Source organism: Pezoporus wallicus, unplaced genomic scaffold, assembly GCF_028554395.1.
Source record: "Pezoporus wallicus isolate ANWC-B61680 ecotype Strahan unplaced genomic scaffold, APGP_CSIRO_Pwel_v1 contig_7840, whole genome shotgun sequence".
Taxonomy (NCBI): Eukaryota; Metazoa; Chordata; class Aves; order Psittaciformes; family Psittacidae; genus Pezoporus; species Pezoporus wallicus.
In genome coordinates, this window is record NW_026641737.1 from 235139 (window position 1) to 307227 (window position 72089).

Consider the following 72089-nt stretch of genomic DNA (forward strand, 5'->3'; position numbering starts at 1 on the left):
ATTTAGCTATCTCAACCAGTTTGGTTTAATGTACCTTGCATGCATGTGTGTAGGTATATACATGTAGAAAGATAAATTTAGATGTATATATAAATCTATCTATACAATATCTTGTTTCTATCTATACAATATCTTAAATAGAATATAGAAGATTGTTCAGAAATAATTACCTTTTAGCTAAAAATAGGAGGAATAAATTTTGGTGGTTCTAACAAAGAAACAAGTCATTTGGAAAACTTTATCTATGATAATATATTCTTTGACATTAAACATTTACTTTGTGCAGGCAACACACTTCTATTTTTAATATAAAATGAAGGGGGTTTTTTTAAGATTTTGAATCATTCTAATAAGAATTTGCATATTTGGCCTATTTTGTGAAAAACTAACCAGTCTAGTAATGTAAGGTTAGGTGCAACATAAACTGTAGCTCTTATGGTGCAGTCCCTGAATTGTAGCAAGAGCAACTGAAGTTTCATTTCAGGGAAGTATTGATTTTTTCTTACTTTTTGCTATAAACTGGCAAAGTGTGTGTTTTTTAATGGGCAGCAGTAAACATGAAAGAAATCTTAGATGTTCCTAAACACCACAATTTAAACATACACAGTCAGATCAGAGAGGAAAAAAAAAAAACAAAACACTAATCCTTACTAATTTCATCTGAGTTCATTCCAGGCCTGAAACTTCCAATCTAGCCCAGTCTCTGTTGCTAAGGTAGGACCTAGCACCTGGTACTTCTTTTCTGATAGCCAGCAACACATCCCTACTTAGGTACCCACACACTCAAGGGCAAGGTCAAACAAGAGTATATTGGAAGCATTCTGCACTCACTGTTCAAGAGAGCGTATGCCTTGACAGGGGTCTGCTGTGCAACAGAAACTCTCAAAGCCTGAGGAGAGGAAGAAAAATAAATCCAAAATCATTTATCTATACTCTTCCTTTATATTTTTTAATTTATGTTTTCTTTAATCTCTCCCTATTTCCCCCTTTTTCTGAGAAGTGTTCGCTCCCAACAGAATGTGTAACACACGAGTGTTGGAGAAAGCTTGATATGTTTTTCAAATGAATCTTGTGAGGATACAGTAATTGCTGCAAAGCAAATCATTATTAATTGATCTGTACCATACCACATGTTTTGGTACTTTGTAGTTCTCTTGTTCTTTTGTTCTGCACCTACAGTTTAGTGTTGGAAGGTCTCAACACCTACACCTTTTAATTTTGCTGCGAAATGTTCTGCAACTTCACTTTTTCTGTTATCACTTTGTGTTTTGCAGGCAGAGTATTGATTTAATTTACAAGCATTCCAATTTTCTATAACTACACTTCTTCATTTTGCATCCTTTTTATATGAATACGTCTAAATCTCCAGAAAATTGAAATGCCACACTAGTAATACCTGCTTCTACTTAATATGTCAAAAATGTAGTTTTATAACTGAGCATAAAAAAGACATTCAGATTATTGACATTTAGCTGTAAAGAATATGAGATTGCCATTATTTACAAGTGGTTTATTACTTTCTTGTATGAATAGGTATAAAGAACTTTGTTAATTATATGCTGTATGAGTGCAAAAAAAGCCTCTACTTATACATTTTAAATGCCCCTTTTTCTATATAATTACCTTTAAAGTGAGATGAGCATTGCTGCATTGCATTAAATTTATATTCTGATATGTTCTTTGAATGCGCTATAAATGCAGAGGTTCTTTCTTTCTTAATAGAATTTCACTTTTCCCATCTAGAGTTTCAATATTTCAGAGGTCTTTTCATTTGATTATACATGCAAATCACTTGGGAGACCTAATACACTTATCTAAAAATTACTCATTCCTGTATAACGAATTTAACAATCTCATCTGCAGTGAATAAGACTTTCAAAACTGTTTTCAGTTCCTCCACAGAATTGTTCTTTTTTCTTGAATACACATCCTGCCACCCAGCCAAACTGTAAGCAGTGTACTCTAAGGTCACAGGCAGATTAATGTTTATGTAAAATACAAAGTTTAAGGCACCTCTGAATATTATGCTTCCTGATTTGAGGGAGTCATGCTTATGGGGCTGATTCCTATGCATGACTGACTTATATTAAGCTGGAAAATGTACTTCCAGGAAAATATTACTGTTGAGTTGTCAGGTAGTCATAGCTATGCCCCTCCATTCTGCCTCTGTTAAAAGAGACTTTGAGATCAGATGCTGCCAGTTTCCCTTTTGTAGCAAGATGCCCAGACAAGGCAGGCAGCACATGCAGGCAACGTGTAGTGTGACACCCAGCAGCTAGTGGAAGTGTCACCAGTTTAGTAAGAAAGGCAACCTTCTGGTATAATGGGGGGGTGGGGGGGTGGGGGGGTGGGTGGAAAAGCACTCAGTAGTTTTAGCACAATTTGGGAGAATTAATACAGCTTCAAAGTAGAAGTAGCAAGTATTATCCTTACACAGCTGTCTTATTATTACCAGTGTTTGCTGACCAGATATATGTAGACTCATTTTTGCCACATGTGTTTTGAGAAATATTTTTTGTCCCCAGTATTAATGAACTTACATGCTGTGTAAGATGCTCCACAGAGTAAGCAGAATTGTCTCACAAACCAATGAAAGTCAAGCTGCAACCATGGGTAAATACAGTTAAGGTCTGCAAATCCTGGTACAGAAAACTAGAAGCAAAGTACGAAAGATTAAAATATATAAACCAATAGAATCTTAGAATATTTCCCACAAGAGTACCACAGAAGCAGAAAAACATTTCAAGAGAGTATAATCTAATAGAAATGCAGATTTAAGCAGGTAATATGCCTAAGGCAAAAATCTGAAGCTACCTCCAGACTGCAAAAGAGGTAAGAATGGCTAGATCTAAAAAGCCTGGAGTAGCAAATTGTTTGGTACTCAAAACGTGGGAAAACAGAGAAAAATAATGTCCAGTCGACATTCCTATGTACAATTTTCCTGTGTGTGTCAGGTAATATGGCATTATTCTTAAATTCCATTGCTCTTAGAGTCCTCAGATCATGTGAGGTATCTTTTTCTTTTTTTGATTTTTCTTTGGAAAAACAGTTTCCAAACTTTATCTGATGAATAAAATGTCTTAACACGTTTTTAAAGCAAATTATATGAGACAAAAGAAATTAAAAAAAAAGGAAATAAATAGCAAAACCAAATATTTTATTTAAACAGATAGATATGTCACATATAGTTGTACTTCATTATTTTAAGAAATTTTATTTATATGTCATGATTCATAATTTTGAAAAAGACTAGTTGATCACACTGACATTTTAAAGTCAACAGGATAACTTACATTTTAGTGTACATGTCTCATACACAAACACTACTACAAAATTCTAAGAAATGTGCATTCTTGCCTTCAGGAAAGATATATATGTATAAAAGATATAACACGAGTATCAAAAGTAGAATTAATCCATTAACAGGATAATGATGAAAAGTTTAAGCGCAGGACAGGAAAGAGAAAGGGGGAAGGAACAGTAATCGATTCTTATGACTCCTTACGATGCCACTGAATTGTGTACTCAGAATATTGTTTTGGCAGTCTGTATTTCACTAGTTACTCCAAAAACAAACTTTGCTTATTAAAAGAAAGTTTTAAACAGATATACTTGGATACCACTATGTATGCTGTTGAGTGGTTCTGCATTCTCTGTAGCAAGTTTCAAACATAATGAAGCCACAGTACATGGAATTAGATACCACATGTCTCCAGGTTCAAGCTACCATCTTAACTACTGTTTTATTCTTTCTCCAGGTTTTTTTTCCCCTCACGTTATATTACAATCAAATAGCACAATTGTTGTCAAATATGTTGCATTCAGTAAATTTTTAAAACGTAGATTGGTCATATTTGCCTCTGGAAAATAATTATTTCTTATTTAGGAAAAACCAAAGTTAGTGGAAGTGACTTAGAAGTGTTCAACAAGGTAAAGATTTAACTTCTAATCTATTATGAATATGTATATATTCTATAGGAGAACATAGTCACTTTTATCAGAAAGCCTCATGGAAAGACAACATTTTGTTAAATAATGTGATAAAATACCATCTTCAGAGAACAGCCCAGTCTCTGGTCTCCAACAGCCCACCAGCCGGTACAGGATTTCCTACATTCAGCTCCTTTATCTCTTGTAAAAAGCACATGAAATGTGACTATTTATTTGCCTTTTTTTACAGATAGCTGGACACTTTTCTTTATGAGAGACTGAGCTTCATGTTCAATGGGTCTGTAAGTGCATGCATTGGAACCTCTATATACATGCCATGTGACTTACCCCTAAAAGCACAGACTAGCTTGTCTTCAAAGTCCATATAAACAGTATTGACTGCTCTGATTTTTTAACCCTCTGTATATAGTGCTGCATGGAAGGGTTTGTGGTCTTAAATAGATTTGTGTATTATGGATTGTGGTATTCTCTTCTGATATGCCTAACTCTTCTTCCAATTCTTTTTATAAAAATCTAGCTGGTCAAAGATACATGTCTTCAGGCAAACGAGCCTTACTTCCTGTGCTTGATTTCATGTCTTCAAGGTACTTGAACTGTTCAGTGTGCCTAAAAGATAACAGAATCATTTTGGCAAAATGTCCCTGTCTGACACAGTGATTATTTATTATTTTTTAGAATCCTGTGTGCAGGAGGTGGAGTTGCTTCAACAACCACCTCTAGACAAAGATTCCTCTGATTCCCAGGAATGCTTCCATGTTTGTCACCTTCAGATCCAATTGCAACATCCATCTTCTTGCAGTTTAGTTCCCCAGAATCATTGTACAGTGACCTTACAGGTGTGTGATTTGTAAAAAAAAAAAATGCAAAGAGAAAAAGAAAAATGAAAAACTGTGATGCGCACAATCATTTCCCTTGGAGAAAGGACAAGAAAGCAAGAGTATCAGACTAGACCGGACTACCCCTTCTATTCTAAAAGCAAGCCTAGAGCCCAAAGCCAATGACCCTGCTTGCAGGAAGAGTTGGTGTCAGCAAGTTCAACCTGGTAACAAGCTATGTCCTTTAGATAAGCTAAAAACCTAAATTATATTACCATTAATGATACGAAGAAAAACATCCCCTAGACCATGACCTGGGACAGCATTGAACAGGGAGTTGATTTTCTCTCAGAGAAGCATCAGTGAGAACTGAATGGAAAATTACACCTGTTCCACACTTCAGCAAACTTCAACAGTAGCTTTTCTTTCCCCTAAAGAACCCTAAGACACACTACCCTCTTCCAATTTTTAGGGAAGTTGGTTTTAACTTTTTTGAAATAAAATAAAAGATTTGTTCCATTTCCTTCCAAAGAGTTAGGATGAAGTGGCTCTACCACATCTAGATAGCTAACTTTACTTTCTGAAAAAAAAAAACAAACTCTTAAATGAATGGAGTAAAAATACAGCCCAAAATAGAAAACTGATTGCAATTGTATTTATGTAGAAACTATCGGTCAGTATTAGACTCTCTGGTGTAGAGCTATCACTTGAGAAAGCGCATTTTTTCCCCAAGGAAATGATTGTGCTCATTTACTTACCGGCCAATTTTTTTCAGTGTTCTTTCTTTCATCCTTTTTTCAAAAAAGTTCTGATGTTATCAAAAATTAATAATGTTTTACATTATGAAATAATTCATTGCAGTTGTTGATTTCCCATTTTCCTGTGGTTTTTAGTGTGGGGTTATTTTTTTTTTTAAGTAGAAAAAATTATTTCTTGGTGACATCTTGATAGGAAAAAAGGGACTGTTAATGGGTGAATGAATGTCACTTCGTTGAGGGTAAAACAAATGATCCAATCATTTCTAACAGGACTACTTTCTGTTCTGAGAAAGTGCTAACAGTACTAAATAGAGATGATCAGAAAAATGAAAGAAGAGTACATACTGGATACTTTCGACTTGCCTACAGCACATTGTACTTCTGAATTTATGGCAATTTGTGATAAGCTAGGATCCCTTCACATAAAAAAAAAAAAAAAGTTAAAATTATCAGTATATTCTAGAAGATGCACTGGAAATTTCAACAAATGAACTGCAGTCAAAAAGAAATATAGAAAAGCTGTTGATATTAGAGGAAATGGTTCTATAAAAGGTAGAGAAATAGATATACTGAAAGTGTTCAGGACAGGAAAAAAGTTTGATAGTATGAAAGCACTTACAAAATGAAAATGAGATATTCTAATAGGAAAGACATAAAACAATAGAGGGATAAAAGAAATTTAAGAAAAGAAAACAAACTGCAGTTACGTTTAAAGAACCCGTAATAAACAATGCAAGTGCAAAGATTTCACACTTATAATCAATTAATTCAATAGAAGTTTTAAAATATTTTATTAATACTTTATTTGTATGCTTGTGTTTTGTTTATAGCATAAAATTGCTCACCTCTGCCTATTTGTGAGTAGGAGTCTTAAAGGATAATAAAGAATAATACATTATACTGAGTTTAACATATTTCTAGGACACTTTTGCAGGCAGCCACGTTTCCTTCCACCTCTTAAGCTCCAGCTCGCCATATATGATCAACATTGGTAGCCACATTATTTTTGTACAAGAAAGTGACCCTGTTCAGGCCAAGGTAGCTGAACCATCTTTGTATTCCAGTCTTAGTGGTCACTAAGCTAACGTGGAAGACTGCTGTCACTCAAATGCTCATACTGTCCCTACAGACTTTCCCAAGGTAGACAGTGAAAGTGTCTCCGGTCCCACTTTTCCAGTTGATGAATATGTACTGCCTATCAAACTCATGTTTTATGCCTGCATAGTACCAAACAGTTTTATGATCATTTTTCTACAGAGTTGTTGTAAAATGTATTCTGAGTTAGTAAATCAATACAAAGCATCTAGTTTAATGAGGAAATTTGAGGAACGCAAAATTAGTAGTTACATTCAGTAGTAACAAAGTGTAAGAACTAAGATGCTTATGCAACTTTCAGTAGGTGTCCTTGTGACTAAGTTTTGATACTATCATTAATTAGAAAAATCACATTTATTGTTTCAGGAGATGCTTGGCTGACCAGTACATAGGACAGATATATCAGTAAGACATCATTGTCTATAAGACTTTTCACCTGAGGACTGTAGCTCAGTTAACTGAAGGAAGAGTGGAATGACAAAGGAGCTATCGATGAGGATCTATGAGCTATCACCACTAAATATTGCTACAGAAAATTGTAATATCCCTTCCCTCCAGGCTCAGGAAACAGAAGAATCATACCTTCTCATGTCCTTTGTATGTATGGATAGTCCGTTATTACACCTTTTAATGAACTAATATATACAAAGGATGTCTTCACTGTGCAATGCTGTTTGACACAAAGGTATACCTTGGGTTCTGAAAGCTCCACATTATCACAGACCATGCTAACACAACATATGCTTGCTCTTGCTTTCATATGCTGGCTGCCTTTCCTAGGCTAGTAAGTTTCCTACAAGCTTGCATGTCTTCTTGTGCTAGAGATCTGTTGTGCAAAAAGGTGTAGAAGAATGTTCACTGTCCCCATGGCTACAGCACAGGAACAGGAAGTGATGGTGTCCCTCAGGCTTCAGTGCTGTGGAGTATTTCAGCCAATGTTTCTAAAGCAAGACCAGGCCTTTCATTTGCAACATTTCATTGTTCTAATTTCCTTTATTTTTTTAAATTAAAATATTACAGCTTGGATCCTATTTAGAACAACAAAAACTCAAAGGAAAACATACTTGAATGTTAAGAAATCATAGGATTGCACCTTTCTTTGTAAGTATTGCTCTACTTTGGTAATATATTTTAATCTAAATCACTTGAAAAACTGTCCACTGTACAGCTAATGGATTTAATTACAAATAATACTGTTCTGACCTTTCTCCATCTAAATGTAGACATTTCACACTCTAGCAAATGCTTTTTTAAAATTCACTGATGACATATTGTTATTAATAGACAAAAGACCATTGATGATATCCACAGATCTAAAGCTTTTGATTTAATCATCATGTTCCCTTGATTAAAGAAACTGCTATTCTTTGGTCAATTACTCCTGCTATTATCTTGGGTCAATTTTCGTGGGCCATTGTAAAAATGTACAAGAGACAAATTTTCATAATACTTGTACATTTGTCTGTTATTTGAAAATGTTGATTGACCCTTATTTGTGCTGGAAAAACAAATCATTCAATAAAGAACAGTGCTCTGAACTGAATACAGAGGCCTGGGAATCTCTGTTCTGCCATAGATCAGTTTGGCAGAACAGAGCTATGCAATCCTACATTTCAGCAGAGGTTAATGGTACCTCGGGGTTGCTGTAAATGATGCCAAGTAAATACATTTCTGAAAAAACTATATGATGGCTGAACATTGTTGTGCACTATTTGTACTAACAGCATGACATCTGTGCTACGACTGATTGGCATGGGTCTGTCAGAAAACGGCTTGAGCTTTGTCTCAAGAAAAGGTCTTTATACTTGGACTAGGTACTATGCAGGAACCCCTGGATGTGCCTCTACCTCCCAAAGCTCTTAATGCAGCAGCCTAGTGCAGCTGAAAGGAAAAGATTTTACCCTCTCTGTATAGCAGCTCAGCTGGGTCCTTCAGGACTAAGAGGCCTTATTTGAGGAAGTTTTTAATCCTGTGCTGGCCTGTTAGGGTCACCTATGCAACACAGAAGGAGTTATGTGCTTGATCAAGCCTATGAGCGATCTTTATTACCTTAAATACCAGAAGCCAAAACAAAGCATTGAAAAAAAAAAAAAGAAAAAACAAAAAAAACAAAAACCCACCATGTTTGTGGATTTCAGAAGATTTCTAAAAACCACCCATGATATTTTGTCCCTTCTAAGACAGTGACAAAAATCCAAATCACATCAATGAAGACACCAGCTTTTCTATAACTAGTTATAACTAGTTATGTGACTATGCCAAACAACCTACAGGTTGTAAACCCCAGTGGAAAGTTACATTTGCATCCTACTTCTTTACATGAGCTTATTTTCCAGTGAAATCTCTGGTTATGCAAATACATCATTTTTGTTTTGAAAAGCTCAGTAGGACTTTACAAGCTTACTCAGTCTTACTGAGTTCAACTACATCTGATTCAAAGTCTTGTTCTTCCTGTTATGGATTGACACTCCATGTATCTTGAAAACACCTCTGATCAAGTGAGTTTAGTCATGTGGATTTATTTAATATACTCCATATTTAGAAACCTATAGCTTTATTTTTGCTGAGTTTGTTCCTACATCCTGCAATTGACCCTACATCCTTCCAAAGAGAAATTATTTACTTTCAGTTATGTTAAATATGATCTATAATTATAATGTTACATTAAAGGAAATATCTATACATATACAAGGTGGGTGAGCATGTAGATCTGGGGACGGAGGGAGGTATATGGCCTTTGTCTCTGACAAAGATTCCTAAAGTAGTTGTGTTCTTGCAGATTTCCCTTGGATGTAATCACACCAGTTCAGGACATAACAGACACTGGCTGGAATACAACCTACTTTAACTAAAAATTTTGAAATAAATATGCAAACTGTTGTCCTAATAGCAAAATATTCAGTGGCCATGAAATGTAAACACTAACCTGACTGCATATTTGCCATAATATACTGAATAATATTCTGAAGCTCACTAGCTTCAGAAGAGGAAAGTAACCTCATCATGAGATTCAGTCATAGAATCATAGAAATTAAACTGTGAGTTAATAATGAGACCACCTAAGTTTTCTCACTCTAAAGCTAGATTACTTCTCAGTACATATATTTGATAATGCAACCAAGCTTCTTCATATTTCCCATATTATAAACCTTTACTGATATTTTGCAAGTTACTTTGTTGTCTAATAGATTCCAGCCTTCAAGAGCATTTTAAACACTCAGTTTAAATTATCCGGTAATTTACTTCTTTCTTATGAATATGTACCCTAAAACTATGACTTTAAAAGGATTTCCCTTCTACATATGTGAAAACTGTCGCCATGTTGCTCTTGTACACTGCTTAATCAAACTATATTTATTCAGCTTCAAAATTATTCCCAGATTTTTCCCATTGATCAAAATGAATTAGCTCTTCTAGGGCTGGCTTAAAAACTTAAAAGTTTTACACAGATTTCTCTTTGGTAAATTTGCCACTTTTTTCCCTATGAAAAACACTTCTCCAGGTTAGTAGTGACAGAAATTCATTATCATATAATGGCAGCTGGCATTATTACAGATTTCTTTCCCCTGTGGCATATGTTTTCAATACTGTTATTTATGATACATCTTGAATGCGCTAACAGATAGTCAAAATCACGCAGCAAGCACGCAAGGTTCTGAGCCAGATGCAAATTTAAAATAAAGAAAGCATTTCAGTGTCAGTGCCATGATTCAAATGTTCTTTTCTCAGCCAAGACGGACTCACAACTAGCATATTTTGTTATTGTGCCTTTAGAAGATGTGTTTTTCTCTCACTCCAACTGCATCAAAAACCTTTCTTAGTGGTATTTTCAAAGTACTTACAGGAATTAGGAATACACATTCCATTTTTACTTTTTTTTAATCTATTTTGTTTCTGAGGCACAATTTTGGATATTTGCTTTTTTTTTTTTTTCTTCAGTCAGACCTTATATATATAGCATTATTGATGCATCTGGTCCATTGTCTGTCATTCCCACTTCCCCTCATAACTTCCAAAACTTGAAATTTGGCATATTTCAGCCAAAGCATGAGGTCAAAATCTTAAAGAGAAATTTTGCAAGTTTCACTGAATTTGGTGGCTACATAGAGGACACTGAGCCGTATTTGTGTTCCACTAGGAATAAAGCATCAGTCATAGCTCAGCAGTTATCTTTTTTTTGAGCCACCTCTTGCTATCCAGTCAGCAGGTATTCTGCCAGCATGTCAGTGCAAAAGTATCTCTGAACTATTGAGAGCACGTAATGTCTTATGCACAGCTGATATCTGAAGACAGGAAAGACAGCTGAGGGGGCTGGCAAATCTAATGGAGATGGGTATAAAGCTCAGCATAAATGGACAAAACTGCTAAAATGGGCAAAAGAAGGGATTCAAGAATACCATATACAAATCCTCAGAAGATCACTATTATCTCTGCTTTTCTCAGAATAAACTGCTTTGTTATTTCTATTAAAACAAAAGAAACCAAAACACAGCCAAGGAACCATGACAATAAAATGACTCCTTATTGCAATGAATTCTGAACATGAACAGGAATGGAAAATAAGCTCTGGATCTAAAAGCAAATGCATCTCTTTTTAGACTGTATAGATTGAACACAGCCAGCTAAGTCATCAGACTATAGAATTTTTCAGAGGAGCTTGGAGGAGATACACAGCTATATGATATTGCAGTTAGTGTGATAGCATCTGAGGAGTCCATCTCAGCACCCTGCTGCGCTCAGCACAATGTACACACATGGAGAAAACAAATATTTTCCACTTCCCCTGTGATTTTGTTTTCACCCATCTTCTTTTATGTCTCCTCCACCTATACATAAGGATAATTCCAGGGGAGGAAGAAGAAACCCTCATTCACAACAAACATTTTAAAAAATCCACTACTGTTAAGTCAGTTTCTTGTAATGGCTATTCTGTTGACAAATGTGTTAGCTTTTTAGTGGCATAAGAATAAGATAACTGTGTGATGGACCCCAGAGTAGTCCCAGCAGTATTCTGTCAACTTGCTGTCAATTTTCACTCCTTCTCATGCTACCACTGTCAAGCTGTAAAACCGGATGCTATGTTACTGATGCAGTGAGATCAAGTTGCATTGATATTGCAGAGGTTTGTAAGTAATTAGAGAACACTTGGCTACTGGGCTCCTGACTGGTACTGTCTGGGGCAGTAAATTTATCTCAGAACAGAACTAAAAACAAAATCAGTTTGTCTAGTTGTTTGGTTGCCTGGCTTGAAAGAAAAAGGAAAAGGTAAAAAGAGAAAAGAGAAAAAGAGGGGGGAAAGGAAAAGGTAAGGAAAACGTAAACAGAAAAGGGAAAAAGAAAAGGGAAACGGAAAAGGGAAAGAGAGAAAGGGAAAGTAGGAAAGAGATAGAGAAAGGGAAAGAGGGGAAAAGAAAAGGAAAGGGAAAGAGGGGAAAAGAAAGGGAAAAGGAAAGAGGAAAAAAGAAAGGGAAAGGGAAAGGGGGGAAAGGAAAGGGAAGGAGAAAAGGGTAAAGGAAACAAGTTTGGTTTAGTCCAGAAAATAAAAAAGGAAATGTTAAAAGTTTTATAAATAATAGCCATTAAAACCACCCCAGGAGTTCATACTACACATTTTTGGCTTTTTTTAATATAGTAAGATATAATGCAATCTCTCAGTCAAGAAAATATTTTGAGACATCTTTTTCAAAACTTTTTTTTTGCAAGTATGGGAGAATTTATCCAAACACCAAAAAGATTATAAATCAAACGTCACCCCTCCCCCCCATATGTCATGAGATCTCTTAGAAACAAATGATTTTCAGAAAATAGTATAATTTCAATCCTTGTTTATGTTTTCTGGGAGTTTGGGAAACCTTTTTACTAGTAAACTAGAAGATTCCTTGTTTTTTACCATTAGAGTCCCACTTTGTACAGCACAGGGAGTCAGTCTTCGTAAGACCAGGGACCAGAATTACAGCCAGCACCAAGTATCTCTCAGGCTTGTAGTGTGGTTGTGAGAAATACGTTCTTGGGAAACTTTCACTGCTGTATTGGTTCACAAATATCTATTAGCTTCCCTTTGTCCTCTCTGTTTTGAGGGTACCAGTAATTTGGCAGGAACCTATACCAGCAAGAGATTTCTAATCCAAAAGGTTATGAAAATCAACTGTAGGGGACCAGCCTCCTCCTAGTCTCCTCCAACTGCTGCTGCAATGTACATTGTGAGTGACAAACAGCGCCTTTTCCCCAAAACTGGAGCTCTAGGCAGAACCTCCACCCCCTCAGCCGTGGGATAAATGCATGTGCAGCATAGATTTGGGCTGGGACACAGCCTTACCGTTACCTGATAGACAGGAAACATTTTATCCAGTTTGTGTCACTTCACCCTTAGACGGAAAGAGAAAAAATGGCAGACTAGTTTCAGGTAGTGAAAAAATCAGAGCCGCAAAACCTTATTCAAAGTACTTCCCTGAAAAACTTCGTAGAAATAAGAATGCTCCACACTCAATAGCAAATAGCTACAGCTTGTTCATAGCTGAGGAAATGCAGCAGAGAACTGTTTGTGATAAAGCAAAATATCCCTTTTTTTCACCTTGTGCGACACCTTCCTTTTGTGCTCTGGATGTTCTTAATGAAAAGTGGGCACTCAAAAGATACATATAAGGTTTTTACAGTCGAGCATGAGCAAAGAAGCTATTCATAGAGGCAAATGCACCGCAGCTCATTTGAAATACTGCTCCTGCTGATAGCAGAGCAGCATTCAGAACAGGGAGTTTGTGTTTTGGACAAAACATTTTTTACAGTTACTATGTGATATGCCAAGAAGAGAATACAAAGAAAAACAATGAGTGGAAGACAAGGACAGAGCTGATGTGGTTTCATCAGAATTACTGTAATTACAAAAGTTTTCAGCAGTACCGTGCGCACGGGTGCACAGTTCTTTATTGAGTTCCTGAAATATACCATCTGCACCCCCGAGAATGCTGACAGCAAGTTCAGTACTGACAGGAAAGTGTGGAGACCTGATGCCATTGCTAGCCAGGCTGTGATGCTCCCCAGCCGCCATGGTTTCTTCCCCTGCACTTAAGCACTGTGTTCCAACTCCATAAGTGGAGTCAAACCACCCAAAGTCACTTGCAGAAATTGGTCCATAGCAAAGTAATTAGATCCCAGCAACAGTTTTGCTGGATCCAGAAGACTTAAAGCTGAGTAGGTGTTTTTCAGCTCTCTGGATCTGGACCCAGTTCTCATAGTCAGGCTTAAATATGCTGCAAAACATTTCCAGAGAACACTTCTCTATTTTTTAAAACTGTGTTTAGCCAAAGAAACATAATTAAGAAAGCATGTTTGGACTTCACTTAGTTCTTTACTGGATTTCAAGGAAAAGCAAGCAAAAAAATTTTCCCAAGTCATCCAGAGCAATAGAGCCAAGGGAGACCATGTTATGACATTCTTGTATTCTGATACCGTCCATAAACCTCCCAAATGGGACAACTCTGTTTACTAAAATGTTGTTCTTTCTTGCTTAAAGAAGCATTTGTTTAAGAGTAATGGAAAGTATTTCACTGGCATGACTTGATTTGTTGGCTGGTTCTATTTAAATAAGGAACAGCTTTTGTGTCATAAGTGTGTTGAATTGTCACAGCAGCTAACAGAGGAGTCATCCTTGTCATCAACACACTTGATTCTGACTTTGGTAAGTCATAAAATAAGCTAATAACATGTCAACTGACTAATGTATCATGGGATAAAGTTGGGGGTTTTTAAATAGTTTTGTTGGGTTTTTTTTCTCTGTCCAAGCACTAAAGATTGTATTTGCGGTTTCCGTTAATGTAGCTACTTATATCACAAAATACCACTGAAATCAATAGGACTATTTATGGAGTCATTTGCTATTCAAAGGGCTTGGTTCTCTGATTATTTATTCTGTTTTTTTCACCAGTGTTACTCTGCTTAGTTGAACAGGGTTACTTCTATTTTAGCTGATGCAAAAGAAACTGCAGTCAAAGGTGACAGATTCTGGCACAAAATCACTTTGCATATAGTTGCTTCAAAATAAAGGAAAATAATACCTTTGGATAAGTGCAAATCACAGTTTAATAAAAAGCCCAATCTAGGTTTTGTATGTTCAGTGGGATATTCCAAACAAAAATGAATGCTCAAAGGTAGCATTATTTTTGAAGCTCGAACACTCCCTATGTGCTTGACAAGCAGCATCTGTCTAGAATTAAATCTTGCCTCACTGATGTCATTAGGAGACCTTAAACAGAGATCAGATTTCATCCTGTGGAAGCAGGTTTACAAAGGCTTTTGTTAACAAAGTTCTTTGTTTCCTAATGCAGAGGTGCCCAACTCATGGGTCATCCCAGCACATTTCAGTCATTTAATTGAGTTCACAGTCCACTTCCAGCTACTTCCTGTCCCAAGTGCCTCAAAGATGTGGATGGAGACCAAGCTACAGATGAGATGGATAATCCTAATAGTTGCAACCTTGTATTTCACAGCCATCTTGACAATTTAGTCCTCTGCCCAAAACACGGGTGTCCTGGTTGTCTGATAGGTACAAAGCTCCTCTCCTGGCAGGGTGGAGTTCAAAAGGTTCCTTTTTTGACAAAGGCAGGGAAGCCTGTATATGAGCTATTGCAGGAAACAAAAAGGCTTATAAGGAGCACCAGACTTATTGTGCCTGCTTTGTACAGGCTCTGTGTAAATGTGTGCATACTTTCAGATTTTATGCACATGTGAAGATCAGCTGTCCTGGCTATGCATGGTGGGTGGCATGCTGTGGCAGGAAGAATGGGCTCCACAGTCGTAATTGGTAAGCTTCTGATGAGCTGACTGAGCACAGTACACACCATGTAGCACTTTTCACATTGCCAAGTTAACAGCTATCACCAGAGGTAGAATTTAAACTGCTGGAATAAACAAAGTCAAGGGGAAGTATCTTGCTGAAATGTCACCTCCCACAGAGCTTGTAGAAAGCCATTACTATTGTAAAGATGCATATATGGGATTTCAAAATGTATATTATGCCTTAAAAGATATACTTCAAGAATGCAAAACATACAGCAAGGGCAAACAATTATCTTTCCCAGAGTTTAAACAAGATTGCCATTTTTTATACATTGGAAGCTTCCCAGTAGCTTTCAGATGGTTTATTATTATACAAAACAATCCGTCTAACTCAACTAAAATAGTTCACCAGAGGGAAAAAAGGAAAAAAAAATAAGTAATTTGTGGTTAAAACTTTATGAAGGTTTAACTTGTCTGCCTTACTTTGTCTGAAAGATAGGGCTATAATCTCAGACAGCTACCAGGAGAATTAACTGCCTCACAAATTGGAAGCACTTTACCTATGTGCTATGTACTATTGTCAGAGGTAGGGCTGCTCAAGCATTAACCCTGTGCCAAAGCAAACCCAGGACTGCGGGTCTCAAGAACAAGTATCTTCCTCCTTTATTCTGTCCCTTCTTTCAGGACCTTAAACATAAAGATACATCCAGCTACCATGTTTCTCTTAGGGACTGTGTTTCCTGAGAGAGCACAGGACCCCTCAAGCTAAACCAGCTGGTTCTGCCAGGCTTTGGAAAGGCAGAGCGAAGGGCAGGAACAGAAACCAGGCAGCCCATGCAAAGTCAGTCCTGTTTGTTCCCAGTCCTGAGCAGGCTGTGCTGTGAAAGGGAGAGCTGTGCTGCATCAAGGGATCTGCAGGGTTTGAATGGATCATGGACCATGAGTGCTGGAGTTTCATCTCTGGCCCTTTTCCCTGTCATTCAGGGCCAGGGCAGAAGGCTATGGCCCTGAAGCTCACTGACAGCAGGTATCTCTTGGTGCTAATGGGACCTTATCTGGGGGGCAGCCCCAACCACAGAACAGGGATGAAGATGTTGAAGGCTCTGAACCCAGCTAATACTGTCTGATTTACTGTTTTGGGGCACTGAACAAAGACTAAGTAGCTAGGGAAAAGGTACATTGCTACCCCCAAAGAGAAAACAGACTGGAGACCACATGTTTCACAGAGGGTTTACAGGCTGATACAAAAAATGCATTTCCAAAAATAACAGCTGTAGGAATTAATGGGCTGCCCTGTCCTCTCCAGGATTTTTGCTCTTGCTCTGGCAGATCCAGCAGCAAGGTGCCTTGGTCCATAAGAAGAGTTAGCTTTACCTGAGGAAAAACTAGAAAGGTGGTAGGAATGAGTGAAGAAAGGTATGGTTGCAAAAGCACAGGTTTCTGGTCAGAGAGCTCCCAGCCCTGCACTCAGCCCAAAGCAGACCCACAGACACGGTCTAAGCCTGGGGCAGCTCTGGCACGGCAGCCCCATGGCACAGAGGGGCTGGCTGCTGTATGGGAGCAGGACAAACTAAGCCATCATGCAACTCACTGCAGAGCATTTGCAGGCAACCATGGGCATGCCAGGAGTCATTTTTCTCTTGCCTGTTGCTAGCATGGGTAATCCAAACTGGGGTACTGTTGCATGCAATCACTAGCAACAAAATAAATAGCTGGAATATGGGAAATGAAGCAATTTGAAGAAGACTAGGAGCCTGCAATAGGGAAGTGTTACCTTGGTATCAAGCACTATTCTGTTTGAAATCCTTGACACACACAGAAGAATTGTATCCTTTTTTTAATTCTCCTCTCCCCCACCCTTCCTTCTCCCTCTTGTTGAGATGACCCTGATGTATGCTGTGTATGTGATATGTGCATGTGAAAATGCTGTTACCACGACTGTGAAATCCCAAAGTAGGGTGTATTGCCCTGGCATCATTCTCCTCCTTGCACTGGGGGCTAGGGGGAGGCAGCCGAAGTGCCGCTAACAAATTAGAGAAGCTAATAAGTCCCAAAAGGGACAAAAGCGGAGCAGAAAGGGTTAAAGCAGCCCGCAGCCCTGCACCGAGTAGGGGAGATGATGCCTAATACCCAGGCAGGGAGGAAGGAAAGGGAAGCCGGCAGGACCTGGGGGTGATAACAGGGGTACCAGGGCTGTACCCTGAGAGACCCACCTAGGTTTCTGCCCTCCTGCTTGTTTGCCTTTTGATTGTTCGTTATCCCCAGCCCAAAGGAAAGAGAAGAGAAAAAAAAAAAAGGAAAGGAAAGGAAAGGAAAGGAAAGGAAAGGAAAGGAAAGGAAAGGAAAGGAAAGGAAAGGAAAGGAAAGGAAAGGAAAGGAAAGGAAAAAAATAAAAATAAAGGGGCAGACAAGTAAATGATTATTTTCCTTCGTGCTTGACTTGAGGGCTAGAGACTAACCTATTTAGCCCTTTCGTTGGCTTGAATTAATGTCAGGAGGAAGAAACGCACCCGGGAAAATTAGACAGGAGAAGGATTGCCTTTTGCTAAAAATGTATTTTTGTTATTCTAATTTATTTGTGCTTATTTTTCCCACATCGGACTCCGATTGTAAGGAAATATACCAAGTGTGAAATAAACATTTCGACTAAGTAAATAACTGTTATTACTTCTACCCGTCCACAAATATGGTATAAAAATAATAATCGATCACATTACTTTTCATTTCCCTGCTTGCACTTACTGGAGCACATGGTGCACAGAAAGTGGCCGCTGGCGCTGCCGAGGCGAAGCACGCTCGGAGGGGAGGATGGCTCTGTCCGGGGGGGCGGTCCGGCTCGATGAAGGAGATACAAGGCCACTTCCCCGCTGAAGAGTTCGGGTGGCTCTCTGAGAAGTGGACCAACGAAGGGGCCGATTGAAAAAGAGCAGGGTCGGTGAGATGATCCCCAGACTGATGGCGAGGTCTAAATTACTCCCAGGGGCGCGAGAGCGGTCTCCGGCCTTCAGGACCCCGCTTACCCCCAAGGGCAGGGTTCAGGCGGCATTCGGCAGGGCAGAGGCACAAGTGGGGTCGGGGGAGGAGATGGGGACCCCAGGGCCAGCTGAGGCGGCCCCAGAGGGAGCGGGGCTCCTCCCTCCTTAGGCAGGCCGGCTCCCGCCGTTCCCGACACGTGGAGGGGTGCTGGGCGGGAGAAGTTCCCCGAAGCCCCGCGCTGCTGCCGGGACTGGAGGCTCCCCCCGGCAGCTCCGCGGAGCTATTCGGCTCAGCACGACCTGCTGGGGCTACGAGGCCCTGGGAGGACGCCCGTCCTCGCCAAAAGCCGGGTACCTAAGGCAGCACACAGCCGGGGGTGTGCCGAGGTACCCCCTTACAGACACCTCCTGCGGTGGCACCGGTGAGTTGTAGTCTCCTCCCCCTCGAAGGAGCTGAGGGCAAGAGTCTGCTTTGTGTAACAGCCCTGGTAAAACTCAAACGTAAAACATACTGGCAGGCTCCTAACCACCCTCCAGAGAGGGAAGCTGACACTACGGCTGGGATGTGACATCCAGTGGACACCTTTCAGCTCACAAGAGACCATCACTCCTGTTTTCCTGCCCTCCGAAGATGCAGCACGAAGCTGTGGGTAATCTGTGGAATCAGGCAGCCAAACCTACCCACTGCTGCGGGAAGCGGGGAGACACAGGGAAAGTCCAAAAAAAAAACAAAAAACAAAACCAGAAACACACACACAAAAAAAAAAAAAAAAACAAAAAAAAACACAAACCCACACACACAAACAAAGGAAGAAAAACAGGAAAATTACAGATCTCAATTTTTCCTTAGTTTTTCTGCCAAGGCTTCCAAGCAGGAGGGAAAAGAAGCCTTTGGCTTTTTGCTAAAGGAATCTCTGTGTATTCCCGACCGGAAAGAGGTTCCTATGCTGCCAAGCACCTCTCTTTCGGGTATGTTCACATTAGGTATGACGATCATAATAATAACAACAACCCTGAGACTTATGAGACAAGAGCACGTTTGACAGTGATTGAGAAATTCAAATACAGCTGCATCGGCTTTGTCTCTGGTTCAGTCACATTTATTTCCCCAAGCTAGGCAGACAGCCTGAGTGAAGCATGACAATGAGTTTTGTAAATAGCACATGGAAGGGTTTGCTGGGTTGTTGGATTTATTGTGGGGTGTGGTGGTTTTTTTTTTCTTCCTCCCCTCCCTCTTTGATTTTACTCTCGGTCCAAATAACCTTCCTCAGTGAATGTTTCAAACAAGAGAATGTGAGCGGGGGGGGGGGGGGACGAGGGGTGCTTATAATTGCAGGTTCCCTTTGGAGCTGGAATTAAAACGCTGACGGAGTGTGTTGCAGAGGAAAGGTGCGGAGGCAGCCTCCGCTCTGACAGCAGGACGGCTGTGTTGTTACTGCCTCAGAGAGCTTATTTACAGCCAAGCACTTGAGAGCAAACGCCACTTCACAAGCGGGAAAGTTGTGGGCCCTAATCTCTATGCCCGAGGCGACAGGGTGCCCCTGGTAGAAGAGGGACCCCGGCGGGAAAGACACAGGACCAGGGCCCTGCTTTCTTCCCTGGGACGAAGCGTTCCGACACCGCAGCTGCGCAAGGAACGCGCCCGAGTGCGGTGGTGTCTCTGAGAAATTCCACATTCTCACCTTTCCTATTGAGATCTGCGAGTCCCAACGCGGGGTGGAGGGGGTTTGGGGGGAGGGGGAGTGGACAGCTGGAGATGGCTTAAGAAAGTCTTGGCCAGTAGAGCAAAGAGGTAAATATTAAGGAAGCGTGTTTCGGCCTGTTACTCTTTTCAGGTTCAAGTGTCCTGCCCTTGAACAGACCCGTACTGCAGTGAAGGAGCAGAGGATGGGGTAAAATGAGCCATTTCTTTTCTGTGCACCAGAATTCTCTGCCTTATTCAGGTCAGGTCGACACTCCCTCTTCCACTGTCTCAGGAAAGGGAATAAACAAATTTTTCTTTTTTTTTTTTTTAAGAAAATAAAAATCACACACAACCACAGAGAGGGAAAAAAAAAAAAGAAAAAGAAAGAAAAAACAAAAACCAAAGCAAACAAAAAAAAAACCCAACCACATGCACCAAAAAAAAATAAAGAAAAAAAAAAAAAAGCTTGCTCTGCACAGACTGCAGCTCTTCAAAACTTTCCCTGCTTATCACATCCACCTTCCCGGTGGGAGAGTCGGGAGAACTTGTTTGTTTGTTTTGGGTGGTCTGGAAACTCTCAGCTTGCCGTTAGTCCCTGCCCTGGGAGCCTGTCTCCTCCCGCGGCTTCCCCGGTCTGCGGCTATTCTAAGAGCGGGACCCGCTGCGCTGAGCTCTTCACCTGGGGCACAAATCACCCCGAGTTCCCGCAGAGACTATTGCGCCTTCCTAAGTTGGGCCTAACATAGCGGAAACTATTTTTCTTGGTCTCTTCTTAGTCTCCGCGGCTCCAGCGAAAAATAAAAGGCTTCAGCCTTTTCCTGTGACTGCCATTGCAGCCACCTCTCGTAAGGGAGGGCAGGAGCCGGACGCTGGAATCCTTAACTTTTCCTGCGAGGGCAAGGCGGGAGGGGCGGGAGGAGCGGGAGGAAAGCGCTTTCGCTTCGGGAAGCCCCTCACGATGCCGGCGAAGCCCTTCCCCAGTCTCCGTGAGGCAAGGAACGAGTCTATAATAATAGAATACAAACGTGTTTTCTTTTCCATTAAGTCGATAGACCAGACAAGGTCTGCCCGGGGGAAAAGAGGACTTGAGCTGTTAATGAGAGCTGACACGAAGATTTAAATAGTAAGGTCTCTCTTCGCCAGCGGTGTCTCAATAGTACTGCTTTTTCGTTTTCCTTTCGTTATTTTTCCTCTTCCTCTTCAACGCTCCGGGCAGTGCCCATACCAGCCGTGGACAATGCTGAGGGAGGGCACCGGCCCGGGAGCCGCCTGCGAGAGGGGAGAGAGGGACCGTCACTCCTGCCTTTCTGCTTTGCTTTCATTGAGAGGTTGTTTTTTTTTTTGTGGGGTGTGAGTGAGACGAAAGATTTTAGATTTTTTTTCTCTCAGTGCGCAAACACGCGAAAACGGCTCCTCAAAGAGGGAGCACGCGCTTTGTACCTATACCAGCACCGCAGAGAAAACTCTGGGGCGTTTGGAGGAGGGGACGGTTATACAAAGGTGCCTGATCCTTGGAAAAGCAACGGGAAACCGCCTGTCGCGGGTCGAGGGTGTAATGTGCGTTCCCGCCCCGGACAGACGGGGTAGCGCTTTTCCCACCTTGTCCGGCCCGGCCCGGCCCGGCCCTGCCGCCTCCCGCCGCTACTCGGGGCACCGGCGCTGCCGGCGCTGGCTGCTTTCGGCCGCTAGATGTCGCCGGCGCCGTTCGCATGGGGCTTTCTACCCGCTGCAAGAGCCGCCGCCGCTTCCCTCCGCTCCCCTTTGCTCCTGCAGCTCTGCTCTGAGCCCTGCCAGCCCCGGGAAGCGGCCAGGCACCGCTTGGCTTGGCACGGCACAGCCCTGCCCGTGAGAGGCCTCGAGGGCCCCTCGCACTCCCCTGAGCAGCGGACAGAGCCTTTAGGGTCCCAGGGGTGGCAAGGATTTCTGAGGCCACTGCTAGGGCTCCCTCGATTGGCGACACAGGGGGGGGAGGGGGAGGGGGTGGCGAGGGACTCCGAGCTGAGGGACTATTTGGTGTGAATTACATGGCAAAAATGGTATTTGCGGAAGACACGGGAGACGTCGAGCTGGGAACCTCAGTAGCGCGTCCCCGCCGGTTGTGCGGAGTTCGTGGTTCGGCCAGTTTGCAGAGGCCGGGGCACATCAGAGTCCTCGGGCTGCTCCGAAGTGATCAGGGTCCCACAGGCAGCGGCTGTCGGGTGCCCCGGTCTCCCCCTCCCAGGGCCCCGGAGCCGCCTGCGACAGAGGCAACGCACGAAACTGGCGGGTGGCCCTGGGAAAGGCTCCAGAGATGAGCATTTCTGTTGTGTGAAGTGTCCGCATTAGCAACCCGAACACGTAGGGGAAGGCTGACATCTGCGGTTTGATACGAGGCACCCGAAAAATGACAGACCTCCTGGTTCAGAGGGGAGCGCCCGCTGCAGCTCCCGAGGGGAGGGCCCTCTGGCGCCCGGCTGCTCCTGCAAGAGCGGCTTCCCAGGGAAGGAGCCCTCTGCCCCTGAGCCTTCCCCAAGTCTAAAGGCAGTGATACGACACGGTCCCTCTACTTGGGACGTTCACCATCAGTTCCCAGAAGTGAGAAGACAGAGGGAGAACTTATGTGTAAACTTTGAGCCTGATTCCAGTGGGAGCATAAATAATAATAGTTTCTAGGCTTTTGTCCCTGGTTTCCAAAATAACATGTAAAGTCGAGGGTGCACAACGGGTCGTTTTCCTCAGCCTTTGTGTCAACGCACCTCTGCTTTTGACTCATCACCGCACAGTTTAGTCCACCCTGGATTTTTCCAAGATCATCCAGATCTCTGGCCTGGGCTCGAAAGAAGCCAGAACTACTTTATTTGTAACGAGCCTCAGGGACTGGCGAAACCCGCCTGGTAGACCTTGGGGAGCTGGCTGTGAAGGCGCAGTCGGATCGTCAGTGTGCAGGGGCCACCCCCTCTGTGAGCACACACACACACAAAACAGGGGCAGAAATATAGACAGCCGTCGAGAAAGGAAGATAAATAAGCAATAAAGACAGGGGAAAAAAACCCCCACAATGGTCTGAACTAAACAAAAACAAACAAACAAAAAAGGCAGCTGGCAAAAGAGGAGTCCTTAAACTTTCCTCTGGCTTTCCTCATATTTTCTGTAGCTTGAACTAGAGTGTTAAAGTCGCACGACGGAAGGCATATGCCATCTCCGCGGATCTGCGTTTGTATGACCAAAGTATTCAGGGGCACTCTTTCTACTGCGATGGGTTTCCCAGCAAGGATTCAGAAAGGAACAACACGCCTAAATGGGACATTGAAGTACCAATCTATGGGGCAAAGGATGTATTGTGAGAACAGATGAGGGTATGCTTGGCACCGCTGATATTTATTGACATTATCCAAAAAGAAATAAGTTAAAGAAATGTTAGGTACTCCGTGACACAATTGTTGCACAAACCGCCTTCAGTCAAGTTGCAGTTTGTTTTCAGGGCTCTTTTGCAAGCATCCTCTACCCATTTGGTTTGGAGGAAGAGATCTTATGGGCTGTTCTGCATTTTCAGGGACTATCAAGTCAAATCTGAGAGAAAAGAGTCTGTTTAGAAAAGAAAAAGTGCTGCTTCGTGGAGTCCCATGTGCTTTTTAAAACGTCGTATCTCAGAGAAAAGGCCTGTGGTACCAGCTTCCTAGATCGTGTCAAATTATAACAAACTGAATAGCAAGAAGCAATTACAAAGGAAATATTGTGATCAGTGTTGTGGGTAAAATCAGAGCCGGGCTTATAAAGGAATATTAACTCTGATATTATTATTATTATTATTATTATTATTATTATTATTATTAATCAACAGAGATTAGGTTTGTATTAAGCCTAAAGACCTTTTCCTGTAGATGGCGTCTTTTGGGTACTGAGTAATCAGTAATACTACAGTCGTACCCAGGAGACTTTATTAAGCCTTGGATGTTAAAATAATTGGTAATTTTTTTTTTAGTTATGCACTTATTGAAAGTGAAAAAGCCTTGATTTATAGTAAGCAAAAGTGTGTTTCTCCTACACTTGGATGCAAATAAAAACTGTTTGAATAAATAAGTTGTTTCTGAACATTTTGTTGTCAGTGTTAAAAGTCCCCGTCATTTTTAAACACTAACATGATTACAGCCAATTATATATTCACCAATGTTCTTTATTTTAGAGTAATTGTACTTTTCACTAATAAAACAGACATAATGGATCGCTACTGTTCTGAATTTTAAAGCCATTTTCTGTTATTCGATTGAATTATACATCGTCTATGATACTTTTTTTATTTCTATATTTTGAAATCCTATTTTCTTGAAAATTGCAGCTCTATTCCCGTTTTGTTGTTCGTGAAGTAACGAAACCTTCTGTAACATTTATAAATAGATCCTCGTCCTTTTTGAAATGTGGAAAATCAGAATTTCAGCCCCAACACACCGATAACTTTAGACTCAAAATCTGAAAGTCCAGAGGAGCCCCTGAATGAGAACACTTGGCTCGACACGGTGTCCTCCTTCGAGATGAGGAGCAGAACATAAGCAATGACAACAAAACCTCGACCTGCATAGAAGGTTTGACTGCTTTATTGTGATGATTTGGTGAGCTTCTTGGGGCTCAAACACAAAATCACAAGCAGTTCAGTGGCTAATATTTACCACACGAGAATAGGTAAAGACGGGGGCAAATACAATGTCAATTACATCCCTCCAAAAGGTTAGAGTGATTATCACTATGTTCTTTTGGGTGGCAGCTGATGGGACGAAGCCCAGAAGTGATTTGGCTATCTTTGGCACAGACAACTGAGTCGCAGAGTGGCACGTAAGTGCATGGAAACACAGCACACGCACGGAAAACATCGCGCCGCGTTATTACACCTCTCCTTGGGTGGTTGAGCTCTTAGAGGGTTGGGGTTTTGTTGTTTTTCAAAGCCGAAAACATGACTTTAATTTAGCAATTGTATCAACTATCAACGTGATGAGGTATGATCCGCGTTGTCGCCAAACACAAATCAAAAAATGATACAAAGCCTTTACAAGTTAATTTCATGTGACAAAACACGTGCCCACCACAACAGATAAACTTAAACTACCGTTTACAAACCCTGCGACTGCGTGAAAAGGTACCTCTTAGGTACATTTAGCACAGTCGAACGCGGATGTTATTTTCCGCTATTCTGTAAGGTAAAAACGAGAGGAGTCGCGGGACTCCCGGGGGCTCACCGGGAGAGCCCTTCTGTCAAGCCTTGGCGGGACCCCATCCTGACTCTCGGTGAGAACACGCTTCTTGCCTATTACCCCAAGAAATCAATCTTGGAAGGAAAGAAAGAAAAAAAAAAAAAAAGAGAAGGAGAAAGAAAAAAAGAAAAAAAAGAAAAAGAAAAAAAAAGGAAAAAGTGATCTACTACTATGGTTTTATTTATAACTTACAATGACTTGTGAGCCTTTTCTTTACCCTTTCATTGACGTTTTGAAATGAGTGTGAAAATAAAGTGTAATGCCATCCTGTGCTAGCATTCTGCTAGTAGGCAAATAGAAATTATTTACTTGATGTAGTTTCCAGAGCTCCGGCAAGATTTGATTATTTAGGTGGAGTTTATAATCTCCATTATAATAAATACTGTTTTCTAAAAACTCCCTAGGAAACGTAACCTCTGAGTGTGTGTGTTTGTGTGCAAGCCTATGCGAGCGCCCCATCTAAAAGACGCAGAGAAAACACACAAAGGAGAAGCATCCAGGGAGAACTCTTTCTTTCACCGTTTTTCCTCTCCACATTGTCAGTGCGCGGAAAGTCTGCAGCCGCTTCTCTTTCTTGGTCAAATTATTGTCGAGGCAAAACTACAAACCCCAGGCTTTAGCAAGGCACCGTCCGTGCTCCGTGGGAGGGACACAAATGGGGTTTAACTTGTTGCCAGTCATTTTTTTTATGTTTGTTTGTTTGTGCTGGTGCTTTAAAAGAGAAACAAATTCCCGAAACAAAGGGGGGGGGGGGGGGGAGGAAAAGGAGGGGGGAGCTGGAGAGAGGGAGGGAGGGAGGGAGGGAGGGAGGGAGGAAGGGAGGAGGAAAACAAGCTCTGTATAAAAGACGTATCATATTAAAATAATGCAAGAACACACCCACTGATATCAAGGGTACGATATCCGCTCTTCCCCAAGAAACTTATTTAGAAGAGGTAGCGGTTATAATAATCCAACAAGCCCTTTACTATCACTCCCTCCTCCCTACGGTAAAGAAAGAAAGAAAGAAAACATGGAGACCACCCTGCCCTGTATAAAAAGTGCTCAGAACAACCTACATAAAGAGGCAACGTCCGCCAACCCTGCTTATGCGAGGGGACCAAGGAGCGCCCAAGGTCTGATCTGCTTCCCGGGCAGCGTCCTGGGAGCTAGAGTAAATCCCTTACCCCGGCACCACAAGTGCGGGTCCCACCGCTGCCTTGTGCTGACGGGCCGTGCCCCGGCACCGAGTCCCTGAACCTCCTCCTCCCTCCTGAGCCCCAAGCACCCAGAAAGCCCAAACGGGCTTTGCCCAGCGTCTGGCCGAGAGCCTGCTGCAGAAGGGTGTAGAGCTGTTCATGGCTTTTGTGCTATACCGGGCATTTTGCTATGGTTACAAGGGGGCCCCTGGGGGGGATGGTTGGGGGGGGGGGGGGAACCGTAAGAGAGTGATGTTCCGATTTTGTAGGCCCTAAAAATTGGATCCTCAGTTAATCTTGGAGAGCCCGAGATCCCGGGAAGTCAAGGGGTGCGGTGCAGTGCGGTACAGTGAGGAAGAGGAGCGGCAGGGTGGAGCAGAGCGAGCAGCGCCCGGCGGGCAGGTATGTAGGATGTGGGGGCAGCCCCGGCGCCCCCTTCTGCGGAGCGCTGGGGTGAAACAGCACCGGCAAGGAGAGTACACCGGTCCCTGTGCCGAAGAAGGCAAAATAGAAGGGATGGGAGGTGGGAGCTTTTTCTCTCGAGTTACCGAAAAACTGCAAACCAGATACATGTGTCATTTGCCAAAGATTACGTTTGTAAGAAGCTAAAGAGCTACAACACCATGAAAATATTCCAGCCACAGTTTTTAGGAGTCAAAGAGCAGCTACAAGTCTTCTTCAAGCACTATTTGGGTTTGTGGGGTTTGTTTTGGTTTTTTCTTCTCCAGGTCTTTTTCTTGCCCTGTATTTTATTCCACTAATCTTTAATTCAGTGTGATAACTCCGGAAAAAAGCACTGTGTTGCCCAAGAATATTTTAACAGTAAACACAAAAGAATATAAAATTACGTATTTAAACCTCGAGAACAGTCCAAGGTTTTTAACTTGTCCATTTTCTCCCTGCATTTCATTATTTCCGTCTGCATAACTCTGTGGATAATTCTTAAGGGATATTTAATTTTCGGTTTGATTCCTGAATCAGGGAAAGCTTTTATTACACAGGGGCACCTATTACCTAGGCAGGTGTGATGGCTCTCTTATGCAGACTGACATATAAAATAATAGTGACATTTAGGATGTAAGAAACCACACGTCTTAACATTAAAGTTGGCAGCGAGTGTAAAAATATTCTGTTCTGAAAAATTCTGGCAGTGGCAGCTGAACACGCCAAGTCTGGTGCCTGCTCGATACAGGCTCTCTGTGGATGGTATTCCACAGCTACAGGAATAAATAAATAAAATCTCCAGCTTTTAACTAAGGCGATTTAATTCAGACCTCTCCACCCAGCGTAGCCGCCGTGGGAGATGTATACTCCAGTGTTTACTCGGATCCCTTTCTGCCACTATTCTATCTTGCCTTTCCCTTACGGCACCAGCGAAGCTTTCTGGTCCCCGCAGCCATGTTTCCCGGTTCCACGTTCTCTGCCCAACCTCCGCCCGTCCAAGAAACTTCTGAAAGTTCATCGGAAGGGGAACTCTCTACACCTCGATGGTTAATGCCACTGTTTTAACGCTACCTCTCCCCGAGCTGCGCAGGCTTCTCCAAGGTACACAGTGCCCCGCTGGTTGTTCTTTATGGTACAGTGCAGCTTCTCAAAAGATCATCGGACGGAGAAATTTAGCTCTTGTTGAAACATTTAAACAACTGAGCAATTAGTTCTGAATGGGGGTGGGAGGAGGGAAGACTAGAGAGCTTAAAGGCGGGGGGGGGGGGAGTGGGGAGGTGGTGGTGGTGGTGGTGGTGGTGGGATACAACACAACTAGCCCGAAAACAACAGGGGTGGGGATACATGGGAGGGGGACATAAAATGTTTGTATTTAAAGGGTGCTTTCAAGGTCTTCGGCACAATATGTGCTGATCTCCTTAAAGGGGCACAGAGTGCCAATAACCATTAGTCATCCAGCAGAGACTTTTCATTACAGATCTATCTTTAGAGGGAGTTCCCCGAAGTCTCCGGAGGGAACATAGCTGCGGATTTCAAACCCGGTCCGGTTCCAGTCGCACAATGCCTGCTGCAAGAGAAAGGGGAGATAACTCACCAGAGTTTCAGGAATGCGCAGGTAGCCCAAAGGTCTCAGCGGTGCTCCTTTCCTCTGCGGAATATTATCTTGCATCGAGGCAGTTCCCAGTCTATATTTGACGTTACCATTTATGCTATCTCGAACACGAGACTCTCCCATAGACATTTTTTCCAGGGTTTTCAAGAAAATTTCTCGATGCCACAATGTTATGATGGAAGGATGCTGAAATGACAGGCCTCGTAGACGCTTGTCTTAATCATCGGCTTCTTAATTTAGTTTTAGTGCTGTGGTTTGTATGTGTGTGCGTGTGTGTCTGCGCGTGTGTGCGCACAAGAGAAGTCTCTGACAACCTGCAGCTTCCTAATGACTGACGAGGCAGGGCTGCTGCAGCAAAGTAACACTTCCCTGGTGTGAAGACCTCTTACTGGGAAGTTTAGTTCACTACTGTTCTCGCAATCCTAATCGTATAACCTGTAACCAAAGCCCAAGGAAGAAAGATACAGCATGCTAAATAGACTAACTTCTAATCACCAAACGTTAGCACCACTACCAGCTGTTGCTGATTAATTGGAAGTTGGCTATAGATGGACATCTAAACTTAGATCCACAAATGCGACTAGAAGGGTGGACCGCTGAATGCTTCTTCCTCTCCCTCTTTGCCTCCATTCATCCACCCACCTTCAGTCCCATTCACCCCTCTTCAGAATGTTTGACTACCTCCTTCTCTTTGTTCGCGCACCGCTGAGTCCCCATTCGCCGTGCCTTGGCAGCAGGGTATCAGTGTCTGCTGGATAGCCCTTACCTTAATTCCCCAGGTAACCTGGACTGACTAAGGTAGGCTTAGAGTCAACGGGGAATAGACTTATACATGCATACATGCAGGCGTTTACTCTACGAATGTGATATTACTGACTGCTAAACCGAAGTGTCCCGACTAGTTTAATGGAAGCATGATGCCATCGAAGCGTGGTTATTAAATACCCTTTCTTCATGGCTGAAAAAAAACTCATTCATTTCTTAAGCTGTCAGTAAATTTTAACCCCTTGAAAGAACCTGAGAGTACAGAGCCGCTACACCCCTGGGAAGGGGAATTGAAGGCTGGAGCTGGAGGAAGATGGGGGGCATGCTGTGTCCATTGAGCTTACAGGAGAAAGAGTCTGATTTTCCACTGACTTTTAATTTAAAATAATAATAATTAAAAAAATACGAGGGAGAAAAATGTGCGGTTGAAATTCTATCTCTATGAGTTATACCCCAGAACTGCACGAAGATCCCTGTCTGACCACTTCATTCAAGACATTTCAGCCCAGCTACTCACCCCCACCATGACCCCGGAGCTGGACGCTCTCTGCCCATCCCCTCCGCTCAGGGCGGCGGGTCCCCAGGCAGGCGCGAGCGCAGGTGAGCAGCTGCCTGTGAGCAGCGCCGGGTCCCCTCTGCCTACCCACTAGTGTTCCGCAGGGCTAGGGCCGTGCGCTCCCTTTCCACTCACACGCTGCTCCTTCAGACATCCCACGAACCCTTCCCTGTAGGGGAGGGCTGCCGTGAGGGGCCTTCTGACAGCAACCACAGCTGGGGGCCCAACCGGGCTCCACGATGCACAAAGCCACCACCGGAAGGGACGGGAGCGGGTGTCGTGGCCAGGGCAGAGCTCAAGGAAGAGCTGGTATTAGGGCCGGGCTCCTGCCTTTCCAAGTAAAAAGTAAACCTCCAGTTTTACACAAGGAAAATTCTCTGCGGGAGAGGGGAAAAAAAAAAAAAGTAAAAAAAAAAGGAAGAGCGACTCTAAAGTCCATCAGAACTAATAATTGAATTGGCTTCCCTCACATATCCTTCTCTGTCCTGTAAACAGAGAATTAATCTTCATAGGCTTAGAGATATACACTACATATTGGACACAACATTTCCTTCTTTGGTAGAACTGTATATCCACGGCATTAAAAAAGAAAAAAATCCTAAGTTTGTGCACAGTATTCTGCATCCGTGACAAATGACTGCATGTTAAATCTAGATCCTCAAACATTCTAAAAACTTGCTTCTTTCAGTGCTAGCCCTTTGCTCAGAAATGCGAAAGGATAAAAGGTTCATTTTCTTCCCTGCTGCATTTTCATCCCTCATCACAGAGCAAAGTAAACTCCGCTTTGACCTAAGAAACACCTCAACGCATTAAAATTTCAACAGACAATGTCAGTGTTACATTAAACGAGAACTCCTCCATCTCACTGCAGAGCTGGGATTTGAATAAAACGCTCAATGTTAACAAACAATACACACGTTTGGCACTTTGTGTATTAAATGGATCAAAGAGATTTGATAAGGCACAATACACCATTTGTACAGACCTGATTGAGTTAATATAATATCAGCAAATTTTACAGCGAAATGAATCTGTTTCTTTTCTTTGTGTTTAAAACCAGCACAGATTACAAATTTTAATGATCTGAAAATGTTTGGTATACAAAATCATGCTTATTTCAGTATTAGCAAAAACACAAGAAATTTTTCAACACAAACACCCAGCTGTGTCTATTTTAAAAGCAGTTCAATGACAGCTTGCACTTATGAGCATGCAATCAGCTAATTTTGCTTTTTTTTTTCTTCTGTGTTAATCAACACTTTCCTTCCTGCATATCAGAGTACAAATAGTATAGTTACTCCACATCAGTAAATGTTTACGTAACCTGTCCTTTCTCAAGAATCTGGTTACACCGAATCATTACATGCTAGACCGAGTAGGAAAATGCATTGGGCCCAGCCACCCTAATGGGGATCCTAGTGCACCATAATGACACATATTAGTTAATGATCATCATAATCATAATAATATGCAGGAATCTTACCTTTCCTCTTACCCTTTGCCATGATCGACTCAAATCCTCCACACTGCACTCTTTTTTGAGAATTCTCATGCATTGACTTCAGTGTTAAGCAATAAAATAATTACAAATTGACGTGATTTTTTTTTTAACTGCATTTCTAAAAAAAAAAAAAGGAGATAAAAAAAGTAAAAAATCAGCGCGGTTGATCATTGACTTTTATCTCTTTTTTTTTTTTCAGTAGCAACCTGTCATGAAATTAGATAAATAAATACAATTGTGGTAAGGTCATTCGAGGTTAATCCAATGTACAGAGTTCATGCCATTCCCAATTGCAATTGTTTATTACCGGCCCATTGTAATTGTTCTCCTTATTTACTCTTTCTTACACACTCTCTCTCTCCCTCACACACATGCATCCACACACACAAAACGCACATCCACACACAACTGCTTTTGCTGCAGAGAGCTCTAACCTGAATTTTCCCGGGACAGATTGTTTCAGCTGGGGTTGAGGTGCACCTATTATTTCTACGGATTATCTTTTCCTACAGCACGAAAGTTAACTTTCGGGCACTGAGCGCGGCTCTGTACGTTCTGCTTCGGTTCCAGCGCGATCAGCACGCTCTCCATCCAGTACGTTTCCCCTTCTACCTCCCGAGAGAGAAAGCTCCGCGGTTTATTTCGCTTTGTTTCAGGGCTGATTTTTTTTTCCTTCTCACGCTCACAGTGAGGCCCGAAGGGGTGAGGCCGGCGAACCTCAGCCCCTGGGCCCAAGGACTCCGCAGCCCCGAGCCCGACTCTCTGTGAGGGAAGCAGGCAGAAAGCAGCGGTGCCAGCCCGGTTCTTTTGCCCTTCCAGCAGCCGAGTAGCGGACACCAGACACCCCCCGTCCCCCAGCGACACGACACCAGACACCCCCCATCCCCCAGCGATACTACACCAAACCCCCATGTCCGGACACCGCTGGCCGGGCCTGGGGGAGCGGAAAAAAAAACGTAATATATATATCCTGGGTTATTAGTAGTAGTATTTATTTTTTACACCTGACACACGGCCTGCGGTTTCCTGGCTGGAGTGAACCGACAGCGCCAAGGCGGACACGGGATGACCCGCCGCCGCGCCGGCTGTGGACGGGGAGTCGGGGGCTAAGCGCGAAGCCCCAAGTCCAGCTCCGCCACTGGCCTGGCGCTGCGCCCGCCAGCCGGGGATACGGGGAGAGCGCGGAGAGGAGGAGAGCGGAGAGGGCTCTCCCGCTGCCCTGCCTTCCCACCTCACATGACGTGCTGCGGGACGCCGTCTTCCCCGGCAGGCCGCGGCCTCCGTCCCGGCCGGGCCACAGCCGGATCCCCGGCCAATGTCGGCTGCAGGGCGGCCGCACCGCCCGCGGACCCTCCAGCTGATTATTATTTTTTCTTTTCTTTTTTTTTTTCTCTTGGTAAAACAACAAATAACAGGGGTCTAGAAAAAAAAAAATTTGCTGAGTGACTTCGGGGGGATCCGCAAAGTAGTACCTCCGCCCCCGGTGCGCCGCAGCCTCCTCTCCCACTCGGCCTCCCAGTCCTCCTCCTCCGCCGCCAGAGGAGGGGACAGAGAGCGACGGGGCAGCTTTAGTCCACCGGAGAAACTAGGAAGTACGAAAACCCGGTTGGGGCCGCAGTCTTGGGACAGGCGCTGTTTGTTTGGCGTGAGGGGATTTGTGTTGGGCGGCGGGAGGTTGGAGGGGGCAGAAGGTGGGGTGGGTGCCCACAAATCGCCTTGGTGATGCGCCCCTGCGCCGGTATCCCTGCGCCGCGGGAGCCGCGGCGGCGGCGGCGGCGGCGGCTGCGGCGGGGGCCGGGCCTGCGGCAGGCGGAGGGCGGGGCGGCGATCCGCCATTGGCCGGCGGGCGGGCCGACGCGCGGGCACGCCGCCGGCCCTGATTGGGCGGCCGGTGGGAAAGGTTAAACCAAAAAATGTTTTACAGCGGCGGTGCGTGTCGGCAGCTCTGAAATTAATTGCGGCCCCGGCGGTCCGTACCGCCCGGCTCCGCTCGCTCCTCGCCGACCCGCGGCTGCGGCTGCTCCGTCCTCCCCCCTGCTCCGCCGTGCCGGGGGAACCGGCACCATGAAGTAGCTTTTTTTTTTTTCTTGTGTATGTTTGTGCGGTTTTTTTTTTGTTGGTTTTTTTTTTGTTTGTTTTTTTTTTTTTTTGTTTTTTTTTTTTTTTTTTCCTTTTTTTTTTTTTTTTTTTTTTTTTTGTTTTCCTCCGCTCTGACTCGGTTTAATTTTATCTGATTGGTGACTATTATTGTTACTATTATTTTTTTCCCTCTCCGGCGGTTCCTGTCCTTGCTACATGACTTGCCAGCGCTTGAGACTGCGGTCCAACTGCGCTACCGCCGCCGCCGGTGGTACCGCTGCCACCGCTGCTGCTGCCGCCGCCACCTCGGCCACCGCCGCTCCGCGGGCTGCTCCCTCGGCCGCTGCAACTTTCCCCCTCAGACTAGTGTGTGATGTTGGACATGGGAGATAGGAAGGAAGTGAAAATGCTGCCGAAATCCTCCTTTAGCATAAACAGCCTGGTGCCCGAAGCCGTCCAGAGCGACAACAACCACAGCAGCCACAGCCACCACAACAGCCACCATCCCCATCACCACCACCACCACCATCACCACCACCACCACCCGCCGCCGCCGCAACAGCCTCAGCGAGCAGCCGCGGCCGAGGAAGAGGACGAGGAGAAGGGCCAGCTCCTCCTGCCGCCCCCCGCTGCCGCCGCCGCCGGCGCCCTGGAGGTGGCTAAGGCGGACATGCTGGCGGGCAAAGGCGACGCGGGCGCGGCGGCGGCAGCCGAGCTGGAGGAGAAGGAGAAGGCAGCGGAGGAGAAGAAGGGGGCAGCGGAGGGGGCCAAGGACGGGGAGAGCGGGAAAGAGGGGGAGAAGAAGAACGGCAAGTACGAGAAGCCGCCGTTCAGCTACAACGCTCTCATCATGATGGCCATCCGGCAGAGCCCCGAGAAGCGCCTCACGCTCAACGGCATCTATGAGTTCATCATGAAGAACTTCCCCTACTACCGGGAGAACAAGCAGGGCTGGCAGAACTCCATCCGCCACAACCTCTCCCTTAATAAGTGCTTTGTCAAGGTGCCCCGGCACTACGACGACCCGGGCAAAGGGAACTACTGGATGCTGGACCCCTCCAGTGACGACGTCTTCATTGGGGGCACCACCGGAAAGCTCCGCCGACGCTCCACCACCTCGCGGGCCAAGCTGGCCTTCAAGCGGGGTGCCAGACTCACCTCCACCGGACTGACATTCATGGACAGGGCAGGATCCTTGTACTGGCCTATGTCCCCTTTCCTCTCCCTTCATCATCCCCGGGCCAGCAGCACTTTGAGTTACAACGGGACCACCTCCGCCTACCCCAGCCACCCTATGCCCTACAGCTCAGTGTTGACTCAAAACTCCTTGGGGAACAACCACTCCTTTTCCACGTCCAATGGGTTAAGTGTTGATAGACTAGTCAATGGAGAGATACCTTATGCCACTCATCACCTCACAGCAGCAGCTCTGGCCGCCTCAGTGCCATGTGGTTTGTCAGTTCCCTGCTCCGGCACCTATTCCCTAAACCCCTGCTCTGTAAACCTCCTAGCAGGACAGACGAGTTACTTTTTCCCCCATGTTCCTCACCCTTCAATGACTTCTCAAAGCAGCACTTCAATGACGGCCAGGGCAGCCTCCTCCTCCACGTCGCCACAGGCGCCCTCCACTCTCCCCTGTGAGTCCTTAAGACCTTCTTTGCCAAGTTTTACAACAGGACTTTCCGGAGGACTTTCTGATTATTTCACACATCAAAATCAGGGGTCTTCTTCAAACCCTTTAATACATTAACATCCATGGGATCAGACTGTAAGTGAACATTTTACACACATTTGCATTGTAAATGATAATTAAAAAGAAGAAAAGAAAAAAAAAAGCAAAACAAAAAAGTCCAGGTATTTTTTATTAAGTCCCCCATTTTCTGTACGTTTGTTCAGTCTTTAGGGTTGTTTATTATTCCACCAAGGTGAGGAGTGTCAGCAAGGTGCAATGTGGGGAGATTACATTGTAGACTATGAAGTTTGGAAGACAAAATTATAGTAGAATGTGTATCTAAATAGTGACTGCTTTTGCAATTTTTTTATTCAAATACGATAAGTCTATCAGTAAAAGCCGCCAGATTCTCCATGTTTGCAGTATTATAAGTTATCATGGATATGTCGGTGGGTGCAGACCTTGAGAGGAAAAAAAAGAAAAAAAAAAAAACCCAACCAAAACCACAAACCACCATTTAATTAAAGAAAACTATAGAAAACTTAAAACGCAATTTGTATTTAAGCAGAATTAATCCTGAAAGATGCCTGAGAACTACATTTTGGCCATTTCTTATTTTAGCCTTTTCTTTACTGAACTGCTTTTTTGGGGTTTCTTTTTTTTTTTTTTTGTTTGTTCGTTTGTTTGTTTACTTTTAGACCAAAGATTGGGTTTTACAAAATGCACTCAGTGTACGAAGTAATTTAAAAAACAGCAACATTATTTCAGTTTGCAGCACTGCCCGTTCAAATGAATCAGAAGGGGACAAAATTAATGATTGCCTTCAGTTTGTGTTGTGTATATTTTGATGTATGTGGTCACTAACAGGTCACCTTTATTTTTTTTCTAAATGTAGTGAAATGTTAATACCTATTGTACTTATAGGTAAACCTTGCAAATATGTAACCTGTGTTGCGCAAATGCCGCATAAATTTGAGTGATTGTTAACGTCGTCTTAAAATTTCTTGATTGTGATACTGTGGTCATATGCCCGTGTTTGTCACTTACAAAAATGTTTACTATGAACACACAGAAATAAAAAAATAGGCTAAATTCATATATACTTGATAGGGTTTTTGTCTCTTTTATTAACTAAAATTAAAATGCCAGAGGCTTTAAAGTTACAGGGAGATCAGAGCACTGCGTATTACAGCAGTCCACCATTTTTTACATGCTCCTTTCTCCCCCCCCCCCGCTTTTTTCCTCCCTTTCCCCATCATACTGTCTTTAACAGCAGTATATTCAAATATAAGGGATCAGGGTATTTAGCTAAACACTACGGCCTCCGTTTTGGGGCAGAACTCTTATCAAGTCCTCTTAAAAATTGTTAGTGCGAGGTAGGATGTCTTACTAAAACCTCTGCTTTAGTTTGAAGATGCTCAAAATCGTGTACGTATATATGTAACTATATATACATACATTTAAAAATTAATTTGTGCACGCAATAGAAAAAAGGTATTTTTGCATGATTGCATGATTACATAGATACGTGTTGTTCTTGCAATCTCTGAAATGCATTCAAAGAATTATTTTGCTGAAAGATATCAATTTCGACTCTATGATAACTGGAGATCTATTAAAGAGGACCGTGTATGTGTGTATATATATACATATACATATTAGCTCTCATAGAATCAGTTGATCAAATTTAGAAAGCTATGGTACGTCTGTGTATAAAATACAGTCCTTATTTTAAAGGAACACTCTTCCGGAAGTATCTATCCTATATGTATGCATAGACTTTTAATGCTGCAAACACTTTGGCTTTGATGTTGCGAAAGCAGGGGTAGTTTTTGAGCTGGAAGCCTTCTCTCCTGTCCCACTCACCCTCCGGACGGGGAAGGAGGTAGGGGAGGTGGGGGGAGTGAAGCTGCGGTACATTGCGGGGAGGCAGCGGGGGGGGGGGGGGGGATATGTCACGTGACTCTGGGCTTGCATACCGATGTTTAAACGCTGTGGGGGGGGGGGGGGGGGGGGGGGGAGGACCCAAATCAATCCCAAACCTATGTTTAACTTAAATGTAAAGTTTTGAAAAGGAGCTCTTTTTCGCTATCAGGTTGCCGGCGGCAATGCTCACCGTAGCCCACTACCCCACTCTCCGCTGCCTGGAGAACTGACCCATTAGATTTAAGGGGGCTACACTAGCACTAATTTTAAGAAGCATTTAATCCTAAAAAAAAGAATTGGTTTCTTGATGAGTTTACGGAAGCCTATAAAAGCCGCAACTCTTGAAAATAATTAGAAAAGTTTTGCAAAAGGTTTAGGAACTAATTGGATCCCGCGGTGAGTCCGCAGAGGACAAGTTGTTCATTTGTTACGTTTGTGTAGTCTGAACGGGGCTCCGCAGATGTGCAATAAACCGGGCACCGCTCACAATAGGCCCGATGAAAAATAATCTCTCAGTCGGAGATGTTATCACAAACACTTTAAAAAGCTGATCTTAGACAGACAAGAGGAAGTAAAAGAGGCGGGGGGGGGGGGGGGGGGGGGGGGCTAGAAATGCTGGGGTGTGAATTAAAAAGCAATAGCAAATTTGAATTCTTGCAAGCAGAATATTTGTCATGCTGAAAGAATGAGGGGAGGGAGGCGAAATCTTCTGAAAATAAGTAATATATAAACAGATGCAAGCAGATCTGCAGGAAGGACAGGGGAGTGAAAGGTTATGGATGAGAGATGGGACACCCAGCTCTGCTCTGTGTGGGGGAGAAGGAGAGAAATCTCTGATATTCTTGGCTTTCACTCTCACTTCTGCAATTCAAAATTAATCATCACTATGAGAAAAAAGGTTGCTTTGTTTGGGCATAAAGAGATGATACCACCACTTGGAAGCGCCTACTGTCCCCCATATTCTTCACTCCATTGTCATTAAAAGAAGTTACAGGGAAGAAAAAAAGAATCCCAAAACACCTTTACAACAAACCTATCAGAATTAATGAAATTAAATAGGTGTGATTTAAACTCTCTAAGCCTCGAGACCCCATTCTGTATATTTGTGCCTAAGCAAATTGAAAGAATGGCATCTGCTGCATCTGACAAAGGAAATGATTTATTATTTACCACTCTCAATTGGCTGTATACCGTAGGAAATCCATTAGCGCATACTGAAAGTATTAGTTGGCAATGCAAAAAAATCCACTGTCAGTGTACTTAAAGGAGGAAAAAGAGAAGTCAGTTTGGAGGAAAGCACAATCTCACCATGTCAGAGATTGGGGTTGGCTAACAAGCATTAATTAGATAAGAGTGATGCATTATAATTCCTAAAAATTATATAAAAAATTCCTGATGTACGTCTCTCCAGACTTCGTTTAAGCAATGCTCGGCACGCTCTCAATGCTCTCCTCCTTTAGGTTCACTGTAGTAAAGTGCTGCCTAAGCAGTTCAGGTGCTACAGACTTTTCCCTCTTTCTCTTCCACTGGGGGAAGGGCTGGGTGTTGGGCTGGGAATTTATTCACGTTTCCATATACATACTACCAGCAATGAGACTGGCTTTGTAAAGGAAAAAAAAAAAAACACTAAAAAAAAAAAAACCAAAACCCACCAAAAAAAAAAAAAAAAACGAAAACAAAATCCAAACCCAACAAAAAAAAAACAAACGCGTAAACTCCCATGGATTGTAGCAGGACTGCCAAGGCCCCAAATATGCCTTTACCTTTGCCTGCTTCCCAGACAGAGAAGCCCTTCTGTTCGCTGAGAACATCTTTTAGGCTAATCTTTGTGCAGGCTCTTTCTGTACTGAATGTGAGGTGTTGGAGTTTGGTGGGGTTTGTGTGTATGTGTCATTCTTTATCTTCTTTTTCTTTCTTTCTTTTTTTTTTTTTTTTAATCAGACAATAATTCTGATATCTAATACTTTTTTTCTTTGTGGTTTGCATGGCAAATCCTCAGGCTAAGCTTTTAGGATTTATTTATTTATTTATTTATTTAAGCATGCACATTCCTAGAATGTTGAGGTGTCTTATCCTCATTTCTTTAGCATTTCCTAATTTAGAGTGTTTATGGGGGACAGGTGGTCTTTATGGAATTAAGGAGCTATTGTTATATTCCTAGTTGATGTTTGAGGTGATTAAATTTGCTCGCATAGATCGTAGGAGAAGAAATCTGCTCATCAAGAAACCTCCAATTACGATTTTAAGATTGCTTCTGCAAACGTGTTTGAGGGATAAAAAACTGTAACTCGAATCCACAGTGCGATATTGGACCAATCAGCTTTTGACATATTTAAAATATTTTTCTTTTGTTTCTATAAAATAGTATCGGTTACGTAGAATGTATTCTTACAAAAAAGTGTAAGAGAAAGTGAATAATAATATATTTTGCCTTAAATGGCACAAAACTACAGTTTGGGGGAATGATAATTTTTAAACAGGCACTTACAAAAAAAAAAAATTAACTGGGACGTCATTTTGCTCTTTATAACTTCTGATGGTGACTGTTAAGATTTATGTCAGAAATTATGATTCAAGTGCACACCCCCACTTGTATTAATGTGAGGTCTCAATCCCTACGAATTCACTGTTCACTCAAGCAAAGCTCCCACTACACTTCGGTTACGTTTTGACTGAACCACATCAGAGTTTTGCTTAAGAAAGGACATTAAGCTTGACTAACTGTTTTATTAGTGACTATATTCTTTAATTGTTCGCATTTTTGCTTAGGATGGGGGAAAAGGGCAATTAAAAAAAAGAAAAAAAGAAGTCTGCCTGTAGATAGTCACTGCTCTGTACTTCGTGGTGTAAGCGTGAATAATACACCCGCACAAGCACGAAAGTATATGCGCATACGTATTACGTGACTACAAATTCAACTAATGGCAATAAGTATGTATACAGACAGATAGACGCGCATACAACCCTGCAGAGGTGTCTGTCCATGCGCTAGTGTCTATAGCAGGTTCTCTGCAGTTTTGTGCACTGAGTTCCTGTTTTGAAATCTCTCCCCAACCCCCCACCCCACCCCCCCGGCCCCGTGGTGAAGATGCCTGGGGAAACGGATGGAAAAGTGGTGGAAATCTGGGTTAGAAAGAGGTGAAGGTGAAGATCATTAGAGGTTTTAGGGCTGGCTGTGGCTGTTTTGCTGGGTTTGTGTGACTGTGCCCAGAGGGCGGAGTTCCTGCACATTCCTACCTCACCGGAGAACCTGCCCTCAACTCCACTGCAGCTACTCCAGAGAGATGGGACCCTCCAGAAGAAACCTGCCCAGCAATCCCATCAAGCCTTCCCGCCAGAAGGGTAGGTGCACTTCAAGGAAACCTTCTCTATCTCTTCTCCTAGCAGGCAGATCCATGTGATATGAGCAGAGACGACAGACTTCTGTCTGAACGCACTGTTTCCCCCCGTGCCCCCCGATAAGCAGATCGCCCATGCAATCGAAGCACAGTTTCAAAGCACCAGTTACACAAAAACTGCGTGTGCCTAATGTTAGGATTCTTTTTTTTGTTTGTTTTTTTTTTTAAACTCCTTGTATTTATGTTTTTTGGGGGGTCTCTTCCTCAAAGTGTTTCCTCCCCCGGCCTCCCCCTCCCCCTCGGGCTCTTTCGTTTCAGTCGGTAAGTTGGAAGTTTCTTTGCCGGTTTAAGCGGTTCTCATGGTTCATCTGTAGATTTTTTAGTCTGTTTTGTTAACGTGCTCTTTGCTTGCTTGCCACAAACGCCAGAGAAAGTCACACGGGTGCAATGTTGTGTTTGCCTTTTTTTTTAAGATGCCAGAAGAAACTGCCTGTACCTGCAAGAAAGGCGCACGATGACACCTGGGGATGGGAGTCCTCCGCCGGAGCAGGGTGAGTGCGGATTTTACTCCTCTTTTACACCCAGGAGTCAAATAGCTATACTCGTGATCCGTGTCCTCTGGTAACAGGGCGGAAGAAAGCGCTGTACCCGCAGGTCCCTGAGGGTGCCCTGCCTTTTAGGTCACTGTTTGGCGTAGAAATATTATGTGGCTTAGTGCTAAATTCCACGCCATCCCGCTTTCCTGGATAAAATTTGCTCCTTGTTCCATCTCTGTATGAAAGACGGTTTTAGTATGGCGAGTATTGGCGGATTCCTTAATGAGTTATTTCTCAAAAATCTGAGCCTGTCGCTTGAGAAAAAGCTGCGGGCTTCTCTAATCTTTTGGGGGTTGTGTAAAGAGTGCTTATATTCCTAAAGTCTCAGGAAAGCGGCTAAAAGCCAAAAATTCTGCGAGACTAAGTAGAGAGAGCTTGTAAAGAGCCGTACGTCTAAAACTGATCTGGGTTTTGTTCTGAGTGCTTCAGCAGAGCAAATGCGCCTTTATAACAGACCACGGGCAAAGCTCCCTTCCACCGGCAAGCTCCAGGCACTCTCTTTTTCTCCCCACTCCCCAGATTCCGTGACTACGTCCTGTGCGTGTTGAGATTTACGTGCTTAAACCGAAATCTCGGGATAGGGGCGGAGGTTTATAGCACTGGTTTGTTCAGAGTGACTATGCTGCAGGGGGGAGGGAGCAGGGGGGCGGGGGATTGGGCAGGACCCCGGGACGGGGCCTGCCGTGGACCGGCCCGCTCATGTCCTGTTGTCCCGACGTGGAGAAGGGAATGCGTGAAGGATCGTGTCCCACAGGCCGATGTCCTGAACTCCCTCGCTCCTGCCATGTGTAACCTCAGGAAAACACTTCAATTTTTAATACACCGAGCATTAAGTTTTCCGTGGTGCTGGGAGCTTAGGCACCTCAGCACAGGGTGCCGCGGTACCGAGCGGCTGTCCCCATTGCGCCGCAGGGAACGGCGCGGGTGCGAGGGAAGCGCGAGTTCACACGCGCACAGCACACGCCGGCATCAATCCCTGACAGCCCCGCCGCCGTGCTGCTGCCCGCCCGGCCCACACAGGGCCGGGGATGCCCCGTGGGTGGGTCCCGCTGGGGGTGGTCCACCCGCCCTGCGCTGCCGGGACCGGTGCCCACACCTGCGTGAAAGGACCGGGGCTGCAGGACCCGCGCGAAGCCGCCGTGCCCGGCCACGCGTGTCCGCGGGGCGAGGCGAGGGCCGGGCGGGCGGAGGGAGCGGCGGTGGTTCTCGCGCCGCGGGCTGGGGGCGCTCTTGCCTAGCGGGAGAGCGGGGCCATGACCGATCCGCGGGGTCCTGCAGCCGGACGAAAGTCGGCGCTTCCCGGGGCCTCGTCAGCGCCCCGGCAAGCCCTGCCGGCCTAACACCGAGGCCTGTATTTGGAGGGCTCGGGGCAGTGCCTCTGCCCTTTCCTTCAGAAAGGAGTGTTCCTCTCCGTGCCGTCTTCGCATCCTGGTAGCCGCCAACAGACGCGCGCTGCCTCAGGGGAGAGCGTTGGAAGTCCTCTTCCTGGGAATTAGTGCAGGGTGCTCCTGTCCAGGAGCGGTATAGAAAACCCATCCTCCTTTACTCCCTACTCCGCTGGGGCAAATCAACCCAGCGAAAATCTGAAAAAACAAAACCAAAGGATATAAATCAAACCGCCAAAATAAGCAGGTAACCAAAGCAACTACCAGCAGCTTTCCACCCCCACCCATCCCCCCTCCCATCCTCCCCCCAGCTTCTTAATACCGTGTAACAGAATACAGTATCAGGCCAGCGAATTAGACTTACAGAGAGAGGATTTACTATTCTCAATCGGGGAAATTAATGCAAAGTCCGTTTCAAATAATTATCTCTAGGGAGTCCTCCGAGTGTATTTGGGGTTATCCGTGATTTGAGAGGAAAGAATAAAAGAGAGGCAGTCTGAGAAAAGCCTGCCATTGTCACCTTATCCTAAGGTGAGTAAAGCATCCTTGTAAAGTTAGCTGTAAAGAACTGCTTAACCTGAGACGAGAGGTGAAAGCTCTCCTCGCCCGGAGCAGCCTGGCCGGGGAGCCTGAATTCCGAGCTACAAAGGCGGCACGAAGCCCGGGCTCTCCTGGGTTTATATATATTTTTCCCGCCCGTGGGGAATTCAGACCTCTTCACAATTGATTTCACAGAGACATCTTTTTCAAGGTGGTAGACCCACGTGAAAGGAGCCCTTCCCCTTCGGGGCGCTTCGGAGGCCAAGGGACTGGGTCTGAAGCGCCCGGGTGCAGGGGAGACCTCGCCCAGCTCCGAGCTACCTTGAAGGCCCTCTCGGTTAGGTCTTCGTCCTGCTCCGTTCGTTAGCGGAAGGAAAAGATCTTGTAGCCCCCTCTCTGCCCTCCCCGCCCCCTTCCCTTATTTCTACCCAGAAATGATGTGATCGCAAGTATTTAATATTAGATAGTCTGTTAAATTGATCATATCCAAGAGGAGATAGGTATCTGCCAAAAAATCTGGCTAAAATCTGGCTACAGAGTAAAAAAAACCCCAGTAGTTCTTTCTCAGCCTTGAAAAAGGTTTTAAAAAAAAAAGAGAAAGAAAAAATATTTGCATTCTCATAAAAATAACTAAAACCTCATTGTGAAGCACTGCATGTCCCCAAAGGCTGTAACTTTTGCGAATTAAATACGGGTAATATTCACCGGTTACCAGACTGTTCTTTTGAAGCAAAATCTGGGTGATGCTACGCTAGAACTTGCGTTTCCCCCCCTTTTATGCTCCTTGCACACCCAAACACACTCGCAACCCTACACCAGCGTATTTCCAAATGAGGATGACAGCTCGGACGAGACTTTTCACAAGACCCTGAACGAAACAAAGCTGGGACAGATTACTATGAAGTCTATGAAGGGATGTGGTTAAGCGCATGATATAACTACTTACATATTTATCATGCCCAGGCTCATAGGTAACTTAAAAACATGCTAGTGATAAGTAAATTTCCTTTAGGGTTTCTGAACTACACTTCCGATAGCGGGTGCATCTTGAGGCGAGAATCACAGTGGAACAAAACGGCAAGGGTATTTTTATTAGCATGTAGTGCACACACACACTCATATGGGTCTTTGAGAAAACGGATGAGAATTATGCAAATAAAAATCGCATTGTTGTTTTATCAATGAACTTTTCCCGCTATATCTCTATAGCTATACACACACAAGTGTCTACACACGTGTGTATGTATGCACGTATATATCTGCCTTATCTTTTCTGAATGTGAAAGTGTCCTCTAGCATTCATCAGCAAAGGCAGCACTACAACTCCTTTCCTTGCTTGCTTGTTTATTCTGTTCTAGCAAAGTTGTTTGTTTTTCTGGGAAGCGTGAGTTGCTTTTAGTTATGTCATCACTATGATTTGCATTTAGGTGGAAGGGTAGGACTTATTAGCTCTATTTTTATTATTAAATCAGTAAAGGTAAAAGTGCTAATAATTAAATACGGATCTCTGATTGCAGGTTGGAACAGCAAAATCGATTGTCTCTTCATCAATAAGACAAGTGTTGAGTAGCTTGCTATTGATTAGTATGTTTATTTATGCAGAGCTTCAGGTATTTGCTTACATATTTCGGGTTCTTTGTCTGCTAATTATTAAACCAGATTGATTTGAACGAAAGAACGTAGGCTGGGAAACACACTTGACAGATCCATTCTTAGCTAACCTGATAGTGGATTATTGCAATCCAATAAGTTTAACAAATTACTTATACGTGCTTGCCTTTCCAGCAATTAAGAAACCGTTTCAGATTAAAACCCTTGATGCATTTGGGGTCGCTTCTTTTAAATAAAGGGGCATTCTGTTTAGATCTCTTCCAAATGAAAAATGATTTTCTGGATCTGCAAAGGCTGAACTGGAGTCGATGTGTGCTTCGTCTTCTGGGCCCTTGGCTTCCTCTGTAAGTGTAAAACACCTTCCCAGCAGTAGCAAGGCCCCTGGGGGTTCCTCATAGATGGAATTTAAGAATCAGGGGTAATCTAAGTACAGAAAGCAGGAATCGATATATTAAAAAAAACAAACAACAACAACAGAAAAGAAGGATCGGCATTCAAATACCAAAGTACTCCAAGGCACAAGTTGCTTTTTTGGTTAGTGACTTAATCGGTTCAAAACAAATCACCCCAGCCCTTCTGCTAAGCGGTTTGGTTAGAAGATTTCCCCTCCCAGGACCGCTGAACATTTTGATGCATTTTTTAACACGCTTTTTTTTTTATATGTACATATATTTTCTCTCTCCCTCTTCGACCTGGCATTTTCTTCTGTGGACGTTTCCGGGAGGGCTCGGCTTCATCAATATTTTGTCTCCCCCGCCTCGCCTCTGCTGGCGTAGGCACCTCGGCGGCGGAGGGCGAGCTCAGGACGGGATAGCTGGCGTAGGGCGGTGTGATACCCGTGTGCAGGGGAGAAGGCCGCCGGTCCCGCAGTCCCCCGGCCCCCCCAGTCCCCGCCGGGGCGCAGGTCCCGCCACCCCCTGCCCGGAGAGTGGCGCCGCGGGAGCCCGAACTACAGGCTGGGAAGCGAGACTGGGACCCGGCGGGAGGTGCTGAGCAAGTGTCAAGCCCTTCTTCGTTCTTAATTTCTTCCCGCCTTTTGTTTTGTCGGGGCGGGTGAGGTGGGATTCCCCCTCTTTTACCTCCAGCAACTGCTGCTTTACAACCTGTAGAGATAAGGTGGCCTCACATCAGATGATCACCGAGATAAGTAATCTCTTCCCTCGGCCCTTGGTATAGTTGCCCCTATGCGCTTGAATCTCAGAGCGCTAAGTCTTTCCCGTGAACGAACGAGAAAACACTCGACAGGTCGTGAATAATCGTTTTAATGAGTGTGTAAAAGCGTGCGACGGGGTGCACGGAGCTGTCGGGTTAAACAAACAACTTGTACCCTGACGAAATCCGATTGTTAAAGTGCAAAGTGGTGTCAGTCCAATTTCCATCCTAGTTCTAAAAACCATAGATCTAAGTCGCGGGAGTCCAATTTTCCCCATTAAGAAAAATAACAATATTTTCTAAACGTAAGTGCGATCGTCCCTAACGTTAGTCTTTGATGAAAGACAGACCAGTTGCATATCCCAGAGGTACCGAAGTTCTGTCTATTATTTTTTTATCATTTTTAAATACATGAGTTTAAAAGTGTGTGGTTGACATTTTCCTAGATATTATCAGATCAGTGCTGTAAATATTTTTCTTTTATGTGTCTCCCCCCCCCTTATGTTTTTTCTTTTTTTTTTCTTTTCTTTTTTTTTTTCTTCACAGATCACTGGAGGCAAACGTCGAATTAATTGCATCTCAGGACTGAGGTTGGTAACTTTGCATTGAACTAAGGTTATCTCTGTCATAGTGCCCAGGTGTTTACAAGACATTTCAGGCGTTTCTAGAAAAGGTAGATCCAGAAAACACATATGATGGTATTAAAAGGGGGTTACAGTATCATATTGTCCAAATCCAACTTTTCTTACTCCTGTGCAGGAAGGCAACTCTCTGTAGGTCTGTATCAATTTATTTAAAGACTACAGATTCAGGAGGATCATTCTGGAGTTTGTGTTTGTTTGGTTAGTTTTTTTTTTGCCCCCCCCCCCCCTTTTTTAATTTTCATTTCAGAAAGCCTGCCATCCAACTAGCCAGGTCTGTTTCCTTTACAACCAGAGCACCATTTTCAAAATGCAAATTCAACCTCCACTCTCTTAAGTCCACTAATTATTTTTTAAAGTTAGTAATGGCGCATATTACTAATGTTTATTGTTGCTAAAGACTTACTGACTGACCACAGGTCTGGTTCTCTCTCGTGAAAAGTCATTTTCAGATGCGTCCTCCCTTTCTTTGAGAACACCGGTTTGAGCAAAGCTAAGCAACCCCAGCTGGAAACTAAAGCTTTTAAAAATTTTTCACTCTTGAAAAATAGTGTGGCAATGGAAAGTAAACGGCATACCAAAATGTATTGCTTGGCTGTAGACATAAAGGGATCCCAATGCAGTCTCCAATGATGCAAGTGGGAAATTTGCTTTTGGTACTGGTGGAAGTCGAATCTGACCATTCGTGAGCTGGGTAAGTGTAGCCGGATGGTTTTGGTATCAAGCCAATCCCCAGCGTTTTAGCATTTTAGTATTTGGATTTAAGACAAAGTTCGTTTTTTGTTTTTTTTTTTCCACGAAAACAATTTTGTGTTGTGCTGTAGAAACGATGTAGACATTGAGAATTAATAACTGTGTTTCTCGTCCCTGAGCGCAGCAGGACTGCCTTTGAGTACTTTCCTGTGAAATCGGTGGTAGAAGGAAAAGAGGGAGACAAAGAAAAGAGAGGAAGAAAGCAGGGAAAAAGGGAAAAAAGGTAACTCAGCCCTGCTGGAGTTGGTAGTGTATCTATAACTAATGAGCCACCCGATCATATAACAGTATTTAACAAGCATCTGACAAACGTTCCGGGCATTTTCAAACATGGCTTTGTTCAGACTATATGCCTTGAAACACATCTTTGCTCGGATCAGTCTGAACGCTGAAGACTGTCAAAACCTAAATGTTGTTCCCACTGTTTTCCTGAACTCCCTGAGGGGGAAAAAAAAGGGTCTAGGCTCAGGCCCACGGAGGGAAGATAGAGGAGAATGAAAGACAAAGCGCAAGAACATGTGCCTCCCAAGCACAACAGGACAGGAGGCTGCATCCTGGGAGCTAGGAAACAGTTCTCATCCCAATAAAAGGCTAATGTCCTCCTCCTGAAACCGCAATTTCCTCTGCAACAAAAACCTGCGGAAAATGGGCACAGTGGAGGGTAAAGCCCTGTCAGTTTCTTGATGTAGTTCTGCTAATAAATAAACTTCTAAATGTTTAGAACACTCTATCTGTCACATTCACGAGATAGGTACTGTAAATTCCTGCTGCAAATATACAAACAGAGACGCAAGAGGTTGCCTCTGTTTTTGTATCTCTCTCTCACAAGAAATGAACTATCAAAACATTAATTATATTTGAAAGGGAGCAGATTATTTGTTTGAGAAAGAATTACATTCTTGATTTTAAATTCCACGCAGATCTCTCCTCCTGTCTGCTGAGAGGGTTGAACTGTAAATATGTCTCAAATGATGTACCCCTAAAATGTAGGTAGGTGTGTCACATTAGAGAGATGGGAGATAATCTGTAGGTGCTTTTAGACACCTCTGTGGGATGGGTCGTTAGGGAATGTCGAAATCAACACGAAATTGCAAACCTAACATATGAAGAACATACACCCTTATTCCCTGACAATGGGAATACAAACACACGTAGACATGCAGAGTTGAACCTAGTTAGTTATTAAACATTGTGACTCACGGGAGTCACGGGAGTTTGGGCCTGCATTTCTTTTTGTGTGTGTGTGTTTTGGGTGTTGGTTTTTTTTTTGTTTGTTTGTGTTTGTTTTTTTTTTGTTTGTTTGTTTGTGTGTGTGTATGGGGCTTTTTTTTTCTTTGTTTTTGTTTTGTATTATTTTTTTTTGGGCCACATGCACACCTTGTAGTAGCCGGTACTGCAAAAACTACCAACAGTGAAAGTCACAAGTCAGCACCTAAAGATTATATCTCATTTCCTGCTTTCAAAAAGATTAATAAGAGGGTTAAACAGATGCCCTCATACCTCTACCTTTTTTCTCAGAAAAATGGGGATCTACTGGGGCTGGGTTAGGAGCTCCTGCAAAGCTGTCTGCATTTCCCACCCTCCACCAAGCAGTCGTTTAATATTTCCTAACTTACCTTCAGACACAGTTCCCTATCTCAGTAGCACCGCTCTCCAGCATTGCAAGTATTTTGGCAGGGACTGATATGAACACCCCGGTCAGAAAGGGTGCCTGTGTCAGTCGTGTCATACTTGGGGAAATTCGCTGCTAAATAGGTACCCTTGGCTCGGGCACCGGGGAAGCTGCGTTAGCGGCCGGTCCTGCAGAGGCTTTCCTATATTTCTGCATTTCTAGAGCCCTGGAAAAAGCAAGCCTTGGGGCCTGAAGGGCGGTCGCAGGGAGCAAGGGGCGGGGGGGGGGGGGGGGGGGGGGGGGGGGAGAGAGGGAGGCGGGCTTTGCTGCCTGCGGCTGTGCCTGGGATGTGTCCTCTCCCTGATGAGGTATCTGTGGAGGAAGAAGGTGACGTGACGAGAAACGCCTGACATCCAAAGTGGGGAACTGTCCAGGAGAAGGATCCGTAATGAATGAGGTCTGAGCGGTCATGATGCAAAAGCAGAACAGGACAGAGTGCTGGCATCAAATGCCAGGTTTTGTTAGTAGAACCAAAAAAGAAAAAAAGGCGGGGGGTAGGGAGTGGGGTAGGGGGTGCGGTGGGGAGCAGTGGGGGTCTAGAGGAAGAGATCGGAGAAGTTAGTGGCTGTCTGGAGTGTAAACACGAGTCCATCATTCTCTTCTGGAGAAGGGGAGGCTGCGTTTGCTAGACGCGCTAGAGCCCAGGCGAGGGGCAGAGGCGTCACCGGACAGCTCCGAACCGCCGGCGAGAAATCCTCATCCTAAGCGACTCGAGAGACAGTACTTTACAGAGTAATCGGTCCCGAAATGTCCCAGGCAGTCATCCGAGGTTAAACCAGGCACCTCGGTAACTGCCGCACAATCACAGGGAACAAGATTTGCCCCGGGGTAGGGGATCGGATGGGGGGAGGGAGGTCAAAGTGAGAGAAGGGGGATGACGTAAACCAAACCCCACTAAAATTGCAAACACTATTTAATCCCTTGGGTACCTTAGTGCAGATCTCAGGCTTCTTCCCTTGGTTTGTCGGGGAAGGCTGCGGTGGCCGAGCCTGTAACTTCTTGCATTGTTTCTGACCGTGCACTGTATTGCCATAATGCCAATAAACGCTTTAAACGCTTCTCAGGAGCGAAAGGCAGAAGCTCCGGGCTCTCGGGCCCGGACGAAACGCGGCCTGGCTCTGCCCGGAGCTACGGGTGGCTCCTCACCTCCGGGAGCTCTTGGCGCTCTTGGAAAACGCGGATGGCTGGGTGGAGGACACTTGCATGGGGCTCTGTGTTTGCTTTCATGGGGGAAATGGGCAGTTTGGCTTACAAAGGGTCCCAGAGGCAAAAGATCTCTTTGTTTCAAAGGGGTCAGGATTTCGGGACCCTAAGTTTAGCGGCTGGATACATCCCTGGCTGAAGTTCGATCGACTTAGTGGCTGCCTAAGAGGAGAAGCAGCTCTTCCGGTCGTGTAGCCTGCCCCTATCGCTCTTTCTTCCAATAAATGCCAGCAGATGGATGCGATTAAACCTCGACGGTCCTCACGACCGGACACCGATACAGGGTGTGAGAGGACCGGCCTGTGGTCTAGTGCTCACCCCCAGCAGCTGCAGCAGGGAGAAGGAACCAAAAGTGGGTGCTCCCAGCTTCCATGTCCTACGGCAAGGGGAGCACGGCAGGAGCCCAAAAGTGCAGAAGAGTTGGAAGCATTCAATTTTCTATGTAATATTATTAATAATAATAAAATCCCAGCAAAACAACAGCTCCCTTATAAAGGAAATCTGAGGAGCGCAGTGAGCTAAGTGGAAGCTCTGTTTCCAAGGCAAGGCAGGATTAGTTCACTGCACATAATAGCCAGTGTGTAGGAATTGCAAATGAACATCACCAGCAATGCTGGAGCTATCCTTCTTAAATTAATATCAAGCTGGACTCTCTGTACAACATGCAAATAACAGGAGCTTCTTAGCTTTCGAGGGGAACAGATTTAAAGAGGGGAAAGATTTAAATTTATATATATGTATATATATTTTCCCCTAGTTTCATCCAAGAAACTCCCCCCTGGTGTCAGCAGTGCAGGAATTTGGGGTAACGCCCGGAAGACCTGTTTTGCGGGTTAAAACCCCATCGATAACCAAGAGCAGCAAAACCCCAAACCAGAACCGATGCGGGCACAGGCACGGGGTAAGCATGGCTCCAGGCCCCAGGCGACGCGCAGCCGTGCCGTGAGCCGCTCTGCGCCAGCCGCGGGCACCGGCCGGGACCTCCGGTCTCGCCCTCGCCGGGGCCTGGGCTCCTCCGGCTTCACGGAGAGGGGGGCTGTAGCCACACGCTCCCTCTGTGCCCCCGCAGGCGCCGCAGGCCCGTAAAGCTTCTACCACGTTGTCAGGCATGCAAGGGGGGGAAGCAATGCATCTCTCCCCCGCTGCAAAGAGGGGAGAGAATACTGTGAGCTCCAGGGCTCTTTCAAACACTTTAGGAATTAATGGGGGAGAATGGGGGGGGGAGACAGGGAGAGAAGGGGCTAGGAGGATAGATGCATTAAAAATGGTAAAATAAAAACATGATATGAAGATATATTTACTGTCAGCTCAGAGCCAAAACATTTATGCTCCCACGCCTTCTTTTTTTTTTTTTTTTTTGGCAAATCGGAACTTAAGTGATGCATTTTAATTATTTTAGGAAAATAAGCAAGAAGGATCTTTTTTCAGAGTCTAAATAAATAGCAGAGTGTTCTGTGCTGATGATGTCTCTGGCTTGTGATGGCCTCATCTATGCAGCCACTACTGTGAGCTCTGAAATCCTGGGAAGAATGGGGTGTTACTGGCAGTTTCTGAAAGGAACTATCCATTATTTGGGGGGTTTTCTGAAACGGAACATGCAAAGAATTTTCTGACAGTTTGAGAGGTGAAAAGGGGGCCAATATTTTCCTAAAGCTGCAGTTCAGAATGATGGGTACCTAAATCTCATTATTGTTTTAAGCATGAGGTGAGGAGCAATTTTCCTTATTTTTCAAATAGTTATTTCAACTCCTTGAAAGTAGTGGGGAAAAGATACATGTTCTCCTGACAAAGAAGGAGCTGGATGCCTTGCAGTTTCTCAGATCAGCTTGGTGATTTTTTTCCTTTTTTTTCTTTCCCTTTTTCTTTCTTTCTTTTTTTTTTTCTTCACTGCTCCATCTAATCCCTGGCAACTTTATTCCTGCATACAATGTGTCCCTAATCTTCAACAGATTGCAGAGACCTTACTGAAGTAGGGTGATATTTAGAAGAGCAACTTTTTATTTTGGGTGAGGGGGGAGGGAAATGCTCCCTTCATCTAGAAGCAGAACCTATCCCAGTGTAGTCAAAAAAAAAAAAAAAGAAAGAAAAACACAAAAGCAAGTAAGAATGCTGCAGAAAACAGTCCCCTTAAGTTCACATTTAAATAAAATTATGAACCAGTGTATAGCAATTATAGCGAACACTAAACTGCACACACTGACAATTCTATAGCAGAAAATATTAGTCATAATCTCCCTGTGTAAAAAAATCAAAGCTATGTTGGGTTTCAGTTCTCTACGGAAGCACCTAAAGCATTGAAGGCCAACAGGTCTTAGTCCACAGTTTTCCTTTCTGACAGGACTTACCTCTACATCTTTACTAAAACTCTTCATTATGTTTCAGATACTCCTCACCTCCACACCAGCTTCCAGTTCGGATAGCATACATTCTGTCACTCAAACACTGCAGCCAGTTTCTGTCAGCTTAAAATGAGCTCAGTGAAAAATGCGGAGTATCTGTAGGCAAACTCTGCTCTTTTTCTTTGTGGTGTACTGTATGTTCAAGACTCACCAATGAAAGTTGCTGCTTTGGAGGCTGTGCCACAATCTGGCACGTGAAGAAAAGTTACATGGTTTTGGTTCATTATTAAAGCAGAACAGCAGCATCGGTGACAGCTACATAAGACCATACCAAGAAAAGAGAAGGAAAAGGGAAGAAAACCTAATAACAGTGAAGGCAAGTAAGTAGATGTGTTTTACAGAGCAGGGTAGTACTACTGATTTCCAGCCTACATAATTGCTGCCCCAAAGATGGAGCAGGCCACAGCTTGTAGTACCCAGACAAGTGATGGCAGAAAATAGTGCTAGTCTATGGGTGTCTGAGTATTGTCTTGGTTTTGCAGCACATGAAGCCACCTTTATCAATGCCTCTAAGAGTTTTCTGACACCTCCATGCCTCTAGAAGCAAAGCAGAAAAGTGCTTGCTGCCTTGTTTTCATGTAGGTCATAAACATGTCCCGACTTTCCCTGTACAGCTCCACCATGACCTCCTCGAAACTCTGATAGAGTGTCATTGGTTTACAAGAAGAAACTTGGACATCAGGACTTCCATAAGGTGGTGTGTGAGCAGAGGCGTACAAGAAGTGTCTGGGAAGGAAGTAGCCCATCTGCCTTATCCTTCCCAAAGAACTTTCCTGCCTTCTCCTGCAACCCAATAGAGCTCATGGCACCTCTGTTTTCTTTTCTGCTGCTGCAGAGTCCATTGAACCTTTTTTGATGGTCATGGGTTATCAGTGGGAGAAATAAACTAACATTAAAAAATGTAAAAATTAGGTTTGAATGTTCTCAAAATATTCCTGATTGATGGATTGACGGAATCTGGTGAAAAAGATTCTTCAACTAAATGCTGGATGCCCCATGAATCTAGCCATTTGATACCAAGTTTGCAAAAAATCTAGAGAATAATGCAATGTGAGGAACATCCTTTCATTGTCAGGAAATAGATGGTCTATCATCATCTTTCATCTGTATGTTTTAAAGTTTCTAGTTTCAAAAAAGCATAAGCCAAATTAGCATATCAGCTTGGGATCCTCATTTAAAAAATCAGTTATTTCAGAGTTTTTTTGGGCACCATATTTAGCTGAACCTGAAAAAGAAGCAGCACTGTACAGTGTTGACAATACTGAACAATGCTGACTTGCAGAGTATTATAATTACATTTCATAAGTAACATATTACTCCCTGATACCAGAGTTTTTCAATCTGCTTTTAGGGTCATTGATTAGGCATTCTCCTGGCAACTAGAACAGGACCCTGTGTTCACTTTTACTGAAAAATCTGCTTGATGTTTGGAGTATCTCTTAATTAGTTACTAATGGACTTTCAGGATCTGTATAAACTGCTGAAATCATGATACAAATGATCTGTTCCCTTTCTTTTTATGACCTTGATCTACTATTGAAATAGCTAAAAAGCACTGCTCCCTTTGCCCATATCTAGCTTTATGAAAATAATCCTCAAATCTGAATGTATGTACTTGGGTTGTACTTATGAGGAACAAGAGGTCTTTGCCAATTGCTTAATTTGTTTTGTTTATCGTTTCATTGATAACAATAAGTCTTTTGGGGTAGTTTCTGCAAGACAGCTGAACTCAGCACCTTGTAGGGATTTCAGATGTTCTGTGGAACTGGTGGGAACTGGTTTTATGTACTTAATAAGATGTACACTTGAATAACTTGGACAATGGCTTATAGATTGCTTTATGTAATTGTGTATTTTTCCATAAATAGGATCACTCTCCATGCCATGCAGGGACTTGAATATCACACATGCATGCCGCAGAAAGCCTTTCTTAAGAGACGGTGAACATTCCTGTACACGGACAGAGGAAGAAAAGTGGCTTCTGATGTGTGGCTGTCCTTAAGGGTGATAAGTTTTCAAGGATTAGAAAAATGATCATGGTTTATGGCTTAGCTCTGAAACAAGGCTAGTGCTATCAGCATATGAGTTCCATGCAATGGCTGATCTCAGCTTGCTGTTTTGCTTTGCTGCTTGCTTCATGCTTAGGAAGTCATAAGTATGAAAGGACTATTAAAATACTGCAAATCCTGAACAATATTCTGTTGCAATGAGCTACTGTAGAAAAGACAAGGCAAGGGCAAAGAAACAAGAGAGAAATCCGTCTTTGCTGGTCTTGAACATAGAGACTGGATTTCATGAGGTGGTAGCTCTCCTTCAATGAGAAGTACCCCAGATGCATGGCAGGCAGCTGTTGCTGTTATTTAATTTCTTCATGTTTCTCATGGTAACTTCCTTACACAGATGCATGACCATATGCATGCTCGGAAAAACTCTTAATGGTGAAAGCCCTTCTGGATCCCTAGATATCTAATGTATTAGCCTGCCATTCATCTATGAGTGCTCTATCTGGAGTAACATTTCGCGTATTTCAAACTCCAGCTGTGGACTGAAGGTTAACACTTACAAGTGGAACACCGAAGACCTGATATCGTTCTAATAGGAATTTTAAAGTGTACAAAATATTGCTGGCCAAATAGAAAAAAAGGATCTCTGTCCAGGACTTATATAAATGTGGCTGGGATGGTCTGTTTTAGGCTGCTCCATATTTTAAAGCCTAAACTAGAAGAAATAGCTTCCAATTTAATAAAAGTGCTTTGAAAGTTGCTAAGCAACTTCTAGAAACCTTGATTTTTAAGAAGTTCAGTTGTTGTTTTATTTCAGGAAAAGGTTGGATATTACAACTGAAGTTCCATAAATCAACACAGAAATGTGTAATGGAAATGCAATAGGACATTTCAACATTTTATTTGCAATTAAAACCCTTTAATTGTCTTGTGAAGTTTCATCCAGTATTCAACAAATGTTATTTATGTAAAAAAACTTCAACAGATTATTGACTATACAAAGAACCAAAGGAAAAAAAAATAAACAGGTTTGTCATATGGTATGTGTTTATCTTAACCTTTCTTGTTCAAAAATCTCATCTACTAAGTACTTTTATCAGACACTAATTATACTCCTCCTGAAAAGAATTTCTCCAACACCCTTCAGTGCCTACACCCTTTAATCATATCTCATTACATCTACCTAATCCATCTTTTTTTTGCATTGCCAGGGCTCGTTAATAGTTTTAAAAGCCAGTCCTGGATATTATCTTTCCTTTCGATAGAAATATAAATAATACTATTACTGTTGGTATATATTCTTAGATTTTGTAGGCATCTATAATTAGATCAAAGTTATTTGGCATTATTGAAATTTCCTCTAAAAATAACTTTAAAATGTGCAACAGAATAGCAGTAAAAAGTTGTAAGTCTTTTCCCAAATGGTTGTTTTTATAAGCTGTTTTAGCAGTGGATCAATAATCACTTTGAAAGGAAGCGATCCTTGACTAACGTTTAGCACATATTGTGCTTCGCAGATGTTTTATAGGTGATACATGTACCACCTTGTAAACAGTGTGGGTAGTCCAAAGAATCTCTACATGATCATGAGTGGAAAAAAAAAAAGAAAAATGGCCTTCCATCATATCTATGCTGTATGTGTGCCTTACATCACTGCAGTATGAAAAACATATAAAAAATGTTTCTACTGCAGTTATCAGCTAAAGTGAACTGATCAAAGTAGAACAAATAGTTGATGTGTCAAATTTTAATTTATTCTTTTTTTGCCTGTCTGCAAACAGGCTATAAAGTTCTCTACTACTTGTACCACTAAAAGTTATTTGTAAATCACTTGTGGTAATCCTCAGTCCATAGACCCTTCCCTTTTGGCATGAATTTTTGCAATTTGCGATTTACATTGTATTAGCCAATTAAGTAAGCTATGTGAACTTTTTGTGGTCTTATTTTCAGTATGGATAGATCTACATTTGGCTAGCTTACCTCAGCTGAAAGTCTGAATAGTGACACAAAAGAATGCCAGATGATTGCTTTATTTTCAAAAGTCATGACGTAACAATCACTGTTCTGAGGAAAAAACAGATTCCAAATTTTGACTAGGAATATTGCTTTTCCCCAGATCTGACCAGAGGGACCTCTGAATAGTTTGTTTTTAAATTTTTTTTATTTCCTTTTGTAATGAGGAGTATGGTTGTATTCTGTGGGTTATCTAGGAGTTCTTTTTAACATATTAAAATTATTGCTATAGGAACCTGTGACATTTGTTCTCAACCTTTGACACATCTTAATTCTAGGTTTTGACGTCCTAATATAAATTCTAAATTAAGATTTCCTAAAATCTTCCTTCCCTAAGATTTGAGGAAAGTGTTTTCTGACATACTTTGGCAGAGAGAATACGTGTTCCTTCGACCTTTTGTGTCCTTGACCATTGTGAAGTGCCATGGACACAGTTTGCAGCAAACACTTGTTCACAGTGTAGTTCCTTATAGGCAAGGGAAATCAGCCACAGCTTCCTGAGTTTTAGGGATCTTGGGCTGGCCAATGCAAATTTGTATCACCCTTGCACCTATTCAGTGGCTAATTGCAAGTACAGGGGCGGCCTTATGGATCAATTCAGTTCCATCTTCTTATTCAGCAACGGAAAATTCAAAATCAAATCTTTTTATGCCTTAAATCAAAAACATTTGTAGACGCAGTAAAAATGTAAAATTAAAATATATTTGCATGCAATATAACAGATATGTCATACACGTACAGTCAATATAACTGACATACTAGCTGAAATTTAATTGAACACAATCTTCAGAATCATCTGTGTGTACGGTACTGGTTTGTTATGTTTGTAAGTACTGCTTCTTTTCTCTAAAGAGCTCATTTCTATAGGCCAACACAACATATGTAAAAACTGTAGATATAAAATTACAGTCAAGTAGAACTTCCCTTGGTGACTACTAATGAATGCAGGCTGAAAAATATTTTCGTAAGTATTCCTTATTACAGACCTATTATATGGTTTGCAGGAAGCAAACATAAAATGTCATACCTAGCACTAACCTGAAGGCAACATTTAATGTCCCAGTTTGTGAAAATATGTATGGTTTGAGATGTCTTTTTGTTCCCCACTGGAAATAAAACAAAACTATTTGGAACATTTTTATGTCAAAAAATTGCATATATCTGTTTTGTGGCCAAAAAAAGACAGATTTTTTTTTTTTTTTGTGTGTGTATTTCTCTTTCCAACCCTTTCTTTGTTTCACTCTCTCATTAGGAAATGACTAAATAGACAAGCCAGGATATTTAGAACATTCCCATTGAAAACTTCATTAAAACTGACACGTTTTTATGAAACATTCTGGCTTCAATGGAAAGACATATTTAGATGAGGAAAAAAAAAAGTCAAATAAAGTATAACTAGTTACAAATGCAGTTAAACTGACATTCGTATTCAAATTTGAACTAATATTTACATGACAATTTTTCTAGAGATTCTTCAGACCAAATCATTTGAATAGGTCTGAGTAATGCCAACATCTCTCCACCCAACAACCAAAGCTGTTGAAAGACAGGTAAATCCACTACACTAAGAAAGGTTTGAGCTCCATAGGAAATGGGAAGCCATGGAAAGGTAAATAAGAATGGCTGATACCAAGCTGATCTTCCAAACTACACACATGTTCACAACAGGAGTTTTCTCAGAGTTTTAGGACACCACCAGCCAATTTTGGTATTTTTCTAACCTATTTTCTCAGTTTAAAAAATAATAGGTTTCAGCAAAGTCACCATATCTTGTCATGAAGAAAATGCAGGATTAACAAACTATTGGGAAATCCTGTCTTTCTAATAAGCCTTCCTTTTTTTTTTTTTTTTTTTGCATTAGAAATTTGTGGAAAGTAAAGGAAAATACTGACCTATAATAAGAAACACTTATAATTCCGGTAAAAAACATCATACCCTCTTTGCAATTAGAAAATGAACTCAATTGCTGCCTTTAGGAGAGCATGATCTACTAGTATGAATGGAAGCTTAAATTAATGAAACTTCCTTATATTTATTCTTTTTTAATTCCAGAATGATCAGATTTTCTTTTAGAAACCAAGATTTCTAAGCAATAGCATAAAATATCAGAACCCTAGTAGAAAGCTTACCACTAAGTCAAAGATACAAGCTAAAGTTTTAATGTTACTACACAGATCTAAATCTACAGTTATCCTGTATTTAGGAGAGTTAAGAAGTTATTCTACATTCATAAGTCCATTTACCTGCTTGCTGTTCAGAGATAGGATGAAACAGCACAAGGCTTTTAAGAATGGATATTTTAGAGTTGTGAGTGTTGCAGACTATCAAAAGTGAAGTCTGTGAATGTTAAGAATCTACACTATCTATGTGCAATTTAATAGAACAAAGTTAATGGATTTTAAAGTGCAGGTTACAGCAGACAGAATTTATCATGTTTCTTGGAAAGTATGTTTGTTCAGATGTAAGCTAACATTTCACCTCTCTTTTGGAACCATATATTTTGGGTTATATTCCCAAGGTTGCTTCAGTGCAAGTTGATGGGCAAGACAAAAGCCATAAAAGTGGAAAAAAAAAAAGAAAAGGCCATAGTGGAGTGTTTTTCAAACATATTTGCAAGGGGTGATTAATGAGAGTAAATACTTGTGAAGCTGGCCAGGTACTCTTTGAAAAATGGGTCCATAATGGAGGCTGGCACCATGGGACAGATACAAGGTCATATGCAAAAGCAGCAGTGTCAGAAAACTGCAGCATAACTGATGCAGCAAGGAGTGTGACAGGAGAGACATGGTATGTGATTGTAAAGTAGGGTGGTGTTTGGAAAAGCCTCAAAGAAGCTTTACTTTTAAATGGAAAGTCAGACTGAAAATATGCAAAGAAAGGAAATTTTCCCCAAAAATGGTGAAATAAGTGGAATAGAAATATGGATGAAGTAGATAATAATCAATGCAATGAAAGGCAATGGAAATATTAATATATTTCTAACTGTAGTGGTGCAGAGTAAAAGGCAAGGCAAGAGGATTACTAGGATTAAATAATGGTAGTGATTTGCTGGGAGAAAAAGGGACAAGAATAAAACCCCAAAGTAGTGTTGGTTGAATGCAGGGTGAGAGTAATCTTTCCAGGTGCAACAGAGAAATGGAAAATGTGCTGCTTTCTCTGTGTTGTACTGGTACTTCTTATAAAATGCCTAGATTACCACTGACGAGCATGGTTAGGCACTATAAAATGGCAACATATAGTGACTTTCCTGAAATCCTTATTATTTAAACTGAGAAAGTAGGTTAGAAAAAGACCCAGAATGGCTGGTGATGTCCTAAGACTCTGAGAAAAACCTGTTGTGAACATGAGTGTAGTATGGGAGATCAGCTTGGTATCAGCCATTCTTATTTACCTTTCCAAATTATGGAGCTCAAAGGATTGGAGGCTATCCAATTATCCAAGATGCATGGTGTGTGAAAGGGAGTGGATGCTACTAAGAGCTCACTTGAGTACAGGGACTCCTCAGGGTTAGTTATTTTGATTATCAGAGAGAGGCACACAGTTTGCAGAAAAAAGCAGATAAAATTGCTGTTAAACTTCTCTGAAGGTAGAAAGAGCAGCCACAATTTGTTGAATCATGCAGATGACCAAAGCAAATTCATATTTCCTCATGAAGATAGATGATTTTTGGTACAATAGTTTAAACAGAAATGCAGAGGTGGCCTTTGGGGTGATACACACAAAAGCCAGTGGCTGACTTTTCTTGTCAACACCACATGTAGACTGGGGATCAAAGGTGTTAATAGAAGTAGTTTTCTTTCTCAAAAGAGAAGGAAGTAGAGCTTGATTCAGGAACAACTGCAAAATTCAGCTGAGGATGAACAGAGAGAGAGTGAGGGAAGGGCTGAAAAAGAAGGGAAGAAGTCAAGGTCTGAAATGATAGCAGTAGAAGCAGAGTCATTGGTTAAATGTGTAGCTTGGATCAGCAAAGCATTTCACAGATTGAGTAAAAGGACATTCTATATAGAAAGATACATTGCAGAAAAATATTAGAAGGTTACAATTAAGAGTTTGGCTGATAGTTTTGTTGTCTCTTCCATCTTCTGCAAACCAGTTATTTTCATTTATCTATTTAGTGCTGACTGCTCGGCCTTGTACAAAGCGCAATAGAGGCTGCTCTTCTTTCTCTTCCACAAGCTTCAAAGGATATATTAGCAAATGTGAATGCTTGCTTTTGATTTCTTCATATCCTTTGCAGAATGATGTATCTTGATGGGATATGGCATAGAAGACTCTAAGGAAATCTTCTATTATCAGGAAAATGAAAAATTCATCTTTGTTAACCCATATATATTACCCCCCCCTCCAGTAAATTAACAATTCAAAATCTTGCACTAAACTTCATTAACTTTCATGAATAATTCCACTGACATCTAAGCAATTTCTGTGTGAGAGGATGGGAAGACTTGTCCTCTCATACTCCACTTGCTTGTATAAAGGTAAATAAATTACAGGGAACTAGGCTGTTGTCCACATTTGACAAAGGAACATTGCTATACAAAATTGTTACATAATACTTTTGACACATTGGTGTTTTTATGTTACTTAAACAATGTTCATGTTCAACCTAATTGTGATGGGAAATATTCTTAATGAGCATTCTACAAACTGCTAGATATGTTGAGATAATGATACAATAAACTAGTATACTATACTCAAATCCCCGAGGAGTTTCATTAGCTACAGCAGGAATAATATATGAAGATTTTTTGTAAAAAGAGAAGCATATAGTCTCAGACAGTGACATTTTTGCCCTTCAGGATAAGCTTAATTTTAAGTCAGTTGTTAACAAAAACCATCACATCTTTAATGACCACAACTTGCCTGTGGACATCACTTAGCTTTTTGCTTAACCTCTAGCCAGCCTTGGAGTAATCATTCCAAATACCAATACAACATTACCTATGGTTATTTATCAAAGCTGTTAATTACCTGTTAATTTTTGTTCTTTGGTTATACAGTGGCTAAATCAGTGAGTGTTTTCTTTAGCACTTGAAGTCATGTCATGTTGGAACTTTAAAGATAATTAACATTCATTGGGAAATCATTTCAGATTGTATGTAAGTTGGTTTAAAGACATTTCTTCCAAAATAGTTGTTACATATTTTTTAATGTTGCCGCATTGTGGATTTTTTGCTTAGCATCTGACATGTTTTCTCAACTACTGCTTCTTAATGAAAACATGAAAGTACTCGGGGGAATGTGATAAAAGCAAAAATTCTATGATCTCTGCAAGGTAAATGACAGCATGGAAATTGTCACATCTGGATCAAAAATATTTCATCTGTTTACCTAAATAGACATATCTAAATATGGGTAATTAGGTTTGTAGTTCAATGTATGTTTCCTTTAACAGCTTCTGCTTTCTCAATGCTAATTTCACTTGGTCATAAGCACTTAAATTATTCATATCTTGCTTTTTTAATTTCAAAAATGCAAGAAAAGATTTAAAAAAATATTTTTTTTTTTTTGTATCTCATCCCTTTTCCTATTAACACCTTGTAACTTTTTTTCTCTTAGTAGAAAATCATGATAGGGTGCACGGAAATGAGAGAAACTGTTTTCAAGACATCAGAATAAACCCCAGCAACAATGTCATTATTAGTGATCTTTTAAAAAGAGTATTTGTTATTCAATGTAGTCAATGTATTAAATGAAACTTTGCTCGTTTACTCATGCTGGTGAAATAATTTATGCTAAATGGACTTATATGAACAAATCATGCGAGCTTAAGCATTGATTCTCTGTCTAGCTACAAAAGCCAGCTTCTAAAATGTAGAGAAGACTTGATATCACACTTTTGTAGAAACATAGTATTTTAATTCAAAAGTAGCAGTAAATGGTGATTCAGTTAAAACACTTCATCATAGAAATAAACAGCTCTTTGACTTCTGTTTAATTGATTTAAATTTCTTAGCCAGCCTGTGATTTGAAGCAAGAGTTATTATGGGAAGATATACTTTGTAAATTGCATTTATTCATTTTTTTACAATTTTTTTTTTATTATTAATTGTAAATACAGATACTTAAATATTTTATTTCAATTCTAGTCACATGTCTTGCTGTGAAATTAAGATAATCATACCTCCTTGTTGAGCTGAAAATGTTTTCTTTGAATTTGGTCACAGGTCCTACTATTAATATAATCATACCTTCTTCTGCTGCTGAAAATAAAGCAGTTGTTTAATTAAACATGCCAGTTGTTTATAATATAATGTTTCAGAAATACTTGTTTGAAAGAAAGGCTAAAGATTTATATCAAACATTTCAATCTGACAAGTAAATTACATTTCCCCTACTATAAAGGTAAGGCAGGAAAATGGTTGCAGTATCAGAATAACTGAGGTTGTTGCACTGAGGAAAAGCACACTTGTTCTCATTACTTGGAGATACGATATGCATCAGTCTACAAAGGTGACCTTTTACACTCTGGAGATTAAAGCTGAACATTTTACCTCTTAAAATAAGGAAATAGACATTATTTTGAAATTCTATATCTATTTTAATAGCTAATCAGTTCAGAGATGAGGAAAAAAGTGTGAGATTTTCAATTAAAAAGTGAACAGAACGTAGTATCTGTACATCACCTTTAATAAAAGCAAAACCAATGCTTTCTCTAAGGGTTTAAAAAGGCCGTATTCTCACTTCCTTCCCCACCCTCAAATTGAGATACTGTGTATCTAAGACCCAAAAGATACAGGCTGCACGAAAGATCCCTTCTGTATTGAAGCTGGCATGATCTACAGCTTATCCCATTCTGTAGGCAGGTTTTCCCATAGGAAGTTCTGGTGCTTGAAATTAAGTACTCCATGGTTTCATACAAAATCCTGCTTCTGGTAGCTGTGATCTTGATTATCTGGCTGGTGATCTTCAAGATTTTATTGAAGGACCCCAGTGGCTCTTTAAAATGATGATACATTAATCTAACCAGGTTGAAATTAAAACATATTTTTGAAGGGGAAAGGGCTTTAACTGGTCTATGTCATCAGGATGTGCAGTCAGAGCTTTTTAATACCTCGCTGTCTCAAACTGCAATAAACAGATAATAAAACAATAAAACAGATCATTTGAAGAGAAAGGAGGGAACAGTATCAACCCGTCATACAAATCTTTTTCAAACCCTGAAAGACTACTGCAGTTTGCTTTGATAAGCCAGCCTAGGCAAAATGCACGGACTTGTCATTGGTAACTGAAGGAATAGAAAACTTAACTTCTTTCATCTTGTAATTAGCATAATAATAATAAAAATGTTAGCTGCGATGTTGTTTTATGTCTACACTTCAGCATGACTTTGCGCAGGTGTAGGGGCTTTTATTTTTCCCTCATGAGCTACAAGAATGAAGATGAGTATGATTTTTGCAAGGGTGAAATAGGTTGTCTGTCAGTTGGGTTTTGGCGACAGTCTGTCTGCAAGCCGTAAGATGATCTGCACAATGCCAGAGGAAAGCAGGCAGAATTCCTGGGTTGCAAGCATAGATATTGATCTATCTTAGCCACCTAAACAATGCCTCACCTGTTTGCCTTGTCCATACCTTATTTTACGCAGTCTAATGCTTGTTTTGTTTGACTTTTCTTTTATTTCTGTGGATCTGAGCTTTGATACACTTTGGGGAGTACATAAACACAGTGTTGTACTTGAACATCACCATCCTGCGGAGTACTCTAGTGGCTCTGGACCACCCTTCCCTGTATGAGAACAGCGCTGTTATTGAAAATTATGAGTAAGCAACTACGTAGACCACATATGCAAACGTTTGATCTATCAGACTAGTGTCAAATGACATTGAATGTGAGATGCTACTAATTACTGCCCTACATGCTCCCAGTTAAAATTTCCTAAATTGGAGTCAGTAAAAGGCTCTATTTTTATAAATTCTTTTTTTTTTTTTTTTTAGCTGATGATTACAAGATAAGTCACCACAGCATTTAGAATCCTATCCACTTATTTTGAAAACAACTCTGTTATTGTGTACTGTCTCAAGCAGGAATGAAATAGAAAACCGCATTCATTTTCCCAGTAAACTATAACATAAATATTTTACCACCATTTATTATTAGTTTGCCATTTCCTGCTGACAGCAATTCCAACTTTGCCAGCAGGCACTGTGTCTCACAATCATATTGTGTTTGGAACAAAATAAGACAAACATAATTTCTTATAAAATAAATGAACAAAATTTGCAACAAAACCCCTCTACTGAAGCTAAATGAGCATTTCTTTTAAGTGCTGACACTTGGTATTATTTAATTTGCATACAGCACATTTCACTTTTACTGGAAAACAATTAAGTTAACGAAGAACTAAGTCATCTGTACTTTCTATGATAATTGAACATTGCTCGATTTAGAACCGTTTTACGTTAATGCCATGAAGGAGCAGCCTACATCACGGGAAGTTTATCAGTGATTTCAAATGCAAGCATGCGTTTGGCCCAGCGACATATGAAGTGGATGGATCAAAATGGAATGCTAAATGGATTGTAATGACACTTATGTTGAGCTGATACAGAAATACTTTAAATACAGGGCCTGACACTGAGTCTTTTTCCTTCTATGAAACATAGTCCTTTTTCATAAGATTATTTGAGAATTTAAGACTAATAAAGAGGAAAAGTCTTTATTTCTTATTAATTTTCTCTTATCTGGGTACTTTATCTCAGGCTCTAGAGTATTTTCCTGGTTGCAGTGAGACAAATAAAGAGAGACCTTTGTGCTGGGATTGCATCCCAGCCTTTCACAGGTGTGTGAAACAGCAATGAATCTATGACTTTGGGCTTATATCCCAAATGCTTTGAAGACATGCTTTACTAACCTTGACAGTGTGAGGTGTTTGTTTGGTTTGTGTTGTTTTTTTTTTTTTCATTTAGATTTATAGAGTAGAAATAGATAATACTTTTGGATTTCTGATGTAGAAAATTACAAATAAAACCCAAACCCACTGCAAAGAAACAGAAATCTTAGATTTAGAACTAGTATTCCCTTAGAGGAAGGACTTGGTCCAACCCATTTATGCCTTACTTGAGCTGAGTTTGATTTAGATACAAAAACCTTGAGTGCATTTCATTTCTGATTGTCCCCCCTCTTTGCTGAGTTCACTCTTACTGAAGGTGTCCACCTGATAACATAGATAACAAAAGTCTGCAGCTTTCTATGGAGTACATGCACCATTTAAAAAAAAAAAATTCCTGCAAAATTCTGCAGATATCCTCCAACCTTTAAATCAAAGAGCCCATACTTATAGATGAAAGGCTGGTTTAACTTCTCCCTGCTGATTCATTCTTTGGCCGCTCAGCTGGGAATATCAATTGTGATAGTAATTCTTCTTCTTTAAATAAATTGAAAGGGTGACAAGTTATAGTTGCCGTTGAGAAATTTTGTAGTCAGAAAAAACATACAATTTTAAAATACATTCCTTTAAAAATTTAAATAAGCAATACAATTAGCCAAGCACTTACATTTTATTAGCAATAGCAAGTAAAATTAATAAGTAAATTCAATGAAAAATGATTATGTGTCACAGTATATAGTTTTTACATTGACATTTCACATAATCTGACTTTGCTGAGAGGAGAAATCATTCGTCTGTTAAAATTACTTTTTAAAAGCTGTCAAAATTGGAAAACCTGCTGTCAAAAATATGATGAGAAAAGTTTAAAAATGGTAAAGTATGTTGACTTAGACAAAAAATATTGCCTTTAGAGTAGAAAACTTGAATATTGTATCATTATCTTCTCCAAAGATGAAAAATGTTATCTTTTTCCAAGCTGGCCATTTTTATTTTGGTTTTACCTTTCGGATTTATGTTTTGCATTTACATTTCAATATGAAAGGGACTTCATCCAATTTATACTGTAACAGAAGCTGAAAGTAGAAGGTATTTGGACATTTATAGTTTAATTGTATGTTTGAGTTTTACTACTCTCAAAAATGTCCAGATTAATAGCTCTCAAAGGGTGAAGTTTGCTGTTCATCTAACACTCTGGTCCTGCATACTGCTGTGTATGAGGACCCTTGCAGTGCAGTTGGGCTGATGCAAGGCTGGTGGACTTCTAGCAGAAAGAGGTCCATGCACAGCACCATCCTCAGACTGCTACAGGGGTGCAGGTTCAGCATCACCAGCAATCACAAACCCAGCTTCTCCAGCATGTCTCTGCCCTGTTTAAGGACAGTTTTGAAGAAGGTGACAATTCATTCTCCACACACACAGAGTCTTTGGCCTCTTTGTTGAGACTGCCAGCAAGGATGCCAATTAGTGCCATTCAAAAAAGCCCAGATATGCTGTGGTAATAATGACATACAGATTTAGAGGGATACAATCCAAAATCATAATTAAATGGAAATGAGACAAAACAGAATCTGAAATAAGATTTCACTAAGAACTACAGAAGTACATCTCTCGAAGTATATGCAATTTTTGATGGTTCCTTTTTCAGCCATTGCTGCCTTTAATTGTATACAGCCTTTAATCCTGCACTGCCTTTTATAGTACATTTTCTCCAAATCACAGTCCCTGCATACATATAGGCAATACTGACTATGAGAGGAAGTCATGGTGTTTGTTGTGATGCCTTGACCCCAGTTCTAAAGGCTCCAACTCAGAAACCATTGGACTGGATGTGGGGGAGGGAAGGTAAGCAAATTTATTTTTTTCCCCTTACGAGTGTTTTATGCAGTCTGGCATTATGTTTGTGACGTTTCACTTTCTCAGCAGTGTGAGTTGAAGGGAATTAAGTACTTGCGGTCTCAGACATCATTCCTTAAAGTGCAGCCTGATTCAATCTTGCTGTTCAGCCTGAATTTAGTAATATGTTGAAATTTAGTAATATCTTGAAATATGTTTTTTTTCCAGTTTTAAGAATGGCTACTGAAAAGTGATAATGGCAACCTGACAAAACATATAGGGAAGCCATTTGTATAAATGATATTTTCACTCAGTTCATGAACCAAAGAGGCCAATGTTTATTTTTTATGTTCCCTCCTGATCTGAGTAGCTCTTTGCCCAGAAAACATTCTTCCTCCCAGATTTTCTATGCAAACAATCCTTTGCAGTCTTCCTCATAGTCTTTCTGGCTCTGTAGTCTGCTTCTGCTGCTTAGACACATTGATTCATGTCCTTCTTTCAAAATTAATTCCCACTGTGATGGCTCAAAAAAATCTTTTCCTACCTGATCCAGTAAGCAGTATTGTGTAAAGGCTCGAATGTGCTTTGCTATGGCTCACAGGGATCACAGAATTGCTTAACAATCTTTAAACTAGGTTGAGCAAATGAAGGTTTTGGTTTTTCTTTTTTTTTTTTCTTTTTAGCAGAACAAATGAGAATTTAGAGTCAGATGTGGGAGGCTGCATCCCTTGCATTTTATAATCAGCCTGACTCACTTTAGGCTGTGTGGGGGCTACTCTTTTAGTTCATGAATACCACCACATCAACATGAGATTCTTTGAGGTCCATCTATCTTTCTGTGTATCTGAACTCCCATGTTATTGCTTGAGTATCTGAGTTCCTCTAGTGCATGTTGTCCAAGCCTCTTGGTGCTTCATAGTGCTCCACAGGGGCAGGGGGAATAATTTAACAGTAGCCTAACACCTCTAACAAGGAAGCAAGTCTGTGTTATCTGAACCTGTCTTTAAAATAAGTCTGGTTAACACAAGTATTGTTGCCATTGAATGGTGATTAAAACAAGTATCTGGTCTTCATTAGTTACCTGTCAGATGCTGTCTGACTTATGACAATATTATTTTGCTATTTGCAGAGAAATAAATTTATCACGATAATCCATGTTGGATCAAAAGAGGTTATACACTCATACGAATTTAAGGCCTGAAATTCTGGCAATGGGAGTGCTGCTAATAGAGAAACCCCCTGTAAATTCTGAAGACAACAACATACACAAAGACCCTCGATTAGTATTCAGTGAAAAACTGAAATAGCATAAATGAAGGTTAGTTCTCCCAGCAACAGCACCAGTTTGCCACACAGAGAACACCTTGTAACATTTTCTGGCTATTTTTGTTGTATTCTGTAGCGCAGAAGAATGTAAGCCTGATGTACTGTGGTGCAGTACGGAATGATATATCATTGCTCCTGAGAAGATAAGGAGATATTTTTTTTTGATAAAAATTATCTGAGTCTATTCTCAAGAGGGAAGAATTTAAGGTAGAATCTATATGGACGTGGGTCATTCTGGGCTGATAATAAACTATTACAGTCTGTCCATACATGACAAGGCAACACATTAGAACCTGAAGCTGAGACAAGATAATGAGGAAGGGAATCAAAATGAAGAGAGAAGTGAGAAAGTACTGTTTGCAAACTGAGGATAATTTTTTTGTTCTTTGCTGGGGGGAGGTGACCAGTATTTAAAAAGTATGGGTATAGAATTCATGTACTAAAAGCCTAGTAGACCCTTCCTTTATATAGGAGCTGATGAGATATCAGAACAATCTCAAGTACTCTCTTGTAAATTATCAGTCTTGCTGGTGATCCTTTGGAAAGGTTGGGCCATGCTGAATGTAATTGCTGTAAGCCAGAAAAGAAAGTATATGTAGCTATATGAAGAAGCTGAAAAATATGACTGGGAGGCTCTCATGCCACTGGAATATTTTGTTGAGGAGGTAAACAGATGCAAATAGGGGATAAGAGGAAAATTTTGCTTGGGCTGTTGAAACTCATAAGCTTTCTGGAGAATGTGTCATTTTTAGCTGACCTTTATGTGATAATGATCCAGATTTTATTACAAATTTATCATAAATATATTTTGGCAGAAATATTTTATGATTAATTTATATAAACTTTTTTATTAATTTAAACAGCTGATTGCAGCCATCTTGTATTCCTTACAGGTAAGATTTTAATTAAAATTACATTAGTTAGGGATCTATTAGAGAAAAAAATACCATGAGTGTCCCTTAATCTAAAAATTAGGAGAAAAAGTCTTTCTCTAAAATATCTGGTCTATAACTTTTATTCTTATTATTTCCAACCTCCAGGACCTTGTATGAGCAGATTTCACTTGGATGAGTGCTGTATGTCATTTTATCAGCAGACTACAGGTTCTGTTTTTTGATCATCCTAATCATCTCAGTCACTATATATGGGAAGAAAGAGGACTCCATGCTCATAAAACTAGTCTGTACTGTCAGTAGACCATCAGATTAGCCAGAATGCACTTTTAAAGAGCAGAGAAGCTAATTAAGACACAAGTGCGATCTATAGTACCTCCATGGAAACTCAGGCTCATTTATGAACTGCTGCTGTTTTTATCCTTGTTATACATTTTAGGTTAAACAGCGTTTTTAATGGCAGGTTTGTTCATCACTAAGGAAATTGCACAGGCTCATCAGCATTAGTGCGCCAAGGAAGGAAATACAGGCAGAAATTTTATATGGCTGTATTGCAATACAACAAAAAGCATTCTCACAGACAGAAATAAACCACATTTGCTGGGTTAAAAGAGGCATTTATGCCATTTTCCTGTTGCTTAGAGAGAGGCTGGTCTATGGCCTGGTCAGTCTGTGTCATACTGGGGACTTTACAGACTAAGAAATCCTTGTCCTCCCTGGATTATGTGGCTCCAAGGATGTTGCTGAAGGGCATTCAGCAAATCAGTTTCCTTTGTAACCCAAATGGTGCTAAGCAGTAGTACTTGCAATGTACACATAACTTTAACTTAAAAAGCTTGAGCAGAAATAATTTTGCAATAAAATTAGCATAATTTTTGATTTACCATGCATCAGATGCTCCAGGTAAGTTTTTGAGCCTTAATGCTTACTGTGAAGCTAATTCAAAGTAGCTCACCATCATTATCATGTGTGCTATGGGATTTCTCAGACATGCTTACTGCAGATCAGAACACATCTGATAACTGATTACTCTGTAATAATTTCTTTGTGTTTCAAAGCCTTCTAAATTCCAGAATCTTATGCACATTACATACTTGAAATGTTCAAGAGCTACATAGTGGGTGCATAAGTCATGAGATTGTTCTTAAAAATATAATGCAGCTGAAGAGAGACAGAAAGAGAACACGAGAGAAACATAGGGAGCAGAGACAGACATAGGAATAGAGGCAGAGATATTTATGGGTGTTTTTTGATCACAGTGATTCAAAGCTTTTGACCAACTAGTTTTATAGTACATGGAAGGGAACTTTAAAAAAATCAGGAAGATTTAAGACTCATAACTTCCATTACCTCTGTCCTTGTTTTTAATAAATCAACAAATTATCACGACAGTTTGCAACAAAATCACAACATTCAGCAATGCTGGGTTATTTATTTTAGGGAACTGACCCTCAGATTACTCTTGGAAATAAAACTAACTTAATTTTCACCATGTTTTTAAAATGAAGCTTGTTTTGCACAGATTCACAGAGAATGGAATCTTCCTTTAAACAGCATTACAACAAACTTACTTTTGATGGAAAGAATTATTCTCATGTCACCTTCCCGTATGGTGCTTTAAAAGAAATTCAATTAGCCATTCCTAAAGGACAGTTCTCTATATTTACTGAAACTAATGAGATGGTTAAGGAAAGAGAATGGAGTTTGTAGTGGGACTGGTTCGAATGTGTGCAAAAATTGTTTTTCTCATAAGAGACGTTAAAAAAGGAGGCTGTGTTGATCTGAAAGATTTTGATTAGTAACCCACTGAAGAAAACTATCAGTACTTTAAAATCAAACTATATGCAAGCTGCAACCACTAAAGAATGTATTTCTTCTTCAGTTCTTAAAAATATCATCCCCAGCTCCTAATCTGTGTTGCATCCCAGTTGTTAGAGAGACCCTGTCTGCTGGGTAAGCATATGACTGGAATTCACTGAATACAATACATTTGTGTGTTCGTATATTTACTTGGATGTTTTCCTTTTGCTTTGTATTTAATTGTAATCAGTGACGAGAGCAGACTATGAAGATGAAACCAAGGAGGAAAGGATCTTGGACTTTATTGCTTTATGCAACCAAGAAATAAATGGTAAACTACAAAAAATGGAATTATACTCTTGCCAGTTTCTCCTGACCAGTTTGTGGCGATAACTCCTGTAAAATTCCACAATAAATTGAAATGCTGAGTTTAAAAAGCTCCAAATTTTCCAGACCTATGGGTTCCATAAATCTCTCAGGAATGGGTTTGTACTTAAATTTAGATAAAATTCTTACAGTATAATTTTCCTTAGCTTTATAGTGACAGTAGCAGTGACATACCAAAGTTATAATCAGTTCATAGCACGATGTATTACCCACTCTTTCAACTTTGCTATCATGAACTTTTGTGTAGGAGGATCAAATGTTGGCTATTAATGGTTTCTGAAAGAGTCAAATGAAAAGAAGAAATAGGACAATCCTCTCTGGTATCTCTCTTAAGAGGAAATCAGCAAAAGGAAAGCCTTTTGGTCAAAATGAATACTCTGGCATTTTAAAAAGTCATGTGCAATAAAGCATTTCTGAAATGTCCTCATAGCAAAAGGATTTTAACAAATGAAACAAGAAATTATAATTCCCTATCAAAAATCTGAAGAGGGAGGGAATATTTTTGCTGTGTGCAAGCTGAATCAAGTTAATGAGGCATCTAACACTGCGAAAAGAGCGTTCTCTATAAATAAATTCCGTCTGATTGGGATATATTAGTCTTCTGATAACATTCTATAGCCTACAGATGCTTTGAATAGAATGTGTATGTGTGCAAATACTCAGATCCATTGGAGTTACTGTTCTCCAAGTCCTTGTCCATCACACATATTAC

The 72089-nt window shown here is 41.7% G+C and overlaps 1 protein-coding gene and 3 long non-coding RNA genes across 4 annotated transcripts; all 4 read left to right on the forward strand.

Moving 5' to 3' along the window:
* The first annotated feature begins 27148 nt into the window (after positions 1–27148).
* On the forward strand, positions 27149–29459 carry LOC130607707 (uncharacterized). The gene is made up of 2 exons (XR_008974310.1): positions 27149–27995; positions 28372–29459. It is a non-coding gene; the product is annotated as an uncharacterized LOC130607707 (long non-coding RNA).
* A 3772-nt stretch (positions 29460–33231) lies between these two features.
* Positions 33232–36181, forward strand: FOXG1 (forkhead box G1). Its single transcript, XM_057425046.1, has 2 exons — positions 33232–33397; positions 33636–36181. The coding sequence occupies exon 2, from the start codon at positions 33781–33783 to the stop codon at positions 35155–35157; it is 1377 nt and encodes a 458-aa protein (XP_057281029.1). The 5' UTR covers positions 33232–33397; positions 33636–33780; the 3' UTR covers positions 35158–36181.
* Positions 36182–40101: 3920 nt separating this feature from the next.
* On the forward strand, positions 40102–46432 carry LOC130607709 (uncharacterized). The gene is made up of 3 exons (XR_008974311.1): positions 40102–40347; positions 40817–40894; positions 46174–46432. It is a non-coding gene; the product is annotated as an uncharacterized LOC130607709 (long non-coding RNA).
* A 2517-nt stretch (positions 46433–48949) lies between these two features.
* Positions 48950–49750, forward strand: LOC130607706 (uncharacterized). The gene is made up of 2 exons (XR_008974309.1): positions 48950–49090; positions 49304–49750. It is a non-coding gene; the product is annotated as an uncharacterized LOC130607706 (long non-coding RNA).
* The last annotated feature ends 22339 nt before the right edge of the window (positions 49751–72089 follow it).

What these genes read in the sequence shown, in the direction of transcription:
- FOXG1 (XM_057425046.1), top strand. Translation starts at nt 33,781, where the DNA reads ATGTTGGACATGGGAGATAGGAAGGAAGTGAAAATGCTGCCGAAATCC.